At 32.9% G+C, this 72,089-nt stretch overlaps 4 protein-coding genes and 1 long non-coding RNA gene across 8 annotated transcripts in view; all 5 read right to left on the minus strand.

Moving 5' to 3' along the window:
* Positions 1 to 2,188: 2,188 nt before the first annotated feature.
* LOC123924644 lies at positions 2,189 to 54,386 on the minus strand. 2 transcript variants are annotated; one of them, XM_045977607.1, is made up of 13 exons: positions 53,899 to 54,386; positions 25,638 to 25,648; positions 25,460 to 25,540; positions 16,819 to 17,079; positions 11,240 to 14,026; positions 10,647 to 10,892; positions 9,826 to 10,551; positions 8,877 to 9,683; positions 7,924 to 8,676; positions 6,653 to 7,480; positions 5,861 to 6,562; positions 4,963 to 5,772; positions 2,189 to 2,591 (listed from the first exon to the last, which is right to left on the minus strand). In XM_045977607.1, the coding sequence occupies exons 5-13, from the start codon at positions 13,982 to 13,984 to the stop codon at positions 2,586 to 2,588; spliced, it is 7,623 nt and encodes a 2,540-aa protein (XP_045833563.1). In that variant the 5' UTR covers positions 13,985 to 14,026; positions 16,819 to 17,079; positions 25,460 to 25,540; positions 25,638 to 25,648; positions 53,899 to 54,386; the 3' UTR covers positions 2,189 to 2,585. The 2 variants fall into 2 exon arrangements, with proteins under 2 accessions (XP_045833563.1, XP_045833557.1); XM_045977601.1 differs by lacking the exons at positions 16,819 to 17,079; positions 53,899 to 54,386 and having other exon boundaries at positions 25,638 to 25,841.
* Positions 29,225 to 53,993, minus strand: LOC123924632. 2 transcript variants are annotated; one of them, XM_045977585.1, is made up of 13 exons: positions 53,859 to 53,993; positions 53,684 to 53,761; positions 46,800 to 47,097; positions 39,906 to 42,689; positions 39,313 to 39,558; positions 38,492 to 39,217; positions 37,544 to 38,350; positions 36,590 to 37,342; positions 35,326 to 36,153; positions 34,495 to 35,235; positions 33,581 to 34,405; positions 33,378 to 33,432; positions 29,225 to 29,463 (listed from the first exon to the last, which is right to left on the minus strand). In XM_045977585.1, the coding sequence occupies exons 4-12, from the start codon at positions 42,645 to 42,647 to the stop codon at positions 33,388 to 33,390; spliced, it is 7,713 nt and encodes a 2,570-aa protein (XP_045833541.1). In that variant the 5' UTR covers positions 42,648 to 42,689; positions 46,800 to 47,097; positions 53,684 to 53,761; positions 53,859 to 53,993; the 3' UTR covers positions 29,225 to 29,463; positions 33,378 to 33,387. The 2 variants fall into 2 exon arrangements, with proteins under 2 accessions (XP_045833541.1, XP_045833548.1); XM_045977592.1 differs by lacking the exon at positions 46,800 to 47,097.
* LOC123924673 (60S ribosomal protein L10-like) lies at positions 32,191 to 33,085 on the minus strand. Its single transcript, XM_045977636.1, has one exon. It carries the CDS (start codon positions 33,051 to 33,053, stop codon positions 32,376 to 32,378), a length of 678 nt encoding a protein of 225 aa, XP_045833592.1. The 5' UTR covers positions 33,054 to 33,085; the 3' UTR covers positions 32,191 to 32,375.
* Positions 54,387 to 56,578: 2,192 nt separating the features above from the next.
* LOC123924691 lies at positions 56,579 to 57,380 on the minus strand. The gene is made up of 2 exons (XR_006814818.1): positions 57,226 to 57,380; positions 56,579 to 56,821 (listed from the first exon to the last, which is right to left on the minus strand). It is a non-coding gene; the product is annotated as an uncharacterized LOC123924691 (long non-coding RNA).
* Positions 57,381 to 64,174: 6,794 nt separating this feature from the next.
* Positions 64,175 to 72,089, minus strand: part of LOC123924699 — a 22,894-nt gene continuing 14,979 nt past the window's right edge. The window contains exons 9-11 of one of the 2 annotated variants that reach the window (XM_045977658.1): positions 68,382 to 69,197; positions 65,256 to 65,310; positions 64,175 to 64,778 (exon numbers count right to left, since the gene is read on the minus strand). In XM_045977658.1, the coding sequence (XP_045833614.1) occupies positions 64,741 to 64,778; positions 65,256 to 65,310; positions 68,382 to 69,197 (909 nt within the window). In that variant the 3' untranslated portion in view covers positions 64,175 to 64,740. Of the gene's footprint in view, positions 64,779 to 65,255; positions 65,311 to 68,381; positions 69,198 to 72,089 lie in introns of those variants that run through there. The other variant, XM_045977667.1, reaches the window with a different exon arrangement.

A 72,089-nucleotide genomic window follows, 5' to 3' on the forward strand; every position in this document is an offset into this window, starting at 1 on the left:
GGCACCACAGTCCGCCAAATCTAGCAACCAAGACAGAACAAGAAGAGAAAAGAAAAAGGACAAAAGAAGAAGAAACAGGATGAACCCACCCACCAAGCAGAGTCATCAGAAGCCAACACCCAGTCCCCACCAATCTCTAACGGCTCCAGCACATGATTGGTTGCACCTCCAACTCATAGAAGGAGCGGGGGTTACCAGGATTTTTGGCCAAAAAACACTTCCAGGATGAAAGTTTCACCTTATCGACCAAAGACTCGACATGAATAGTTCCCCTAGCAAAGATTAAATCATTCAGAGAGATCCAGATATACCACACAGCCGCATGCCAAATTAACAACCAGCCTAACCTAGACTGCCTACCCACTCCTAGACCTAGGAACCACTCAAACAAACTATAAAGATAGATAGAGAAGTCTCCCTAAAAACGCGACATCTAAGGAGATTTTGTCTGGTCAGAACTCTATCCTGAAGTAATTGCCAAGAGAAGACAATCACTTTTGAAGGAGCCCAAGACATCCACACCCGAGATAAAAGAGAATTTGGATCATGAGCCGGCTCCGCACTTGTGATTGCCAAGTAGGCCGACTTCACCGAGTAGCTACCATTGGGATCAAGAGTCCAAACACAGGAATCCTCTATCTCTAACGACGGAGACTGGGCAACCACATGGAGTAAATCCTGAAGAAGCTCACACTCAGCCACTGAAAGCTCCCCCTTCCACCTAAAATCCCACAACCACTGACCGTGCTCCCTCGAGCCCATATTCCCCACCAACTCTAAACATTGCTCTGAAACATGGAACAACCTATGATACTGGTCTTTTAGAGGCAAACCACCCACCCAAGGATCAAACCAAAAAGCAGTCGAACTCCCATTACCAAGCTTCCTAACCACACCTTCGGAGAATCAGTCCGAACTTGCCATAGTTGTACCCTTAGAAGGGACACATCTTTCCACCAAGAGGACACCCCTGCAAACCCGCTTGGCCGCCCCCCAAGATGTGGTGAGGGAAAGAGATAGTCGTATCTAGCCAAAAGGATCTCCCTCCAAATTTATATGTGAAATATTTGATACGATAAACCAAATGCTACTATGTAATATTAGAGATTTTTTTGTCACCCTATTAGTTTCTCGCACGCCCTACGGATTTTCCGTTTTACCCTCCATTACTTAAGTAGTGGGCGTTATAAGAATGAGAAAGTTTTGAAAAATACCGTCTTCTACTTAAGTAACGTTAAAAAAAAAACAATTTTAATAGAGTGTTCTGCTACTTAAGTAGCGAATAGGGGTATTTTTTAATTTCGTAGAGTGCGCGAAAAAATGAATAGGGTAGCAAAAGAAAATATCATAATATGATCTAAAGCTATACATGACCCGGCCACCTTAAAAGTGAATATCACTAAAAAAATTGTTGGCTATCATGTCATTCTCCAAACGAACAGAACAAATGCCAATGTCAATTGTTCTTCCATCAAATTTTATTATCATTTAGGGTTTTCACTAACAATGTCTCAATAAGCAATTAGAATTGTATATATCAGTGACGGAGCCAAAGACTATGACTCAGGGATCACGTGATGTACTTATTATGGGTTAAATTTTGAGTTTAAATGTTAAGTAGGTAAATTCTAATAAGGATCACTTCATCAAGTGGTCCATGATGGACCAGTCATGAATAACATTATAACGAATTTTACAAAATCTATCGTTGGATTGAAAATTTATATCATATAGATCATTCATAGAAAAATTTAGAAAAATTGAAAATCATTTGATATGTTATTGAGACACATCAAGATTAACGGTTTATTAAATAACGTAAATCTTGATGGGTCTCAATAACATATCAAATGATTTTCAAAAATTTTTTAAAAAAATTTATAGATGATCTATACGATATAAACTTTCAATCCAATGATGAATTTCGTAAAATTCATATTTAGTAGATCACGTGGTCCACCGTAGCATTAGCCATGTTAAGTATTGTGTATGCATTCACGTGAATTTTTTCCTTCAGTATGAATTATCAACCTTTTGTTTTTTTTATGGCCGTTCACACACCATAATGTCAGATTTAAGTTGCCGTTTAACTAAAGAACTTTTAAAACAATAAAATTAATAGAGTGAAAAGTATCGCATGATAGAATAAGATATTTTAACTATGTTGGAGCGTCAATCCTATCACAGATAAATTGGAGCACTTTATTGAAAAGTACAAAAAAAAAAAAAAAAAAAAAAAAAGATACAAATTTGGGAGGATTACACCAAAACTCAAAACATGAATAACTTCTGCCTCATTAAAAACCTTACTAGTAAAACCCAGTGGGATAAAACCTAGTGAAGGAAAAAAGAGTGCAGAGCAATCGAAAGAAATCACTAACAAATTGTTGAAATAACAAGTTTGTACACCAAAGTACAGTGCTGACCCTAGAAACCAAAAAAAAAAAAAAACATAACCAAACAAGAAAAACAATTATAACATTAATTACAACATAGAATAATTAAAAAAATAACCTATATCATTGCTTCTATGGCATGTTGATCACTCCTCAGGATCTGTGGCAATACCATCTTGACCTCCTAGCTCACAACTGCTCGGACAATTAACAATCAATTGACGTCAATAAAAAGCATAAAACAATGCATGAAAATATAATTATGAAACACTAATCAATTAACACAAAAAATAAAGCATAAAATAGCTCATGGAAATCTAATTATGTAACACTAATCAATTACATCAAAGCAAATTAAGAGTCTCGTTGATTAGAAGGACTCAATATTCATGAAGAACGTCTCAACAATGTCACACTTATACATAAAACTTTTCTATCAATGTTGCTCACATGGCCCAATTAAATTTTTCTTATGGATAGGGTGAATGCAATATCATCATCTATAACTATATCAAATACATCTCACCCATATCTTCAACCTTGGATTTTTTATTTTTTATTTTTTTGGCTATTAACCCTCTGGTTTCCAAAGAAGGAGGTCCGATAATCTAGAGTTCGACGTAAGTTATAAAGTATGGCCAAGAATTGTTCCCACTAGGAATCTGTTATGTGTAGAGAGTAAAAAGGTAGATTATTATAATTACTTGAATACAGAATCACTGAATCAAGTACAATAAGGTAGCTACAATGGTGAAATTGCAGTAACTAACTGTGAGTTGTTAAAGAGATAGAAAATATCCTAGTTCATACATTTCACACCCCATACACAAAATATTCCTTTCCTATTTAAAGATACTTAGGATTTCTCTTCCTCACCCTCGAGCCTTTCCTTGTTTCCATGACTTTCAAGCTCAACTTGTTTGTTCCCTCTAGCAACCACAGTCATTTGTCTATATGGTTGAAGCTTAACCAAAACCATATTACCAACATCAAATTTCATATGCACTCTTCTCTTGTCAGCGTGAAACTTCATTGCTTGTTGAACTTTATGTAGATTTTGTTGTAACTGGGCAATAAAATGAGCTCTGGTACTGAGTTGTTGTGAGACATTGGAATCTACTGCATCTGGAGGGCAAGTAACTCGAGTGAGAGCTGGTGGTTCTCTTCAATATAAAGCTTTGAAAGGGTTCATAGCTCCACTAGTATGAAGCATCTAGTGCCCACTGCCCAGTAAAGCATCTTGGACCAAACATTTGGATTTGTAAAAGTTAAGCACCTTAAATACATTTCCAAACATTTATTGAGTACCTCGGTTTGACCATCACTATGGGAGTGATAGGCAGAGCTCATTGTTAAAGTAGTGCCTTGCAGTTTAAACAAATGTCGCCAAAATTTGCTTGTGAAGATTTTGTCCCGATCTGACACAATCGATTTTGGCATGCCATACAATTTCACAATATTCTGCATAATGATCTCAGCAACCTTCTTACTGACATAGTCCTTCTTCATGGGAAAGAAATATCCAAACTTAGTCATGGGATCACCAACTACTAGAATGATGGTGAATCCACATGAATTAGGTAGTCCCGTGATGAAATCCAGTGCAATGTACTCCCAAACATTGGCAGGGATAGGTAGAGGAGTAAGTAATCCAGCTAGTAATGTGGTAACATGTTTTGCTTGCTGACAAATGGTGCATTGTTTTGCTGAACATACTGAGTAATAGTGTGACGCATCTGAGGCCAAAAGAATTGAGCAGAAATTCTAGCCATGGTTCTAGTGATGCCAGCATGACCACCTAATGGTGAACCATGAAATTCGACCAATATCTAAAAAATTAGCTTACTCTTAGGTGGAATGGTAAACCTGTCCTTCCAGTAAAGTAATACAGCTTTAACAGAATAAGCCGAATCCTTTTGCGTGCCTCTCAAACATTGTTGATATATAAGATAAAATTGCTCACCATAGTGAACATGCGAAAATCAAAGTCCATGAATTTATGCAGCCAAGCTTGTTGCTACGGGTTTGCAGTGTCTGGTCTAATAGAGATTTGAGGCTTTGTTGATCAATTCTTATGACAAACTTATGTCCAAGTAGTGGCGAAACTTGGCCAAAGCTTCAGTGATGGCACGAAATTCTTGCAAATCATATCTTCAAGACCACGAAGCAATGTTACGTTCAAATCCTTACTATATTCATACTAAGGACTTGGGGGCAACTGTTTTGGGCTGACTAAAAGCCAAATATGCTAAAGGCCCACAAAAACGGATAGGACTTCCACGTATGGTCTTAAACAACTATATGGAGGTACACACAATCACTGGATAAATGACACTCTAAGTGGGCCGGATACCGGTGGTGGAAAACAAAACAAAAAATTGATTTTACCAACTTGTAAATTTGCAGACTCTAATTGACTACACTATGAAAATTTATTCTATAGTTAATTTCAAAGTCATTGTCCAATCATGCACTAAATTAATATTGTGAGCCTTGATAATAATGATAATAATAATAATAATAATAATAATAAGCAAATAATTTTAATAATAATGATATTGTGTACCTTCTCTAGGAATAAATGTTGAATTGTTGTGTTAATGTCACCTTTCCATCGCATAGTTTTTTCACCCACTTCAATTTTTGTCAAATATGGTGCCACTGTGACTCCTGATGAGAAGATCTCCATTTTAGGGCATTCTTTAACAGTGACAAATAACAAAGATGGGAATATGAAAGTGTGATTCTCATAACAGAAGCTATCCAAACTTGACAAAGAAGTCAATTCCAAGTATTTCAAGTTTTCAAATATGATGTTTTTCTCTGCTCTTTCTTCATCAATCTTGACAACATCTAGCATCTTCTCACAGTTCATTATTTTTAATGTCACGAGGTGAATTAAAGTTTCAGCTGTTGAAGTTGTTATCAAATAAACCAGCTCTTTGCATTTGTCCACTTGTAAATAGGTTAAATTTTTGAAAGATGTCGACGATGGTACCAAGCTTATCAAACTTGGACAATCCCATACACATAATTCTTCAAGATCTTCTAACAAAGGATGATCCAATGGAAAGTCGTCTTGCCAGATGTGCTTGAGCATTTCCAATTCACGAAGCCCCAAATATTTTATTTGCTTTGAAATTTGCATTCTGAGATAACCAGTAGTGGGGAACAATGTTTCAAAAGAACTATTACGCACTTGGAATGTTTCAAGATTAGGAAATTTTGTGTGAGAATATTCATTCAGGAAAGTTGTAGGAGTTTCATCCAAGTATTGCAAACGAAGAATTTGAACTTGTTGAAATATATTTTCTTGATTCAATATCTCCAACAAATCTATGCCAGTTATTGCCAATTCCGTCAGGTTGGGACTCACCTGAAAAATTAAACATCCGAAAGAAAATAACTACGAATTTATTATGACAAAAGACAGATAAAGAAAAACAAGTTATGGTAAAATTTACCTTTTCAATAGAAAACAAAGATCGTTGAAAGTCTAAATTGTCAAAGGAAAAATTTCTTAATACTCCGCAATAATAAACATCCAGAACCTTTAATGAAGGGCAATCTAAAGAATGCTTTCCACCATAGAAGCTCACGAGGTTTATCAAATCACCTAGTACCAATTTATTCAATTGAGGAAATTTAAAGCTATTTTCCATTGTTCCTTCTTCCATCGCTACAATTTCCAACACTCCGCAAGATTCTATCTCAAGAATTTCAAGATGTCCAAGATCTTCGCATAATGACAATGAAAAAATATATATCAAACTTTGACAGATAGATACATTCACCGTGCATAAGTTTCCAAAGCTGATAATTTCGCGTGGATCCTCGTTCCATATGTGATGCAACTTGGGTAAGTTGGACAAAGTCAATTTTTTCAATTGAGTGCTTTGTTTTATCAATATTTCTTCTGCAGACTTCATACCCTTCACATCAAACACTGCTTCTAATGAGTCGCAATTTCTTACTTCTAGTTCTTCCAATCCATGTAGCACTTGCATTACATTTGACGGAAAAAGTACATGCGATAAAAAGTCACAATTGTGCACCACTAGATGTTTCAAATTGCAAAACACATCTTTTTCAAGTTGGCCATACCACGAACTTTTTAGCTCAGGGTAGTCGGATAAGGCTAAATATTTGAATTTACGAAATGCAACCTGAACAATCAAGAAACAAATCAAAGATGCTTCTAATTAGTCTGAAACTAACCTAAAATAAATAAATTGTTGGATTAAAGTAAATCATACCTTATCATCAAACAACTTCTTAACTGTTCCGTTGAGGTCACCCACCCAACGATTTTCTTCATCATTTTCTTCGATTTGTATATTTTGAAGATTTGGTGTGTCAGTCACTCCCAATGAAAAATGTTCCATTCGAGGACATTCTGTGACAACTACAACTTCGAGCAACGGAAACATAATGGGGCATGGACATGAGCAAAATCGACAAAGCCTTGGTAAAGAAATTAGTTCGAGAGATTGTAAACTGCAAAATACAATCTCATTTGTCTCATCTTCTTCACCGTTCACTATATCCTCGATCGAATCACACATTGCAATTTTCATTGTTGTGAGTTTGACTAGACTCTTTGCTGTTGCGTATGTAATCAAATTTATCAATCCATTGCAGTTTGCCACCTCTAAATAGGTCATGTATTTAAAGGTAGCAGAGGATGGAACCAACTTTATCAAACTGGAACACTGAGCAACAATCATTCTTTCAAGAAAATGTAGAACAGGGTCCATTTCAAATCTTTCTTTCCATATACATTGAAGCTTGTTCAGGTACCATAATTTCAACTCTTTGAGTCTCGGGATAATTTCAGTTTTCTTTTCTTTACTTACCAATTGTTCACCTTGAAATATCTCCTTGAAGGAACTCCATTGGACTAAAATGGTTTGTAAATTAGGAACATTTTTCAAGAACCAATATGGAAAAATAGCTTCTTCATCATTGTAGAATTCGCTCACACCAATGTGGTTGGCTTTGTTGAATTGAACCTCTGAATATTTGCTATGCAATATCATGTCAAAATATTTAATATTCATGTTCAATTTCTCCATATTGAATACCTGTTGCAACCAATTAATATCACATTAAAACCAAATAATTAGCCTCAACCGAGCAATATATTGCACAGACGAGTTGGGTACGAATGTTAATTGGTCCATTGGTGATTGACGCTTGATTTGGTAGGGAGGATCACGGTTCGATCTCCCGCAACTGCGACCGGGAGGGGACTGGAACAACTTGTTGTCAGAACTGACCCTCGAACCATATTAGACGGTCCAATAGACTGGATACTGGTGGTGAAAACAAAACAAAAAAGTATATTCAGAGCAAGGATCATTTTTTTTTTCCACTACCAGTATCTGGTCCACTAGACAAGTGGTTTAAACCCACCCGATCGCAGTTATGAGAGATCGAACCGTGGTCCTCCTTACAAAGTTCGGTGTCAATCACCACTAGACCAACTAACAATCAGTAAGGATGATATATTTTATGTTACCCTTACCTCTTCAATCACGAAAAGAGGTTGATGTGTTGAGATATTGAGCTCATCATTTATGGCATTTTCTTGCTGTCTAAAAGGCTCTATCTTAAATAGATATAATTTTGGACATCCGAACATGTCAATCATTTTCAATGATTTACATTCAAGAGAATGGACTCCCAAAAAGAATGCCTTAAGTTCAGTCAAATCAGTAAGTATAATGGATGTTAAATGAGGATACACAAATTTAACTATCTCCACCACCTCTGTTATTTCATCCTTTCCAACAATTGCTTCAATACCACAATCACGTACATCAAGAATTTGAAGTTTCATCATATCTCTAGCTACTGAAAGTGGAAATATTCTTAACAAGCTTTTGCATTCCTCAACAAACACTTCACTTAAACTCTGAAATCTCATAGTGTTATGTGGATCCTCCTTCCATACATGCTTCAATTTTGGAAGATTAGATAATTTTAATTTCTTCAATTGAGTAGAATTCTTCACAAGATCAATTTCTTTTCCAAATTCACCTTTGAAATCAAAAACTGCTTGTAATGAATTACAATCTTTGACATCTAATTCTTCCAAGTTCCTTAGCACTTCTAGTAAATTTGGTTGAAAGAGTGCCTCGGATAAAAAATCACATTTATGAACCACAAGATACTTCAAACTCCTAAATACATTATGCAACTGAAGTTGACCACACCATAATTCTTTTAACTCAGGATGTTCAGATAGTTTTAAATGTTTGAAACTACCAAATGTCACCTGTGAAAATAATTGTATCACAAGTTTGTTCAAACAAAAATAATCGATAATGAATTTACCAAATCTATACACATAGTAAAATGCATTGCAAATTTGAAATACAATTATCATAATCATCATCAGGAAAACAAAAACAAAACAAGAAAGCACAAATCATTAATTTGTTTTTAAATAAGAAATTAATTCGAAATCAAGCATACCTTATCTTCAAACATGCTGGTTATTGTGTCATTTATGTTTCCCTTCCAAAACCATTCTTCATCATTTTCTGCAATTTTAACTTTTCGAAGATTTGGTGTACTTATATATCCCTCAGAAAAAACCTCCATGCCAGGACATTCTTTCACAATTACTACTTCCAACAACGGAAACTTGAAGAAGCACTTACTAGAGCAAAATTGTTTGAGGTTAGGCAAACTTTCCAACATCAATATTTGTAAACTAATAAATGTAATGTGAATATTTTCCTCTCCGGTAATTATTTCTTCAAGTGAATTACATTCTTTTACCTTAAGTGTTGAAAGTTTGTCCAAACTGTGTGTCGTTGGAGATGTCAATAATTTTTTTAACCCATTGCAACATATTATCTCCATATATTCCAGATGACTGAAGGTGGCAGAATAGGGCAACAAATTTATCAAACTAGAACACTCCTTAACATATAAGATTTGAAGGAACTCAAGAACCGGGTCAATTTGGGATCCTTCCTCACAAATATGTTCAAGGTTAGGTAATGCACTCAATGTCAACCTTTTGATTTGTGTGTGAGTCTTCTCACTCATTCTTCCTTCATCTTGAAATATCTTCTTGAAGCAGCTCCTTTCAACAACTAGTGCTTCAAGACTACGCATATTTTGAAGAAACCAATAAGGAAATGTATCTTCATTCTTATAAGCAGACAAACCAAGAAATGTGAGTTTTGTGAATAAGCCACTTGAGTTTTGGGCTTGCAATATTATGTTAGCATCCTTGTGATCTATTCTCAACTTCTCTAAATTTGGAATCACCTAAAAGACATTTAAAGAGCAATTGAAAAGAATTAAACATTTAATATTAAACGTTATAGATAGATGGATGGATAAGATTTATGTTTTTTTCTAATCGTTCAAGAAATATGCAAGTGTAAATTTACATAATTAATATGCATACCTCTTCGACAATGAAAGGTGGTTGTTGCATTAATACAAAGAGTTTGTCCTCTTGAAAATTGGAGCTTCCTTTATATAAAGGTCCGTACAAATTCAATTTTTCACAATTGACAACATCAATTTCCTTCAAAGATGGACATGCTAGGGCATGATTTTTAGCATAGAAACCCTTGAGTTTACCCAAGTGCCAAAGCAATAAAGTACTCAGTTGATTAAACTCAAATAATGGAGCTGCATTCACGCTGCTAGATTCTTTCTCCTCTGCAACAATTTCCTTCATGTTTCCACAAAATTTTATATGAAGTTCCTTGAGATGTGAGCAACGAGTGGCTACGGAAAGTGGTAATAGATACTCCAAACCTTCACAATTATTTAGTTTTACATTTATTAGATTTTGAAAACTAAGAATTCCTTGAGGATCACCACTCCATATCTTTTTCAGCTTGTGCAATCCATCGATAGTAACTTCTTTCAAATGTGTTGTATCTTCTACACTGCTACTTCCATTAAAATTCAATTCAAATATTTCTTCCACTAAACTGCAATCTGTGATCTCTAACATCTCTAACTTATTATATGTTTTCTGCAATGAAGAAGGAAAAACCACCACAATTTTGTTACAATTGTTCACTTGCAACATCTTCAATGTTTCAAATTGGCAGTGCCATATTGACTTCAAGTTGTCCATGTCCTTCAATATGATTTTTTCTAATTTCAAAAAATGAACCTGTGCATTCATAAATAACCAGTATCATTATAAGTATTTTTTTAAAAGGAAGTTCAACATTAATTGGAATGTTCCTAATGGTAAAATTAGCATACCTCTTTTGATGCATTGTTTCCCTCTTCTTTAGCTATAACCTCCTCCATCATCGCACAATTACTTATTTCTAGGTGTTTGAGGTTCTTAAAACTTCCAACCACGCTAGATGAAAATAAGTACTTCAACCCATCACAATTATCCACAACCAAGCTAGTCAAGTTGTGCATTGAATGAAGATTGTCATTCCAAATATTATTCAAATTGAGTGAGCTCAATTTAAGGTTATCCAAATTAGGAAATGCAACCTGCATAAAAACATGTTTTAAAGTTTGGACCGTAATCAATGACAACTAGTAAAAAAGAGTTCAAATAGTTGCATTCGTTTCTGTGAAATTAGGAAAACCAAGAGAGTTGTGAGGTGATGTGAAATATGCTTTATAACAGTTCTCATTTTTAAAGTGGTGATATATACTATATGAAGGATCGCTTTTAGCCTTTTTATTAAGTATTTATCAACGGAAAATATTGATAATCATACAAATATTGATGATGATACTATTAATTAATTAATCAATCTGTTTTTGCATACACAAAACAATATAAAAACTTATATCATTAGTATTTACAGAAGCTTAAAAACAAAATAACATACCAGAGCATTGAAAAATGGTGAAGAATCCGTCGAATAACAAGAGAAGAAATTATCAAGCATCTCCAAATGTTCTAAAGTCAAAGAACGCAATTGAAGAAACTCAATCTTTTCATTATTTGCACTTAATCTGTTGTCTTCGAGCACTATCTCTTTCATAGAATCACACCGACAAACATCAATCTCAGAAAGGCAAGAAAGTCCTTTAACCATTGTAGAGGAAAAAATATATTTTAACTGGATGCAATTTTTGACTTTGATAACACTAAGACTTCCAAAAGAAGTGATTGAAAGTGGACCATGACATATATGCTCCAAGTTTTTAAGATTGTGAAGTACTAGAGTTTCCAAGATGGGAAACGACACATGGATTCGATTTCTCTCTTTCGAGTCAACAATGTGCTTCATGTTTGCATTATTTTGGACATGGAGATATTTCAGTAATGGAAATCCTTCTCCATTTAGCTGATGAAGCACATTTTGAATTCCATCTACATCATCCAAGTACAACTTCTCAACACTTCTAATCAATGCTTTAATTGCATGCTCCAAATGTATATTGGTACCAAGTTTGAGCATCAATGTTTTTGAAGTTCCATCTTTAATGTCAGACCATTCCCATACATTTCCAATAGCTATTTTATATTTTTCCAGCTTCTCAAACATCAATTGCAAGTCCCTTGGCAACATCCAAGTTTCGCGAATCTGCAATTCTAGAGCAGTCAAGTTGGGTAGTTTCTGAAGCTCACTAATGCTTGCATTTTCAGTTTGAACTATTGAATTTACATCTTCCCAATTAATAGAGGTATTACCCATGTACAACTCCTCCAATTTAGTCAAGTTGGATATGATGTTGGATGGGACTACTTCTATTCCTGAATCGCTCAAATCAAGCATTCTTAATTGAGTCAATTTACCTATTTCTCTTGGCAACTTGGTCATTGAAGATTTCCAGAGGCTAAGAATTTGCAAATTTTTCAAAGCTTCTATTGCATCCATATTTTCCAGAACGCAAAAATACAAACACAATGTTTTAAGGTTGCTTAGGAACCGAAATGAGGAGGGTAATGAAGACAAGTTCAAAGATGTTAAATCTAGAACTGTAAGGCTTCCCATACCCTCAAAAAAATTATCAGGAATTTCTAAAGATCGATTCTCACTAGACAAACAGAAAAACTTGATGTTTGGACAATCAAACATTGGAGGAAGCATGTGCATAGGAAACCTATCTAGAAAGATCTGTGTGCACCTTTTTAAAGAATCCTTGGTTGGCCAGTCGTCATTTGGTTGTTTTATTAGAAATACATGTTTGTCCCTACGTGCTATAGAGGTAGCAAAATCACGAACAAAGTCGTGCATTTTGATATTTTCACATGTTTTAACTTCAAGCAAAAGACAAGTCGCCTCCAAAGATTTGATTATTGTGTAAAGTTTGTTTCTTGCATCATCCATGGTATTAATATGCTTTAATATGTTCAAACCTATTGCAAGTTTTAGGAAGTACTCAACATCATTATCAAAGAGTAATGCAAAAAGTAAGAAGAGATCCCTTATTTCGTCACTCTCCAAAAAGTCATAACTTAATTCCAGAGCAGAATAAGTTAGTGCATCCATCTCTATACCATCATTACTTTGTAATTTCCGTAATGCATATTTCCAAAATTGAACATCCTTCTTATTTTTCATTGCACGCGCTACTGTCACTATCCTAAGAGGCAATCCTTCACATTTTTGGGCAATTTGAATTGCTACATCTGTCAAATTGCTATCTTTAACCACATCACCAGCCATAAATTGAAACAAACTCCATGTCTCATTTTCACTCATAAGTTCAAGTTTGAAAGTGAAATTCTTTGGAACATCCATTTGCAGCAACACGTCTTGATTTCTACATGTCATCAATAATTTGCAACCATTATGTTCATTACCAAATGGGATTCCTATTTTCTTTAAATCAAGCATGGTCCATATATTATCTAGAATGACAAGGATACTTTTCTCCATCATGATTCTTTGTCTTAGGCGATTTGCTCTTCCATAAATTGTCTCCTCATCAAATCGCAAACCCAACGAGTCTGCAATCTCCCCTTGAATTGTTTTAAAGTCGGCATTTTTGGATACATGTGTTTTAACCACTTTATCAAACAATTTGCGTTGCTTGGATATTTGAGCAACTTCCTCCACTAGAGTGGTCTTACCCACCCCACCCAACCCATAGACACCAATAATACATGAATTAAGGTCTTCCAGAGCCTTCACAATATCCTCCTTAAGTAACTCTCTTGTCTCATAATTTTCACCACCTTTTGCAGAGGAGGAGGCTACTCCATCTAGGATGGGAAGGTAACCAACTCGATCAAACATCCCTTTTCCTTGAACTTGAACGACATCTATTACAATTTTTGTGGCTTTCCTACTTAGTTGATGTCGTAAAATCAAATTCGGGAACTGCCATGTTGAGCACCTGGCATTGGAACGACGAGGATCTTTTTGAAGTTGATTTGCTTTTTCAATGACCTCATTTACTTTCTCCAACCAATTCACAACGTCTCTTTCGATTTCTTTACCATTTCCCCTTTCTTCTTCAATCGAATGGACCATTCTTTCTCGTTCAGCCTCAAGGCGTACAACATGAGCTGCTAACTTCTTGAAATTTCCTTTATAGAATATCACGTAACTTGCTTGACGTCCAATAGGCACAAAGATAGAATCTGCAACTTTTTCAACAACAGAAACTAGAATTTCCATTGATTCTCTTTTCTTCTCCTTGTCTTTGTGGCTTGAGTCGGTCTGAAAGTGAAAACAAAAGATAATATTTTTTGGATGAGTGGAAAAGAAAAAAGAGAGACATTTGAAAAGGTGAGAACATTATTCCAATGGACCGGTAGAAGCTCCCTATTACATTACTTCTCTTTTGACAAAAGACTTGAAACAGAATGTGTATAGATTTTAGATTTAATGCCCTATATGTTATTACATAAATCGTTAATCTATCAATTTAACGACTTAATGTACCGCTCCCTATTATATTACTTCTCTTTTGACAAAAGACTGCAACAGAATGTAATAATGTATATAGATTTTAGATTTAAAGCCCTATATGTTATTATAGATTTTTACAAAATTAACGTTATATTTTAGAATGTATATAGATTTTAGATTTAAAGCCCTATAATGTATATAGTTTTTTTTTTTTTTAACTTTTGTCCCTTTAAAAAAATCAGATTTTAGATTTAAAGCCCTATATGTTATTATAGATTTTCAAAAAAATCACTTTTCTTCATCTTTCCTTATTCTTCTTTAATTTTCGTTGCCACCTTCATAAATATCTTCAAATAAACCCAGGATATATAAAAAACCCAGAGAACATGTTCAAACAAATTCACCCAAATTTGGGGAAGCTCTTATACCATTTCCTTCAACCCCATTCTTCAAGGGTGGAAAGAGAGAACATTAGGGATTTTCATGAGACTGTAAATTAAGGGAGGAACATGCCAATTTTGGTGTTCACAACAAAGAGGGAACTGTTTTAGAGCACAAATATATGTGTAATAGAGGAAGATCAGCAATCTGATGGCAACAAATTGGCAGAGGTTCAGGTAAAAAAATCGAGCAATTGTAAAATTTGAGGGATCAAAACTGTATTTAGGTCAAAGTAAAATAGAATCAAGTAAGGTATTTTATGACACGTGTCGACTCCACATTTATTTTTAATTTTTTTTATTAATTTTCTGTTTTTTAAAAGATGATTTAATTTGACATAAATATCTAAACAAATTTTTTTCAAAATATATTATTTTCTTCTTTCAATTTAATATATATATTTACAACTACACACAGGTATTATATATATCCTAGAAAAATACCCGTGCATTCACACAAGTCTATTGCATATTTTATGTGTCTATATAATATAGCATTACTATAAAATATGCAAAAACCCGTTAAATATTTGCACCGTGCCTGTTGCACATTTTATGTGCGCAATGATAAAGTCGATATGTTAAAATTTTGAAAATTTGTGAATATTTTCAAAATATCATATTTCTATAAAATATTTATTAATTTTATGTGCAACAATCTATTAATTAATATTTTCACCGCACTTGGCTTTTATTTTAGAAATATATTGGTATATCCCGATATAATAAAGTAGATAGAGATAAGTTTGAAAACTCGTGAATATTTTCAAAATATCACAATTAATGTAGTGTTTTTATAAAATATTTCTTTATTTAAATAGGTGGAGTCTAGGGTGAGGGCTTAATTAAGTCCCTCACAGGTGTACCACTTAAAAAATACCGTCAGATTTTATCAATGGTTTAGATCTATTTTTAGAAATACGAGAACATATGTACACTCTCACACACAATTTTGCCCCTAATTTCCACACCTGGTTGACTGTGGCTTCTCCCACTGTACCAATCAACCAAGTGCCTTTCTTTTGGCAAACCAAATCTTTGGCCATAGCCGCATCACAGATTTAATTGAAATAATGTAAAGGAAAACAACATTAATAATCAAGGTTTCCATCTGCTAGTATTTGACAAATCCAAGAGTTTCACACAGTTTTTCCCAACTTCTTTCTACCCCTTTCTTTTAATCATCTGTCATTCAGGATATCATTTTTTCAATTTATCTCTAAAACTATATACAGAATCGAAGGTATATCAAGATCTAGTTTTTTTTTTTTTATCGGATAAGAACGACGGACAAAAAAATTGTCCTGAATCGAAACCCAGTTGAAGTTGAAATTGAATAAATTTCACATTGCTTTCTTTAAAGTTAGATTTAGATATGGAGGAAAGTTGTCAGAAACTTTCGAGGATGACGGAAAACTGAGGCATAAAAGTTATTGAGGAACTCACGTTCACCGTGCTTCTATGCCTAAAGATGGAGAAGTTGACGCAAAGTGAAAGAGTAAATGGAAAGGGGGGAGAGAGAGAGAGAGATAAAATCCTGTGTGGTTGTGACTAATGGGATCCTGTAGAGTTCTTTGATCTAATGGTCGAATTAAGTGGTACACCGGTGAAGGACTTGATTGAGCCCTCATCTTAGAAGCCACCATTTAAATATGCAAAAACCCGTAACATATTTACGCCATGCCGGTTTCGGATTTTACGTATGCCGGTCTCGGATTTTACGCCAAATTGGTCTTAACAGTTAAGACATTGAATATACACTTGTAGGTATTTTTTAACAACAATGGATAGACTTGTAAGTATTTTTTTAATAACTTTTGGTCTCAAAATTGTGTTGTGTTTTCAATTTTCATGCATACTAACCACACAAACAGGACTTAGAAATAATTCCTACTTAGAGCACTCTAATATGCCTATTTATGCAACAGGGAAGGAAAATCCAACGAACAAGAAAATCAATTACCAATTTCAAAACACGAATAATTTCAATTTCAAAACCCAATATGAAACAAAGTGAAACAAAAGCAATTAATTCAACCTTCCATCAACATCCAAGCTTAAAGAATTCATACAAAAATCCAAACTCACTTTCAACAACAGAAAAATCCAAAATGCAAAAGGCATCAACAACAGAAAAATAAAGAGAGTGGAAATTTTTACCTCCTTCAAGCCTTCAACAACAGTAACAATCCTTCTATTTGGGATTTAGGGTTTAACAATGGAAGGTTCGTCGGAAAGATGGTGCGAAGATTGAACAATGATGAAGAGTGACTGAAGAGAGGAACGATGGAGACGGCGAGTTCTTCGGAACGGTGAAATGACAACAGGAACGATGAAATTGTCGAGTTCTGGGTTCGTCGGTGGTGTGAGAAGATGGTGGTTCTGAGACGGTGGTAGTGAGCAGTCTACGGTTGTTTGGATCTGGTGAAAAATGAGAGTGAGAGTGAAAAGTAAAAATTAAAGTGAAAAGTAACTTCAAAATGGAAAATTAGAGTGAAAAGTGAAAAAGTGAGGGAGCATGTTTTTTTAGTTTTAGCGCCAAAATGAAATTTTCAGTGTTTTTTTTTTATATGTTTGGTTTTGCGGTTGACGAAATTGATTTTGACAGAATTGAGTTTGATAGAATTTTTTTGGCTTAATTAGTCTTTTGGTTCCTTAAAGATATTTTAGGTTTCACAATGGTCCCTAAAAAAAAAAAAAAGGTCAGGATTGGTCCCTTAAAGATACATCTGTTTCTCAATTGGTCATTTCCGTCAATTTTTTACAAAAAAACGTTAGTTTTAGCAGACTGAATTGTGGATGTCATTAAGTGTAAGTGGTCCACCAAAAACCTTATTAATTTTTAAAATTTTAATCATTGAAATTTTTTGTTATATTTGGAGTTAAAATTTAACGGAAAGGACCAATATGGCAAAAATATATGTCTTTAAGTGACCAATCCGGACCTTTTTTTCTTTAAGGGTCTGTTTGGTTCGAAATAGAAGGAGGGGAGGGGAGGGAAGGGGAGGAATTTTAATGGAGGGGAGGGGAAGTGAGGGGAGGGGAGGATAATATTTATGTTTGGTTCAAAAGAGGGGGAGGGGAAGGGAGGTGACAGATTTTTATTAAATATGTGTTTGGTTCACAAGGGGAGGGGAGGGATTCTAAAATTAATTTACTTTTTTATCCTTGAAATCTTTACAAAATCTCAACATTTTAAAATTATTCAGTATTCACTACATAAACAATTAAATATGAAAATTCAATAACCGAAAACTCCAGAAATAATCAAATACAAAATTCTAACAAAAATTTTTATGTTCAAAAATATTAGAGCACTTCTAAAATATAATGTGTAGAATATGAAAATATGTATAAAACAATTTATTGATAGTTAATTTTCCTAAAAAAACTTGTTGATAGTTTATATATATATATATATATATATATATATATATATATATATATATATATATATATATATATATATATATATATATATATATATATATATATATATATATATATATATATATATATATATATAGTGCAATGAATTAAAAAGTGTTCATTTTATTATATATAAAAAAAAAAGTATTCATCCAAAAATGTTGTAGGATAGGTAAAAAATAAAAACAAGTATCTTGTAAAAAAAAGTACATTAAAACAAAAAAAAAATAGTACAGGTAAAAAATAAACACAGGATGTTAGCAACGTAAAAAAAATGGCAACAAGCAAATAACTTAGTATGATTTAATATAAATTTTAAAAGGAAAGTTTTGGTATTTTCAAATAAATATGAGGATAATTATGTCAATGTAATTAAAATTATAATAATTCATCTCTCCTCACCTCCCCTCCCCTCCAAATCCCCCCAATTTGGGGGGAAGCAAAAATTGGACATTGGAGGGATTTTGCTCACCTCCCCTCCCCTCCTCTCCCCTCATAAAATTTGAACCAAACACAAAACATTTAAAATATTCCCTCACCTCCCCTCCCCTCCCCTCCAAAAACCCCGAACCAAACATACCATAAGGGACCAATTCGGACCTTTTTTTTCTTTAAGGGACCATTGTAAAACCTAAAATGTCTTTAAGGGACCAATAGACTAATTAAGCCAATTTTTTTTTATGTTTGGATATATTCATACAAAAGTGAGTTGAACAAAAGAATTTGAGTGTAAAAATCAATTCTAGAATCAAAAGCTACAATTTATAGCTTCAAGTAGAATCAATTCTGGAAGCAGAATCAATTCTACTTTTAAGAAACCAAACAAGCCAGAATCAATTCTACACGTCTAGAATCAATTCTGGCTACTCCAAAATTGAAACCAACCATACAATTTCACTAGAAGACCCAATAATAGCACTTCTGAAGAAGTGTTATCTAAGGTACCAAAAAGTGCTATCTTAAGTACACTTATTATAGCGCTGTTAAACACCTTTGATAAAAAAAATCGCTACCTACAATAGCACTTCTGTTACTAAAGCGCTGTTCTACGTATTTGAGTGAGATATATAATAACACTTGTGTAAAAGTGCTATTAAAATAGTGCTATTGTAAGCCAGAATTGTAGTAGTGAAATTTTTATGTCCCAAAATAATAAAGTCGATATTATAAAATATTGAAAACTCACAAATATTTTTTATGTCCCAAAATAATGTTCCAAAGAGTTTGGTGCGTAAATACTTTGTGTTGACGGTAGTAGTCGTTCGTCGTGTCAATCGGTTTGTTGATTTTGGTGTTTCTCGTGCTCGTGGTGCTTAGCCTCATTGAATAATTTGTATCATTCCTTGATTACAGACTGCTTAGCTTGAAAAAGTCATATCGCTTGTTGTAAGGAGTAACGGGTACGTGGACCGTTTTCTTGTTGACAGCCGGTTCATTCGCCTCGAATTTTTTTCACTTCTATTTTGTCTTTTAGGACTAGAAGTTGGTATATATTTTTGTCCTACGCATTTTGCGTAGTCTCCCTGGGTTAGGGCTATTGTATAGCCCTATATTTTTACACGGTAAAGGCTTCATAAAAAGGGGGCCGAGCCTTATCGGGCCAGGCTTTTTCATGGGCTGCCATGTGCCGGCCCACGGGCTTTTGGGCCGACCCCTTAAAGAATTAAAAAAATTCTATAATCTTTTTATTGTTATATATTTTGGTCCTATTTTTATGCATAAATTCATATATAATTTTTTTTTGTCGTTTTATTGTTATTAGTTGTGTTTTGTTCCTATCTATAATCTGTTTTATTCTTATTTTTAAGCATATCATCTTTTTATTGTATTTATCTTATATTCTTTCTATATTTTTAATTTTTTTTTGTGAAATTACAATGAAGGATATAAAACTTGGAATATGGTTATTTTAAGCATATCATCTTTTATTGTATTTATTTTATATTCTTTCTATATTCTTTTTATTTATTATTTTTACTTAAATTACAATGAAAGATATAAAACTTTGGAATAATTTTTTTTGGTTTTTCACCACTAGTTTAATCTGGTTCGGAGGTCAGTTCTGGCATCAAGTGGTTTCAGCCTCCTCCTGATCGTGTTGCAGGGATCGAACCACGGTCCTTCCTACCAAGTTCAGCGCCAATCACCACTGAACGTCCAACTAACGATTGGTTTAAAACTTGGAATATGGTTAAACCTACTAAGGATAAATTAGTAACTTTGGTAGTAATTAATTTGTAGTAATTAATTTTAATATATTAAAAGTAGATATAAAATACTGAGATATGAGATGAAAATCTATACCTATATATAAAGAGTATACAAAAAAATTTGGTGTGGACTATAATAGCAACAATATCTTATTAACAAACTCGCCATGATATAAGACATTTTTTAGCCGTAAAAATCTTTTATTAACAAACTCACCATAAAATAAGACAAAATAGAAAACACGGATCATGCAAACGGACAGGGAACGTGCTCGTTTGGCCGCTAGTAATAATAATAATAATATGACAAAAAGACTTATTGAATTAGAATGAGATTATTTGTTAGAGATTTGTTTGTTTGTTTGACGAGGATAAAGAGGAAGATATTGTTGTTTGAGAGATTATGTGGGAAAATATAGGGATACGAATTACCTTCTTAGAGATTTAGTTGAGACGTATAACATAAATTTACTAGCATCTGTTTTTTTTTTCGAAAAAAAAAACTATGAAAATTAGTGGGCCGGCCCATCGGGCCATGTAGGCTTTTGCTTAATGGGTTGGACTAAGAGGGTCGGGCCATGAAGTTAACGGGCCGGACCGGGCTGACCCCTTTTATATGATCGGGCCTCCCCGGGCAAGGCCGGACCGAGCCGGCCCCTTTGACAACTCTAGGTGGAGGACATGGAAGGATAGGATCCATGTTTATCTCTACTTTGATATCCAAATGCTCTTAATTTATTGGCTTAAATGCAGTTTTGGTCCCCCTATTTTCAATATTTTGAAGTTTGAGTCCCCATATTTTAAAAACCAACTTTTTGGTCCCCCTATTTCAATTTTTTAAATTTTTTTATCCCTCACCCTACTTTTGAGTCAATTTTGATGATGTGGGCAACTCTATTGTGACGTGGCAAATGCCACATGGACACAACAATTACATGTCATTATTTTTTATTTTAATTTCAATAAAATATATTACAATATATTTTTATTGATAAAATAATAAATTAAATTATAATATTTGTCAAAAAAAATAATCCTTATACTGTAAGAAAAAAAAACCTAAATCCCAAATGAAATCCATCTTTTACGAACTAGTATTCTCCCTATTCGTCTTGCATATCTTGTGCCCCTAGCCAAAAAATCGACTATAAACCCAAAAAATCGGACAAAATCTCAAAAATTGACTATAAACCCTAAAATCGGCCGAAAAACTTAAAATCAACCGAAAACTAAAAAAAAACAACCAAAAAACTTAAATTCCGCCAAAATTCCTAAAATCGACTATAAATCCTAAAATCGGCCGAAAAATCTAAAATCGTCCCTATACCCAAAAAACTCGGCCGAAAACCTAAAATCGACCCAAAATCTAAAATCCACTATAAACCCTAAAATCGGCCGAAAAATCTAAAATCGGCTATAAACCCTAAAATCAGTCGAAAAACCAAAAATCGACTATAAATCCTAAAATCGGCCGAAAACAGGATTATAGTCGATTTTTGGTTTTTTGGTTGATTTTTGGGTTTTTGGCCGATTTTAGGTTTTTCGGCCGATTTTTTGGGTTTATGGTCGATTTTTGGTTTTTCGACTGATTTTTTGGGTTTTTGGCCAATTTTAGAGTATATAGTCGATTTTAGGGTTTTTGGTCGGTTTTCGGTTTTTCGGCCGATTTTTTGTGTTTACGGTCGATTTTAGGTTTTGGGCCGATTTTTTTAGTGTTCGACCGATTTTTTGAGTTTCAGGTCGATTTTTGGTTTACAGTTCATTTTAAGTTTTCGGCCGCTCTTTTGGGTTTATGGTCAATTTTATTAAAATAAATAAAATTAAGTGAAAAAATTTAATTACATTACCCAAACAAAGAATTTTACAATCTATGGAATTTCACCACTTTATCCAAATAATGGAATTTGAAAATGAAGGGAATTCAATTGAATCAATTGAATTGCCTAGTATTTAAAATCTCTTAAATTTCTAGAATCCCTCATCCAAACACACTCTTAGGTTTCTTTTGAGTTTTCCTTTGTGATTTTTTCGTTTGTCCCGCCTTATTTAGCGCGGAGTTGTTTGTTATCCTATCTTCGTACGGTGTTTATCCCGTCTTTGTACGGTGTTTATTTCGTTTAAATTTGCAGATTGTTTTCAATCCAAATTCAAAGTAGATTCAATGATTTTAGAGTCGTCAACGTTGCAGATCCGGAGGCATGACTATTCCGGACACTTGAAGCTTATTATATTAATTGTAGGTTTTGTCATATTTGTGAACATTGAGCCGTTTTATGCTATTAACTCGGATGCTATGAGCTTGTTCGCAGATTCATCCTTTTTAGTTTTTAGCGGATTTAAATATATAATAATTTCGATTGATGTACTTTGCCGATTTGAATGAATAAATATCGTATTTTCGTCAAAAAAATTAGCGAACCATATTCATTAAAAAAATTAACCATCTGTTTTCATCCATTAAAAATTTTAAAACCAATTTGTTTTCATTCATGCCACTACTACTACTACTAAAAAGATATCTCTCAAAAATAATTTTTATGGAAACAAACAAATTTGTAAAAAAAATAGCCCATGATGAGACAAATTAAACACCAACACAACATCAGATCAGCATATCTAACAACATAGTTAACTCTTTAAAAAAAAAAAAACATAGCTAACAAATTCAAGGTAATTATAAATCCAACAATAAACAAGTCTCAAAGTAAAAGTAAATTCACCGATATAAAATAAATCCAAAATAAATTTGATAGCATTGAAATAAATCTCAAAATAAAACAAGGTCCATTAATTATATACTCTAAGTCCATTAACATATACTACTTATAAACACGTAGCAAGCACTCACTCTGATCATAAATGAATTATTTAGCTATGTGTTTAAGGTAATGAATCAGGAAAAAAAAATTTGAACCACCGTATATGAGGTTGGTTCAAGTAATAGAATAAAAATTTAACTTACACTAGAAATCCGATAAAGAATAATAAGAAGCAAGAGTATGAACTATGAAGAGAACTATGAAGAGACAAGAAGGAGCCCGGCTTGATGAATCGGGCCCGTTTTGCCACCCCGATGTGGTGTGACGGGGGAACTTTTCTCTCCCGACCCCCCTCATTTCTTTTCTACCCCCCAAAAAATCCCATTTTGCACTTTGCGGTATGAAATTTTTTTGCCAACAAACTTAGGTTTATATAAACCGAAGTTTTTAAACATGGAAAAAAATTCGGTTTATATAAACTGAAATAACATATACCCCCCAAAAAGAAGGAAACTTTATGTGAAAATTCGTGTAGAGCTACCTGTGGTAAATTTTACATATCTCTCTGACTATAGGTCGTATGCTAATGAATTTTAATCCAGTGTAAAGAAGACAAAATTTACTACAAGATTGACACCGGAATTATTAAATTTCATTAGGTATAGTATGAGAAAATCTACCTACAAGTTTGAGAAAAGTTTCTATAAAATGTTGTAGAGATACATGTGGTAAATTTATCATAGCTCTCTGAATATAAGTCGTATGCTAATGATTTCTAATCCAGTGTAAAGAAGACAAAATGTACTACAAGATTGACACCGGAATTGTTAAATTGCATTAAGTATAGTATGAGAAACGCTACCTACAAGTTTGAGAAAAGTTTCTGCAAAATGTTGTAGAGATACCTGTGGTAAATTTATGATAACTCTCTGAATATAAGTCGTATGCTAATGATTTTTAATCCAGTGTAAAGAAGAAAACTTTCATACAATATTGACACCAGAATTGTTAAATTTCATTAAGTATAGTATGAGAAAATCTACCTACAAGTTTGTGGAAAGTTTATGCTCTGTTTCTGTACCAGTACCCATTATTTGGTCAAACTGAACCAATTGGATAGTTAACACTCAAAACAAAAATTATATTTGTATTCTTGACACTCTAAGCTTTCCAACAAGTGGTCTTTTACTCAAATCGGACATCGTTTAATATTTCAAATAAATTGTGGAAGTTGAGGGTCTCATGCAGAATTTATGCAGGAAAGCTGAAAAAATTTGGAACACAATATTTCGGTTTATATAAACCTGAATTTTTTAGCATGACAAAAAAATTTGGTTCGTATAAACCGAAGTACCCCAAGGACAAAAACGAAAATTCAAGGTGTAGAAAAGAAATGAGGGGGGTCGGGAGAGAAACCGACGGGGATTCAAGATGAAGGTCCAATTGCGGAGGTTCAGGCTTAGAATGGACAACAATGAACAGAAAAAAAGTAAAAGCTCATAGGAAAATTATTATGGAAAATTAAGAATTTAAAGAAAAGATATCTCTCAAAAATAATTTTTATGGAAAACTATTTAAAATTTTTTGGGTTAAATATATTTTTGGTCCCTATATAGTTTCATAGAATTTTCATTTTTAGTCTTTACTTTTCATTCAACTCGTGCATATCATTTGAAGTTTTAAACTTTTTTCTGCGGTCATGTTTAGTACATTATATGAATATCTGTTACAAAAATTTAAATTTTTTTAACAAAAGATGAATTTAATATGAATTTTTTAGTTTTTTGCACATAAATAATTCATTTTATGTTAAAATATTCTAAATTTTTATCAGAAATTTGGTTGAGTTCGTGCTTTTGTCTTGGTTTTGCTTCTTGTCGTGCCTGCTTAAATAACTTGAACTAGTAACAAAAACAAAAAAAAGGTCGAACTACCTATTTCGTCATGTTTTTATTGATTGTTTGTAAATGCTGACATGTGTTATCTATCTATTCCATCCTACGATGAGCGATTCAGTTGACTATTTCACCCATACGAATGTATAACTTTGATGATTAATATTTATTTTTTTGGTTTACAATGGTTACATCGAGGATCGAATCTAAAACCTAATGCATACTACCCAAATCTCTCACCACTAGACTAAACCATGTGGATGATGATCACCACTAGACTAAACCATGTGGATGATGATTAATATTTTTAATTGTATAATAGTAAAAATTTGATATTTTAAAAGTACTTATATAGACAAATCCAACAACATTTCATATAATATTTATTAGTATAAAAATACAGTTAAAACAAAATATATATAAATAATACTGAACGCATAGAGTATCTATAGAAGAAATTCTCATTAATTAGATATTCAAAAACAATGAAGAGTAGAGGACCTCTTACCTGGATATGATTATGAATGAACGGATGGTGCGTTCTACAAGACTGATTTAAATTGAACTATAAACGTAAAAGCTAAATGATCTGCAAACAAGTCAACAACAAGAAGAAGCTGTATTCATAAACAGCAAAATTTTAAGGGATTTACTCTATTAATAAAGGAGAACAAATTAAAGCGTACCTGTAAGTAACCTTTGCAATGAACAGAATAATGAGCACCAAATTAACCTGAAGCAAATCTCTTAGTATATGCGGTTACTTTTCTTGACTATATTTTTTTTGTTTTTCTTCTTTTTCTGTATGAATGGGAAAATAACAAAAATCTAAAAGGCTAATTAAAAATACAGAAATACGAAAAGATTGAACACTGGAATTTGAATGATAATCAACAAAGTTTTTTTTTTTTTTTTTTTTGTTTAAGGGAAAATAACAAAAATCTATAAAAACAAATTAATAATATGAGCAAATAAAAAACTCAAATCTGAAAGACAATCAGAAAAACTCTTATGTAATACGATTTTGTTTCAATGCAAACATAATAATTTTTAAGGTGAAATGTAAGGTAGGAATTTGGATGGGTTCAATATATAACTTTGAGATGTATTTTAGCAATCTAAAAATAATACCAGTTCAAATGTTTACTTCCCTAGTCAAGTCTACAGAAAAACAATAATCAATTAATTTAGCATGTGGCGATTCTTTTTTTTAGTTTATAACCCTCTGGTTTTTAGGGAAAAGAAGTCCTAGTAGTCCAGAGTTCGGCCGCAAGGTAAGTAAAGCTAGGGATGGCAAAAAAACCCAAACCCGAGAGACCCACCTGAACTCAAACCCAAGTCAACGGGCGAAACCCGATTTGACTGGGTTTGGGTTTGGGTTCGGGTGACACCCGATAATATGGGTGTGGGTTTGGTATCAGTCAAACTCACACCCGAAACCCATACACCCACCCGAAATATTTTATAATTACCTAATTACCCTCACAGTCTCTCTCAATTTCCTTGGAAGACCTTAAATTTTAGTTGTAATTTAATTTCTTGAAAGTCTATGTTGTAATTTCTTGAAAGTCTATGTTTGAATTTCCTTGGAAGACCTTAATTTTAGTTGTAATTCAATTCAAAGTCTATGTTGGAATTTAATTTCTTAAATTTGCAAATTATTTTCAAATGTGTTGCGGGTTTGGGTTTGGGTGGAAAAAACCTGAACCCAATGGGTGTGGGCGTGAGTGTTGTTTTGCCACCCGAACAACCTTCGGGTGTGGGTTTGGTAAGTGTCAAACCTGCACCCATGGGCGCCCGTTGCCATCCCTAAGTAAAGCATGTGGCGATTCTATTGCGCCGGTCATCGTCCCATTCTACATATTTTAAGATCAATATGGTCTATGAGGTGGGATGGGTAGCCCAACTTGAACTAAGGATTAGGAGTTAGAGGTTCAGGATTCGGGTCATGACAAGAAAAAGAAAAATACTAACATAACATTATAAATACTCAATATTAACAACTAACAACTTGTCATTTAACAAAAAATAAAAAATAAAATAAAATGGCCTATTAGTATAAAAAAACTCAATATATTAGTCTATAATAATTGAAATACTTATCATCCCAATGAAGTGTACACAAATGATAAACTATTTTTTTGGCTTTGGGCACATAAGTTTTATTCCGATAATTTTTTAATTAAAAACTTCCCAACTATCCCTTCGACTTTAATTATAATCAAATTTTTACTTTCTATATTCATTGGATAATTAATATATTTAGTCTATAATTAAGGCCAAATACATTAGTTATCCAATAAAAAAAGTGAAAATTTACTTATAATTAAGGTCGGATGAAGTACCCAAAACCCAGTCAAGTCAATCCATGTAACAAAATTGTCAAACAAAAATTGTCAAACAAAAATTTTACCACCTTATTCAAACAAAAATATTACTATAATGAATCCAACCCGTCCAAATCCATCTATAAAATTATATTAATCGATCCACCTTAGTCAAACAAAAATATTAGTACCACCTTAGAATAAAATAAAGCGTCTTACTAACGAGTGTCCCCGGTGCACTCTTTAAGTTTAAGCATTTCATTTTAAGAAACTTTTTTCAAAAAATTAAACGGTACAATTTCCAATGCATTGACTTTATGCATTCTCATAAAAAAATCTATAAAAAAACTTATTAATTAAGGTTTTAAAGAGTGTCCCCAGGGCACTCGTTAGCATTTGCTTAAAAATGTTCAGATCTATGTTCTGGGTTCGAATGCGGGACACTCCACTTATTCATCTTTAAGGTAGATTTTCTAGCCACGAGGCTACTTGACACAAAAACAATTAATATCATATTCTATATTAAAAAATATATTTAAAATTTGAATGAGTTTTTTTTTACGGTATCTATCTAAACTGGGAAATGGATTCCCTGCAGTCACTATTTGACTGCAGGTGAATCTTAGCCATCTATCTAAACTGGACCCATCAATCTAAAGGCATGCAAAACATGATTGCATGTACTTTTTGACTGCATAGAATCCTGATCCATCTAAACCGTGCTAGAGGCTGTGACGATCCTAGCATTACTCATGAGTTTTTTCTCTTGCAAGTAGTACTGAACCTTCCTTATTCTTCTGCCAAAAGTAAAATAATTTTTTTTTTTTCATCCAATGAACCAGCAATCTTTTTCTAAGAGGGTTGTGTGATTAAGTTTTTGTTCTCAATTGAAATCTAAAACAAACCCAAATTTTGCATTTCATTTGTTATATTTTAAATTGGAAGAGAACAAAATTAAAGATAAGTAATTGTATGAAATAGAATTCATTCCATTTCATTCAATTATTATTTTTAAAATCTGGAAAGTGGAAAATTATTCTACTCATCCATTTTTATTCTATTCCATATCAGTTCATGAATCCAAAAGTTCTTATGTGTTGTTTTGTTTTTTTTTTGGATTCAAAAGCAATAAACTCTAAGCAGGAGCTATATTGCGTCTGATGATGCATATCTCATGATAGTAAATATAATAGTTGGAACAAGAAGAAACAAGATTCGAAATCCGGTCCTACATATTACTATATATATATAATATTCCTATCAACTGAGTTATTCTCACAGGAATAATATTTTTTTAAATTGTATAATAAATGAAATGTACACTTTCAAATCGCAGTATTTACAAGTTGTCGAGTTTCGAGTCCGAGTCTAGTGAAGCCCCACTCTAATTGTGACACTTGAAAGAAAATTTTCGAAAAAACATTTTTCGGAAAAGCATTTTTAAAAAATAGATTATTATTAATTTCGGATTCGGAACATTACATATGGACAGATAGGTTTGAAGCTCAAAATTTCCAGCCAAGTAACGTGAATGAGAACCAAAATCTGCAGCAACAAACATGGCAAACAGAGGTCGGTGTATCAGAGATGGAAATGGCAGGTTTGTATGTGCAGCAACAGCTATTCATATGAACATGCATGGAATACATGATATTTGAGAGTGACTCACATTTCAACTTCGAGGTGAAGTTTCTTAAGTACCAAGCGAATTCAGTTGTTCACTTCTTACTTAAAGCGGCCAATTCTTGGAATAGACGCAATGTTTTTTTTTTATTTGATTCCTTCTTGTATTGAGCAACAATTGATTAATGATATGAGTTGAATTTATTTGTATAAAAAAAAAACTCAATAAAAAACATGAATATAACTTATGCCTCGTTAAAAACTTTATTAGAAAAATCCAGTGAAATAAAACCTCCAACGAAGAAAAAGCGAGTGCAAAGTAATAACAACAATCCGAAAGAAGTCACTAAAAAAGGTTGAAATAACAATAAATCAAGCTTAATAGAATCTAACACTAAAGTCTTATAAATTATAATCTAAGTGTCCACCCTAAAAACCAAAACAACATAAAAAAGCAAGAAAAATAATTAAGGAAAACTATATGATTGCTACTATGGCATGGCAATCACTCCTCAGGATCTTCTGTTCTGCATCAATACCATCTCCCTAGCTAGCTCATCATCTGCTCGCACAATTAACAATAAATTATTATTATCAACAAAAAGCATAAAATAATGCATGGAAATATAATTATGCAACACTAATCAATTGCATCAATGCAGATCTAGGAGACTAAGAGTCTCATCAGGGTGACTATTTTGATCCACTTTAGTTTCACCAAAATTGGTGATTATTTTGATGTTTTGTTTTGTCAATTCCCAATAATAGTAGAAAGATTCTTTAAAAAAAATAATAATAGTAGAAAGATATTTACCGTACCAATTATTTTTATAGTAGAAGTGTTGGAACAAGTGTTGAAAAAAATTGAGGGAAGATGGAAAAGATATAAACTCATGTGTAGAATTAAGTGTTAGTGTCAATTGAAAAAAGTTTTAATAAGTCCACAATGGAAAGAACACTTACCTTAGTATGTTTATATATGTGAGTCGACTCTTAGGGTGTATGTGCCTCAAGGGGTACCCAGTTTTATAAATGGGGGACGTATTTTCGGAGCTTAAATAAGTGATTTCGTGCTAACGGTCAACTCTTAGGGTGTACCCCAAGGGGTACCTAGTTTTGCGGGACGTATTTTCGAAACTTAAATAATTGATTTCATGGCCACGACCTGGCCGACCCTATCCCTTTTGTTGACCATCCCTTTATTTTATTTTTTTGGTTGACTGATTGTATTCTTTTCTTGGTTGACTTGTTGACTATTGACCCGTTCCGCACAAAATGTTGACTATCATGTGCGGCGGCGCCGTCCATGAAACTGGCTGTTAATTTCGGTATAATGACATGAAACGTCTTAAAGAGAGCGACCTAGTCCATAACTCAACTAGATAATTTCTTCTGTGCCTAATTTTTCAAAACGATTTTCTAAATAAAAAAATAACAAGAAGTTTTTTGATTGGACTAAGTCCATCGATTTTCACTCTCATATTGAGAGGAGTGTTTCTGGTTAAAATTTGAGGGTGGCATACATGGTCATGGAGTGGGAAAGGCCAATGAGGCAATTGCCTCAGGCCACTCAGCCATTACTTGTACAGTATTAAATATTTTTTATCATCTAATCTATATAAGAAAGTTGATTGTTCTGGAAAACTCACAAATAATTTTGCTTCAAATGCTGCCATGTGTCTAAAGTAAGAGTATTTGATGTCCAAAAGTTGTGTAACTAATCTAATATTGCTGCAAATCGAGCCATATTGTGAGCCAACCAAACTATTTTGTAAGCTTGTGAGAGAAAAAGTTGCTTTTTGGCAAGCAATGGTTACATGGAAACAAATCTGGTTGCTTTTGAAACCAAGCCAACCAAGTTATTTTTTATGCCAAATATTAAATGCAATTGTCACATGTCATTGTCATCTTTTCAACTTTGTCATACACTTATCCAATGGATCATACTCATATTCAACTCTTTATTTTCCCACAAAAAAACAATTTAAAATTTGAATAACAAATTTCATGAATTATATTTTTTATAACTTCTCATTTCTCTCTCATTTTATACATTTTTTTTTGGAATAGAATATAATCTATACATTTTACACGGGATAACTTCTAACTGATATAAATTTTAACTATATACGGGATAAATTATCACCAATAAAAATTTCAAAAAAATTATCATATATGAGACAAATTTTAACTAATTTTTTTTTTCAAAAAAACTATTTTACACGGGATAAGTTATAACTGACATAAATTTTAACTATCATATAAGGTTTAAACTATCACCATCACTGATAAATATTTCAAAAAAATTATCATATGTGAGCCTAATTTTTTTTTTCAAAAGAACTATTTTACACGGGATAAGTTATAACTGACATAAATTTTAACTATCATATATGGGATAACTTTAATATCAAAATTTACATTAATCTATACTTAAATAATTATAATATACTAAATAAATCAAACATGTTGTACCAAAAAAATAAATCAAAAACTGGTTAAAATATGGTATGATTGGTATCAGATACGGGACAAATTATAACCGATAAAAAAATTCAAAATAATTACCATATATACTAATTAAATCATACGCGGGACAAAATACGATACTAATTTAAATACGAAAAAAATTATTTATAAGTACAAAATATATATATTGGTAAAAAATATGCTTTCTCATACGGGATAAATTATAACTTATAAAAATCTCAAAATTACTATTATGTATACTAAATAAATCATTACATATTAATGAAAGTCCTTTTTTTTTTTGCAAATGATTGTCTTAATGCAATATTTTATTTTTTCAATTTTAATTATGTAACTTAAAAAAATATTGGTGTAACATTACGACTTACGACCAGTTGTATATATATAAATATATAAATTAAATCCTTAAGGAAAGAGTTTAATCCTGGAGCGGGAAAGACCAATGAGGCCATTGCCTTTGACCACTCAGCCATCACTTATTGTTATAGACTACTCCCTCCGGTCCTTATTATAAGGAACAATTTAGAAAAAATACACATACCAAGAAACCTTATCTTTCTTAATAAAAATTCTAAAATTTTACAATCTATTCCAAAACTAACCTTGGTGTATTAATTTATCCTTAGGGAATATGTCACTCTAATTAATGCATAACTTTGGAATTGATACAATTTAATAAGGGTAAAAATGGAATTGTAAGAATAAATTTAATGATTGTTTCTTATAAAAAGGACCAAATTTTTTTTCCAAATTGTTCCTTATAAAAAGGACCGGAGGGAGTATTTTTTTTTTTGGACCATAACAAAATATAACATTAACCCATTATCAAAAAAACAAAATATAACATTAACCATCAGTTCAAGGTTGTTTTCAAAACAGAAATTAACAGAACTCAGTTTAATCTAATGTGTAGACGAAACAACAAATTCACTCTTGCAAAATCAATGTGATCCAAACTATAACATTTCAAAGTAACAGACAAGCCTAAGCTTCCTCATTACAGCTGGCATTAATGAATGCTCTTCCAGGTTGACGGTTAGACAATGGTCCATGACATCCGAGGAGCTTAGCATTCACACCACCATCAGCCAAAATTCTGTTCACTGACTTTAATTTCAGATAATCATTTCGGTCAATCTTGGTGAATCCCCACTTCCTGCTAACAATGATCTTTTGACGGCCAGGGAACTTAAACTTAGCACGACGGAGGGCCTCCTGTGTGTGGTGGCTGTTGCTGTCCTTGCAGCGGACTGAAAGAAGGACCTGTCCAATAGCCACTCTAGCACAAATACCTTGTGGCTTTCCAAAAGCACCTCTCATACCGGTCTGAAGCCTATCAGCTCCAGCACATGAAAGCATCTTGTTAATCCTAAGAACATGGAATGGATGAACTCTGACTCTCAAGTGGAAAGCATCCTTTCCAGCGAATTTAGCCATGTACTTGTTGCAAGCAATCCTAGCAGCTTCAAGTGCCTCACTTGAAACATTTTCCTTCTCCCAACTGACAAGATGAACACAGAAAGGAAACTCATCAACACCCTTCTTTTTCATACCGACATCGTAAATTCTGATCTTGGGATCAGGAACACCACGGCAGAAACGTGACTTAGGGTATGGCTTGTTTTTAATTTGACGGTAACACCTTGCAGGTCTTCTTCCCATGGCTGCATTGCTGTTTATAGACTATAAACAGACACATTCTACTTTCTTTTGATGCAAGTTTTGTTCTACAATCTTAGCATTTATGATACCTTTTCAAAAAAGTAAAATCTAACCTACCTAGTTACTAAAGGATTAATTTATTTTTAACATTTTTTTTAATAATAACTAGTGATTCAAAACACAAGGACAAATACGAAATGTAACACAAATCTCTATAGTCAAGACGAAACAAAACACTTGACAATAATCAAAGGATATATATTGAACAATAATTCCATAGAGGTAAAAAATAAAATATATAAAAGAGAAGTTCTTGTTGTGTACCTTGCAAATGTTAGGATATGATGGTCTCATTCAGCACATTAGAACGTAGGACTTCCTGTTTACAAAACGTTCACGCTCAAGTAATTAATAAATCACATTTTAATTTCAAAGTACTTATAGTAATTGCAACCGTAAATAGAAAAAAGAAATTCATATATGAAGAGACTAATTTCCTTGTGACTTATAAAAATGACATTGTGTACCTTTTCTATGAACAATTGTTGAATAGTTGTGTTAAGATCACCTTTCCATTTCTTATTTCCTACTTCAACTCGAATTTCGGTTAGGTATGGAGCTACTAAGATTCCTGATGAGAACATCTCCATTTGAGGGCATCCACAAACAGTGAGACGTAACAAAGATGGGAATATGAATGCTTGTTTCCCATAACAGAAACTTCCCAAACTTGACATAGAAGTAAATTCCATGTCTTCCAAGTTTTTAAATATGATGCTTTCCGCTGCTTCTTCTTCATCAATCTTCACAATATCCAACATCTTCTCACAATTTGATATTTCTAATCTTTTGAGTTGTACAAGACTTTTAGCAGTTGTGGAAGTTATTAAATAAAGAAGCTCTTTGCAATCGTCCACTTCCAAATAGGTTAAATTTGTGAAAGATGCAGACGATGGTACCAAGCTTATTAAACTTGGACAAGCCAATACAAGTAAGCCTTCAAGATCTTGTAGAAGAGGATGATCCAGTGGAAACTCTTCCTGCCATATGTGCTCAAGCTTTTCCGATGCATTAACCCACAAATTTCTTACTTGCTTTGAAATTTTCATACTCAGATAACCATTGGTTCCGTTCACGGGGAACAATATTTCAAAAGAACTATTACGCACTTGAAACGTTTTAACATTATGAAATATTTTAAGGAACTCATTCATGAAAATAGCCGGAGTTTCATTGAAGCGCTCCAAGCGAAGAAGTTCAACTTTATGAAACATATTTTCTTGACAATAACCATTCAATATCCCCAACATATCTATGCCATTTATTGCCAATTCCTCTAAGTTGGGGCTCAGCTGAAAAATTAAACATCCAAAAAGAAAATAAATACTAGTTTACGACACAAAAAAATGAAGAAAAAAAGACAAGGTATGGTGGGATTTACCTTTTCAATAGAAAACAGAGGTTGTTGAAAAAGCATATCATGATTTTCATCTACCGGGTTAGGCTGTTGGAAATCTAAATGGTTGAATGAAAATATCTTTAATGCTTCACAACAATATACATTCAAAATCTTCAATGATGGGCACTCTAAAGCATGCTTTCGTCGATAGAAACTCGTTAAAATTTTCAAACGAAGTAATGCCAATTTCTTCAATTTAGAAAAATTAAAGCTACTTGTCATTGATCCTTCTTTCAATGAAACAATTTCCTCAACTCCACAAGAGTCTATCTCAAGCATTTCAAGATGTTCAAGATCTTCACATAGTGACAACGGAAATATATATAACAAACTTTGACACGAAGAAACTCTCACCGTGCATAACTTTTTGAAGCTTATAATTTCATGAGGATCCTCATTCCATATGTGATTCAATTTTGGTAAGTTGGACAAACTCAATTTTTTCAATTGAGTGCTTTGTTTTATCAACATGTCTTTAGACTTCATACCTTTCACATCAAACACTGCTTCTAATGAATCACAATTTCTTACTTCTAGTTCTTCCAATCCATGTAGAACTTGCATTACATTTGACGGAAAAAGTACATGTGTTAAAAAATCACATCTTTGCACCACTAGATGTTTCAAATTGCAAAACACATCTTTTTCAAGTTGGCCATACCACAAACTTTTTAGCTCAGGGTAGTCGGATAAGGCTAAATATTTGAGTTTACGAAATGCAACCTGAACAATCAAGAAACAAATCAAAGATGCTTCTAATTAGTCTGAAACTAACCTAAAATAAATAAATTGTTGGATTAAAGTAAATCATACCTTATCATCAAACAACTTCTTAACTGTTCCGTTGAGGTCACCCACCCAACGATTTTCTTCATCATTTTCTTCGATTTGTATATTTTGAAGATTTGGTGTGTCAGTCACTCCCAATGAAAAATGTTCCATTCGAGGACATTCTGTGACAACTACAACTTCGAGCAACGGAAACATAATGGGGAATGGACATGAGCAAAATCGACAAAGCCGTGGTAAAGAAATTAGTTCGAGAGATTGTAAACTGCAAAATACAATCTCATTTGTCTCATCTTCTTCACCGTTCACTATATCCTCAATCGAATCACACATTGCAATTTTCATTGTTGTGAGTTTGACTAGACTCTTTGCTGTTGTGTATGTAATCAAATTTATCAATCCATTGCAGTTTGCCACCTCCAAATAGGTCATGTTTTTAAAGGTAGCAGAGGATGGAACCAACTTTATCAAACTGGAACACTGAGCAACAATCATTCTTTCAAGAAAATGTAGAACAGGGTCCATTTCAAATCTTTCATTCCATATACATTGAAGCTTGTTCAGGTACCATAATTTCAACTCTTTGAGTCTCGGGATAATTTCATTTTTCTTTTCTTTACTTACCAATTGTTCACCTTGAAATATCTCCTTGAAGGAACACCATTGGACTAAAATGGTTTGTAAATTAGGAACATTTTTCAAGAACCAATATGGAAAAATAGCTTCTTCATCATTGTAGAATTCGCTCACACCAATGAGGTTGGCTTTGTTGAATTGAACCTCTGAATATTTGCTATGCAATATCATGTCAAAATATTTAATATTCATGTTCACTTTCTCCATATTGAATACCTGTTGCAACCAATTAATATCACATTAAAACCAAATAATTAGCCTCAACCGAGCATTATATTGCACAGACAAGTTGACTACGAATGTTAATTGGTCCATTGGTGATTGACGCTTGATTTGGTAGGGAGGATCACGATTCAATACCCCGCAACTGCGACCGGGAGGGGACTGGAACAACTTGTCAGAACTGACCCTCGAACCAGATTAGAGGGTCCAATAGACTGGATACTGGTGGTGAAAAAAAAAAGTATATTCAGAGCAAAGATCATATATTTTTTTCCACTACCAGTATCCGGTCCACTAGACAAGTGGTTTCAACCCCTCCCGGTCGCAGTTATGAGGGATCAAACCGTGGTCCTCCCTACAAAGTTCGGTGTCAATCACCATTAGACCAACTAACAATCAGTAAGGATGATATATTTTATGTTACCCTTACCTCTTCAATCACGAAAAGAGGTTGATGTGTTGAGATATTGAGCTCATCATTTATGGCATTTTCTTGCTGTCTAAAAGGCTCTATCTTAAATAGATATAATTTTGGACATCCGAACATGTCAATCATTTTCAATGATTTACATTCAAGAGAATGGACTCCCAAAAAGAATGCCTTAAGTTTAGTCAAATCAGTAAGTATAATGAATGTTAAATGAGGATACACAAATTTAACTATCTCCACCACCTCTGTTATTTCATCCTTTCCAACAATTTCTTCAATACCACAATCACGTAACTCAAGAATTTGAAGTTTCATCATATCTCTAGCTACTGAAAGTGGAAATATTCTTAACAAGCTTTTGCATTCCTCAACAAACACTTCACTTAAACTCTGAAATCTCATAGTGGTATGTGGATCCTCCTTCCATACATGCTTCAATTTTGGAAGATTAGATAATTTTAATTTCTTCAATTGAGTAGAATTCTTCACAAGATCAATTTCTTTTCCAAATTCACCTTCGAAATCAAAAACTGCTTGTAATGAATTACAATCTTTGACATCTAATTCTTCCAAGTTCCTTAGGACTTCTAGTAAATTTGGTCGAAAGAGTGCCTCGGATAAAAAATCACATTTATGAACCACAAGATACTTCAAACTCCTAAATGCATTATGCAACTGAAGTTGACCACACCATAATTCTTTTAACTCAGGATGTTCAGATAGTTTTAAATGTTTGAAACTACCAAATGTCACCTGTGAAAATAATTGTATCACAAGTTTGTTCAAACAAAAATAATCGATAATGAATTTACCAAATCTATACACATTGTAAAATGCATTGCAAATTTGAAATACAATTATCATAATCATCATCAGGAAAACAAAAACAAAACAAGAAAGCACAAATCATTAATTTTTTTTTTAAATAAGAAATTAATTCGAAATCAAGCATACCTTATCTTCAAACATGCTGGTTATTGTGTCATTTATGTTTCCGTTCCAAAACCATTCTTCATCATTTTCTGCAATTTTAACTTTTCGAAGATTTGGTGTACTTATATATCCCTCAGAAAAAACCTCCATGCGAGGACATTCTTTCACAATTACTACTTCCAACAACGGAAACTTGAAGAAGCACTTACTAGAGCAAAATTGTTTGAGGTTAGGCAAACTTTCCAACATCAATATTTGTAAACTAATAAATGTAATGTGAATATTTTCCTCTCCGGTAATTATTTCTTCAAGTGAATTACATTCTTTTACCTTAAGTGTTGAAAGTTTGTCCAAACTTTGTGTCGTTGGAGATGTCAATAATTTTTTTAACCCATTGCAACATGTTATCTCCATATATTCCAGATGACTGAAGGTGGCAGAGTAGGGCAACAAATTTATCAAACTAGAACACTCCTTAACAAATAAGATTTGAAGGAACTCAAGAACCGGGTCAATTTGGGATCCTTCCTCACAAATATGTTCAAGGTTAGGTAATGCACTCAATGTCAACCTTTTGATTTGTGTGTGAGTCTTCTCACTCATTCTTCCTTCATCTTGAAATATCTTCTTGAAGCAGCTCCTTTCAACAACTAGTGCTTCAAGACTACGCACATTTTGAAGAAACCAATAAGGAAATGTATCTTCATTCTTATAAGCAGACAAACCAAGAAATGTGAGTTTTGTGAATAAGCCACTTGAGTTTTGGGCTTGCAATATTATGTTAGCATCCTTGTGATCTATTCTCAACTTCTCTAAATTTGGAATCACCTAAAAGACATTTAAAGAGCAATTGAAAAGAATTAAACATTTAATATATTATAGATAGATGGATGGATGGATAAGATTTATGTTTTTTTTTAATCGTTCAAGAAATATGCAAGTGTAAATTTACATAATTAATATGCATACCTCTTCGACAATGAAAGGTGGTTGTTGCATTGATACAAAGAGTTTGTCCTCTTGAAAATTGGAGCGTCTTTTATATAAAGGTCTGTACAAATTCAATTTTTCACAATTGACAACATCAATTTCCTTCAAAGATGGACATGCTAGGGCATGATTTTTAGCATAGAAACCCTTGAGTTTACCCAAGTGCCAAAGCAATAAAGTACTCAGTTGATTAAACTCAAATAATGGAGCTGCATTCACGCTGCTAGATTCTTTCTCCTCTGCAACAATTTCCTTCATGTTTCCACAAAATTTTATATGAAGTTCCTTGAGATGTGAGCAACGGGTGGCTACGGAAAGTGGTAATAGATACTCCAAACCTTCACAATTATTTAGTTTTACATTTATTAGATTTTGAAAACTAAGAATTCCTTGAGGATCACCACTCCATATCTTTTTCAGCTTGTGCAATCCATCGATAGTAACTTCTTTCAAATGTGTTGTATCTTCTACACTGCTACTTCCATTAAAATTCAATTCAAATATTTCTTCCACTAAACTGCAATCTGTGATCTCTAACATCTCTAACTTATTATAAGTTTTCTGCAATGAAGAAGGAAAAACCACCACAATTTTGTTACAATTGTTCACTTGCAACATCTTCAATGTTTCAAATTGGCAGTGCCATATTGACTTCAAGTTGTCCATGTCCTTCAATATGATTTTTTCTAATTTCAAAAAATGTACCTGTGCATTCATAAATAACCAGTATCATTATAAGTATTTTTTTAAAAGGAAGTTCAACATTAATTGGAATGTTCCTAATGGTAAAATTAGCATACCTCTTTTGATGCATTGTTTCCCTGTTCTTTAGCTATAATCTCCTCCATCATCGCACAATTACTTATTTCTAGGTGTTTGAGGTTCTTAAAACTTCCAACCACGCTAGATGAAAATAAGTACTTCAACCCATCACAATTATCCACAATCAAGCTAGTCAAGTTGTGCATTGAATGAAGATTGTCATTCCAAATATTATTCAAATTGAGTGAGCTCAATTTAAGGTTATCCAAATTAGGAAATGCAACCTGCATAAAAACATGTTTTAAAGTTTGGACCGTAATCAATGACAACTAGTAAAAAAGAGTTCAAATAGTTGCATTCGTTACTGTGAAATTAGGAAAACCAAGAGAGTTGTGAGGTGATGTGAAATATGCTTTATAACAGTTCTCATTTTTAAAGTGGTGATATATACTATATGAAGGATCGCTTTTAGCCTTTTTATTAAGTATTTATCAACGGAAAATATTGATAATCATACAAATATTGATGATGATACTATTAATTAATTAATCAATCTGTTTTTGCATACACAAAACAATATAAAAACTTATATCATTAGTATTTACAGAAGCTTAAAAACAAAATAACATACCAGAGCATTGAAAAATGGTGAAGAATCCGTCGAATAATAAGAGAAGAAATTATCAAGCATCTCCAAATGTTCTAAAGTCAAAGAACGCAATTGAAGAAACTCAATCTTTTCATTATTTGCACTTAATCTGTTGTCTTCGAGCACTATCTCTTTCATAGAATCACACCGACAAACATCAATCTCAGAAAGGGAAGAAAGTCCTTTAACCATTGTAGAGGAAAAAATATATTTTAACTGGATGCAATTTTTGACTTTGATAACACTAAGACTTCCAAAAGAAGTAATTGAAAGTGGACCATGACATATATGCTCCAAGTTTTTAAGATTGTGAAGTACTAGAGTTTCCAAGATGGGAAACGACACATGGATTCGATTTCTCTCTTTCCAGTCAACAATGTGCTTCATGTTTGCATTATTTTGGACATGGAGATATTTCAGTAATGGAAATCCTTCTCCATTTAGCTGATAAAGCACATTTTGAATTCCATCTACATCATCCAAGTACAACTTCTCAACACTTCTAATCAATGCTTTAATTGCATGCTCCAAATGTATATTGGTACCAAGTTTGAGCATCAATGTTTTTGAAGTTCCATCTTTAATGTCAGACCATTCCCATACATTTCCAATAGCTATTTTATATTTTTCCAGCTTCTCAAACATCAATTGCAAGTCCCTTGGCAACATCCAAGTTTCGCGAATCTGCAATTCTAGAGCAGTCAAGTTGGGTAGTTTCTGAAGCTCACTAATGCTTGCATTTTCAGTTTGAACTATTGAATTTACATCTTCCCAATTAATAGAGGTATTACCCATGTACAACTCCTCCAATTTAGTCAAGTTGGATATGATGTTGGATGGGACTACTTCTATTCCTGAATCGCTCAAATCAAGCATTCTTAATTGAGTCAATTGTCCTATTACTCTTGGCAACTTGATCATCGAAGATTTCCGGAGGCTAAGAATTTTTAAATTTTTCAAACCTTCTATAGCATCCATATTTTCCAAAATACAAGACTCCAAACACAGCGTTTGAAGGTCTGTTAGGAACTGAAAAGAAGTGGGTAATGAAGACAAGTTCAAGGCCGTTAAATCTACCACTGCAAGGCTTCCCATACCCTCAAAAAAATTATCGGGGATTTCTAAAGAACAGTACACACTTACCAAACAGAATAACTTGATGTTTGGACAATCAAACGTTTGAGGAAGCATGTGGATAGGAAACCTATCTAGAAAGATCTGTGTGCACCTTTTTAAAGAATCCTTGGTTGGCCAGTCGTCATTTGGTTGTTTTATTAGAAATACATGTTTGTCCCTACGTGCTATAGAGGTAGCAAAATCTCGAACAAAGTCATGCATTTGGATATGTCCGCCTGTCTTAACTTCAAGCAGACAAGTCGCCTCCAAAGATTTGATTATTGTGTAAAGTCTGGTTCTTGCATCATCCATGGTATTAATATGCTTTAATATGTTCAAACCTATTGCAAGTTTCAGGAAGTACTCAACATCATTATCAGAGAGTAATGCAAAAAGTAAGAAGAGATCCCTTATTTCATCACTCTCCAAAAAGTCATAACTTAATTCCAGAGCAGAATAAGTTAGTGCATCCATCTCTATACCATCATTACTTTGTAATTTCCGTAATGCATATTTCCAAAATTGAACATCCTTCTTATTTCTCATTGCACGCGCTACTGTCACTATCCTAAGAGGCAAACCTTCACATTTTTGGGCAATTTGAATTGCTACATCTGTCAAATTGCTATCTTTAACCACATCACCAGCCATAAATTGAAACAAACTCCATGTCTCATTTTCACTCATAAGTTCAAGTTTGAAAGTGAAATTCTTTGGAACATCCATTTGCAGCAACACATCTTGATTTCTACATGTCATCAATAATTTGCAACCATTATGTTCATTACCAAATGGGATTCCTATTTTCTTTAAATCAAGCATGGTCCATATATTATCTAGAATGACAAGGATACTTTTCTCCATCATGATTCTTTGTCTTAGGCGATTTGCTCTTCCATAAATTGTCTCCTCATCAAATCGCAAACCCAACGAGTCTGCAATCTCCCCTTGAATTGTTTTAAAGTCGGCATTTTTGGATACATGTGTTTTAACCACTTTATCAAACAATTTGCGTTGCTTGGATATTTGAGCAACTTCCTCCACTAGAGTGGTCTTACCCACCCCACCCAACCCATAGACACCAATAATACATGAATTAAGGTCTTCCAGAGCCTTCACAATATCCTCCTTAAGTAACTCTCTTGTCTCATAATTTTCACCACCTTTTGCAGAGGAGGAGGCTACTCCATCTAGGATGGGAAGGTAACCAACTCGATCAAACATCCCTTTTCCTTGAACTTGAACGACATCTATTACAATTTTTGTGGCTTTCCTACTTAGTTGATGTCGTAAAATCAAATTCGGGAACTGCCATGTTGAGCACCTAGCATTGGAACGACGAGGATCTTTTTGAAGTTGATTTGCTTTTTCAATGACCTCATTTACTTTCTCCAACCAATTCACAACGTCTCTTTCGATTTCTTTACCATTTCCCCTTTCTTCTTCAATCGAATGGACCATTCTTTCTCGTTCAGCCTCAAGGCGTACAACATGAGCTGCTAACTTCTTGAAATTTCCTTTATAGAATATCACGTAACTTGCTTGACGTCCAATAGGCACAAAGATTGAATCTGCAACTTTTTCAACAACAGAAACCAGAATTTCCATTGATTCTCTTTTCTTCTCCTTGTCTTTGTGGCTTGAGTCAGTCTGAAAGTGAAAACAAAAGATAATATTTTCGGATGAGTGGAAAAGAAAAAAGAGAGACATTTGAAAAGGTGAGAACATTATTCCAATGGACCGGTAGAAGCTCCCTATTACATTACTTCTCTTTTGACAAAAGACTTGAAGCAGAATGTATATAGATTTTAGATTTAATGCCCTATATGTTATTACATAAATCGTTAATTTATCAATTTAACGACTTAATGTACCGCTCCCTATTATATTACTTCTCTTTTGACAAAAGACTGCAACAGAATGTATATAGATTTTAGATTTAAAGCCCTATATGTTATTATAGATTTTTACAAAATTAACGTTATATTTTAGAATGTATATAGATTTTAGATTTAAAGCCCTATAATGTATATAGTTTTTTTTTTTTTTTTAACTTTTGTCCCTTTAAAAAAATCAGATTTTAGATTAAAAGCCCTATATGTTATTATAGATTTTTAAAAAATTCACTTTTCTTCATCTTTCCTTATTCTTCTTTAATTTTCGTTGCCACCTTCATAAATATCTTCAAATAAACCCAGGATATATAAAAACCCCAGAGAACATGTTCAAACAAATTCACCCAAATTTAGGGAAGCTCTTATACCATTTCCTTCAACCCCTTTCTTCAAGGGTGGAAACAGAGAACATTAGGGATTTTCATGAGACTGTAAATTAAGGGAGGAACATGCCAATTTTGGTGTTCACAACAAAGAGGGAACTGTTTTAGAGCACAAATATATGTGTAATAGAGGAAGATCAGCAATCTGATGGCAACAAATTGGCAGAGGTTCAGGTAAAAAAATCGAGCAATTGTAAAATTTGAGGGATCAAAACTGTATTTAGGTCAAAGTAAAATAGAATCAAGTAACGTATTTTATGACACGTGTCGACTCCACGTTTATTTTTAATTTATTTTATTAATTTTCTGTTTTTTTAAAAGATGATTTAATTTGACATAAATATCTAAACAAATTTTTTTCAAAATATATTATTTTCTTCTTTCAATTTAATATAGGCTTAAATATGCAAAAGGTCCCTGCACTTACGCGTCATTTGAGTTTTAGTCCCTGCATTTTAAAATCCTTTCATTTTGCCACTGCACTTTCATTTTACTTTAAAAATGGTCTCTGAACCCATTTTTTGTTGAAGTGGCACATTTTTTTATGATGTGTCAATTTTATTTTACTTTTAAAAAATTACTTATTTAAGGGTATTTTGATCGATTCACTGCAAAATTAAATTAGTCATCAACTCTAAAGTCCAGTCAACAGTGACAGATCAGCAAAAATGTGTCATTTCAACAACAAAAAAAAGGTATGGGGACCATTTTTAAAGTAAAATGAAAGTACAGTGGCAAAATGAAATGTTTTTAAAATGCAGGGACTAAAACTCAAATGACTCGTAAGTGCAGGGACCTTATGCATATTTAACCCTTTAATATATATATTTACAACTACACACAGGTATTATATATATCCTAGAAAAATACCCGTGCATTCACACAGGTCTCTTGCATATTTTATGTGTCTATATAATATAGCATTACTATAAAATATGCAAAAAACCGTTAAATATTTGCACCGTGCCTGTTGCACATTTTATGTGCGCAATGATAAAGTCGATATGTTAACATTTTGAAAATTTGTGAATATTTTCAAAATATCATATTTCTATAAAATATTTATTAATTTTTTGTGCAAAAATCTATTAATTAATATTTTCACTGCACTTGGCTTTAATTTTAGAAATATATTTGTATTTGTATATCCCGATATAATAAAGTAGATAGAGAAAAGTTTGAAAACTCGTGAATATTTTCAAAATATCACAATTAATGTAGTATTTTTATAAAGGGGTTTTCTAACATAGACCCTAGTTAGGTCTAAGTTAGCAAGGTGCACCTTTTCAATTGGACTAAAATACTCATTCTTTTAATTTTTGAAAGAATAGAGCAACAGGGGCATTTCTGTAATTTTCTGCAATTTTGCCAACCATATACACGCGCCCCACCTTCTTAAACCATTAATAGACGCGTACCGAAGGACCATGGTTACAGACCGTTGATTTCCATCAGACAGCCAAGATCTGATCTCATCAAGACTGTTTGATCAATCAGACAGCCCAGATCATCCTGATCCATCAGATTCAAGCGCCTGCGCCACACTGGATTACAACCTGGAGAGAGAAAAATTTGCTTTTTAAAAGTAGGACACGTGTCACACAATGGTTGGCTGGGCGTGATTTTTGTTCATTTTTTACTTTGAACTCAACTATTTCGTTGTAAATTAATTTTTTATTTTTTTATTTTTATACCAAAATTCATAAAAAAAATTTTCTACAAATAGAGACTTGGTTCGTTTGATTTGGACACCGAAAAAAAAACGCAATTTTTCACTACCTTAATCTCATTTATTGTCTACTAAATACGTTACTTGTGTGTTGTAATTTAACACGCACCACTCAACCAACTCACTGAAACCATTATACCAGGAAAATAGTAGATAATATTCTGGAACTTTTGGTATATTTTATGAAATTTTTGGAGACCTGAAACTATTTTTAGTTAATTAAATGAGATAAAACGGTAATTAAAAACTAATGTTTGCTTCTGAAACCATTTTACTGGTAGAATGGTTGCACATAGTTGTATTCTGAAACCATTTTACTGGTAGAATGGTTTCAATGAGTAATTTATTAATTGTGTTTGCTTCTGAAACCATTTATCTGGTACAATGGTTTCAGAGAGTTGTAATCTGAAACCATTTTGCTGGTAGAATGGTTTCAGTAAGTTGATTATTAGTTATTTGCTTCTGAAACCATTTAGCTTGTAGAATGGTTGCACATAGTTGTATTCTGAAACCATTTTACTGGTAGAATGGTTTCAGTGAGTAATTTATTAATTGTGTTTGCTTCTGAAACCATTTTGCTGGTAGAATGGTTTCAGTAAGTTGATTATTAGTTATTTGCTTCTGAAACCATTTAGCTTGTAGAATGGTTTCAGAGATTTATACTCTGAAACCATTTTCCTGGTAGAATGGTTTCAGTGAGTTGATGTAAGGTAGTGAAAAATGAGATTAAGGTAGTGAAAAATTGGGTTTTTTTTTCTGTGTCCAAATCAAACGAACCAAGTCTCTATTTGTAGAGAAAAAAAAATTATGAATTTTGGTATAAAAAATAAAAAATAAAAAATTAATTTACGACGAAATAATCGAGTTTAAAGTATTAAATGAAAAAAAATTAACGCAGCCAATCATATGCTGACACGTGGCCTTACCTTTTCAAAAACTTTCTCTCTCCGCATCATCCTTCCACCAAACGCGCGCCTGTCGGCGCGTGTGATGCACGCGCGCGATTTTTGTCCACTAACACGCTGCCACGTGTCCTGGGGGGAAAAAGAAGTGGGGGGCGCGTGTACTGTTGGGTAAAATTACAGAAATGCCCCTGTTGCTCAATTCTTTCAAAAATTAAAAACATGGGTATTTTTGTCCAACTCAAAAGGTGCACCTTGCTAACTTAGACCCAACTGGGTCTAAGTTAGCAGCCCCCTTTTATAAAATATTTCATTATTTAAATTTCTGTATTTAAATATGCAAAAAACCCGAAACATATTTACGCCATGCCGGTTTCGGATTTTACGTATGCCGGTCTCGGATTTTAGGCCAAATTGGTCTTAACAGTTAACTATTAAGACATTGAATATACACTTGTAGGTATTTTTTAACAACAATAGATAGACTTGTAAGTATTTTTTTAATAACTTTTGGTCTCAAAATTGTGTTGTGTTTTCAATTTTCATGCATACTAACCACACAAACAGGACTTAGAAATAATTCCTAGTTAGAGCACTCTAATATGCCTATTTATGTAACAGGGAAGGAAAATCCAACGAACAAGAAAATCAATTACCAATTTCAAAACACGAATAATTTCAATTTCAAAACCCAATATGAAACAAAGTGAAACAAAAGCAATTAATTCAACCTTCCATCAACATCCAAGCTTGAAGAATTCATACAAAAATCCAAACTCACTTTCAACAACAGAAAAATCCAAAATGTAAAAGGCATCAACAACAGAAAAATAAAGAGGGGAAATTTTTACCTCCTTCAAGCCTTCAACAACAGTAACAAATCCTTATATTTGGGATTTAGGGTTTAACAATGGAAGGTTCGTCGGAAAGTTGGTGCGAAGATTGAACAATGGAGACGGCGAGTTCGTCGGAACGGTGAAATGACAACAGGAACGATGAAATTGTCGAGTTCTGAGTTCGTCGGTGGTGTGAGAAGACGGTGGTAGTGAGAAGATGGTGGTTCTGAGACGGTGGTTTCTGGGTCGGTGGTGGTGACAAGTTCTGAGACGCAGAGACGGTGGTAGTGAGCAGCTCTACGGTTGTTTGGATCTGGTGAAAAATGAGAGTGAGTGTGAAAAGTGAAAATTAGAGTGAAAAGTAACTTCAAAAAAGAAAAGCAAAATGCTAAACAGTGCGTCTGGGCACTCTTTAAGCATCTTAAATAGTAAGTTTTTGTTAAAATTTTATGGAAATATGTGAAATCAACGCCTCGAAAATTGAAATATTCCACTTTTTGAGTAAATTATTTCTTTAAATAGAATGCTTAAAAAGTGCCCCGGGAAAAGACCCAAAAGAAAATTAGAGTGAAAAGTGAAAAAGTGAGGGTGCAAAGTGTTTTTTTAGTTGGAGGGCCAAAATGAAATTTTTGGTGTTGTTTTTATGTGTTTGGTTCTGTGATAGACAGAATTGATTTTGATAGAATTGAGTTTGAGAGAATTGATTTTGGTAGAATTGAGTTTGAGAGAATTGATTTTTATGTTTGGATATATTCTTACAAAAGTGAGTTGAATAAAAGAATTTGAGTGTAAAAATTAATTATAGAATCAGAAGCTACAATTTCTAGCTTCATAGAATCAATTCTGAAGGCAGAACCAATTCTAAGCCAAAATTGTGCTATTGTAAGCCAAAATTGTAGTAGTGAAATTTTTATGTCCCAAAATAATAAAGTCGATATTATGAAATATTGAAAACTCACAAATATTTTTTATGTCCCAAAATAATGTTCCAAAGAGTTTGGTGCGTAAATACTCTCTGTTGACGGTAGTAGTCATTCGTCGTGTCAATGAGTTTGTTGGTTTTGGTGTTTCTCGTGCTCGTGGTGCTTAGCCCCATTGAATAATTTGTATCATTCCTTGATTATAGACGGCTTAGCTTGAAAAAGTCATATTGTTTGCTGTAGGAGTAGCGGGTACATGGACCGTTTTCTTGTTGACGATCGGTTCATTCGCCTCGAATTTTTTTCACTTCTATTTTGTCTATTAGGACAAGAAGTTGTATATATTTTTGTCCTACGCATTTTGCATAGACTTCCTAAGTTAGGTCTATGTTCTCCGATTTAACTATACTAGAACATCGACCCGTGCGGTGCACGGGTCTGATTAGCTGTAAGTTATATAATGATTAAATAAGATATGATAATTCCAATAACGTAAGGTATATGAAAAAAGTTGAGTAACATTAAACGATAGTTCAACAATTATTTTGGAAAAATATTCATACAAAGAAAATTATGTTATATTGCGGAAGACTTCATTATAGACCACATTCGAAGTCTTAGTCGTATCTTTACCGTCGTCATCGATGATCAATATTTTTAATCCTTTTCTAGAAGTAACTCCTGAAATTGCAACATACAACTGTGAAAACACTGACGACGGAAGATATATCCCAACATGCTTTAAAGATTGTCCTTGACTCTTATTAATAGTCATTGCAAAAGAAATCATTATAGGAAATTGTCCCCGTTAAAATTTAAAAGGAATTCTCACGTCAGATGGTGTCAGAGAAAATCTAGGTATGAAAACCTGATCACCAATATTACTTCCTGAAATAATTTTTCCTTCAAGAGCACGTTTTCTCAATCTCGTAATAATAAGTCTTGTTCCATTGCATAATCCTATTTTTTGATTCAAATTCTTTAATAGCATAACTGGAGCTACAACTTTAAGTCTCAACTTGTGATTTCGAAGTCCTGGCAAAGAAATCTTGTTAAAAAATTCGGGAGTATGAACATCATCCACTGTTTGACCGTCTACATTTTGTGTGAGTGGAGTATCATAACTCAAATATGTTTTTTCTTCACCATGAATTAAATCCAACATATAATCATTGATTGTGTCGACTATTGAATTTTTAGGAGCTAGTATAGCTCTATTTTGGAAATACGTTATATCGTTCATGTCTTGTAAAAGTTAGGGATATGTGCTTTCAACGATAGAAGCAAGATGATCACCTGAATTTGGAATCAATAAATCTGATGGAATGTCAAGTTCTAAATCATCGTCGTTGTCATCTCCAATTTCTCCATCGCCAACACCCAAAACCCATTCAAAAAACAATCTTCTTTGTTCAACGTCTGCACTCGAAGCACCACCGAGAAGCCTCATGTTTTTACTCAATGTTAAAACTTCACAAAAATTCCGAAGAATTAATAGTAGCATAAACAACTTCTGGCCTTGTACCTTTGGGTATTACTGGTAGAATTTGTCTAAAATCTCCGTCAAAAACAACAACTTTTCCACCGAAGGGAACATGTTTATTTTTTTCATCAACAGATTTTAAAGTTTGATCAACAGCTTCGAAATAGTGTTTGTGCATCATTGGTGCTTCATCCCATATAATGAGCTTTGCTTTTTGTATTAATAGCGTCAAAGGTTAGGAACTATGGTACATGTTGAAAACTCGTCAACATTTAGAGGAATACAAAACCTTGAATGTGTTGTTCTACCGCCAGGTATAAGCAATGCAGTGATCCCACTTGAGGCAACTGTTAAAACTATCTCACCTTTTGAGCGTAATGCGGCTGACATGACCCTCTAGATAAATGTCCTCTCTGTACCGCCATAACCATAAAGAAAAAACACACCATGTTTGTTTTCGTTAACTCTTGTCATGATTGTGTCATATACTTTACGTTGCTCTGAAGTCATAGTTAACATCAATCTAATATGTTCCTCAGCTAATGATTTTCTGTTATAATTCAATTCGTCGTGTATTAAACTATTTTGTATACCAGGAACTAATAATGTGTCTGCTCTAGGCATTATAGGATATTCTTTTAAACTCTTCTCACAACTACGTAACATCATCTCAATATCTGCTAGTGCATATTGTATTAATTGATCATCGGTTAATATTAAATATGCAATGTTAAAATCAAAATAATGAATGTGATTAGTGACATGACTATGGTTGTGTTTGATTGTATTGCAAAAAAAAAAAAATTTAGCAGAATTGAGTTTGATAATAACTTTCCAAATCACACGTGATAATAACTTTCCAAATCTCACATGATAATTATTCTCTAAATTTATGATCCGGTAGAAAAAAAACATTGATCAGGAAAGACATAAAAATATTTCGTGATGAATAATATAGTCAACAATAATTTTGATATGATATAGTTTTAAAATTGATGGTGCTTATCAATTATTGCACATAATTTTAATCACAATTGGTATACTTGCCATAATGGTTGGAAATATTGCCTTGCATTGAAGGGTTCCGGGTTCGAATCCTAATCAAGACAAAATTGTATTATTTTTTAATAAAAATGGCAAGATAAAATGGAGGGAAAAAGGGAAAACAAATTAGGGTTTAGAATTTGCTTGTGTATACAAGCTTATAATATAAAAGATATATTTTTCTTTTTCAATAATAATGAGTTATAGGGTGAGAATGTTTATCTCTCTACCTATTATCCAAATCCTCTTAATTTATTAAAAAAAACTTATTTTTTAAAAATACTAATATTGATGTAGTATCTCTAATCATTTAATGCTTCAGCCACCGTCACAAACCATCCATCGCCATTCTTGGTCAAGGTATTATTGCTTTTCAAAACTGCAATTTTTGTTCTTAGTCCTCTTTATTCTTGATATTGAAATTTTTTCCCACATCTATAGTTGCAACTCTTATTTTGGGGCGGCGTGGGTGACGGTGGAGAACGGCTATGAGAGGAAGAGGGACGAACAAAGGGGCGGTGATAGGTGGCGATTTGGCGATGTGGCGATGGTGGTTGGTGACTGAGAATTGAGGAAAGAGAAAATTGTCTTATGGTGAAGAGAGGAAGAGGAAAGGAAACAGAATCAAGAATTGACCTTACTTTTAATATTTAATCATCTCAGCCTTTGGATATTTGTTTGCCACATGTCGTGCATCCATGAGCTAATTTTATAGTGTGTTTGGATGAGAGAATTTTTTGAGGTAAAGTAATGTTCCGTCCTCTGAGAGAATTCAAATGATTTGAGGTGAATTTCATTGTTTTAATGATAATTTGAAGAATTTTCAAAATGATGGAAATTTATAAATTATTTTGTTCAAGTTAAATTTAGAAAATTTTAAAATAAAACCTAAAACCAAAGAATTTGAAATTTTTTCTTCTCTATGAACTTTTGAAAATTACTAATTGATTGAAAAACCTAAAATTAGCCAAAAAAACCTAAAATCGACGATAAACGCTAAAATCGGCAGAAAAAACCTAAAATCGACCAAAAACCCAAAATCGATCGAAAACCCAAAAAACCAAAAAATATGCCGAAAAACCCAAAGTCGACCCTAAACCCAAAAAACACGGCAGAAAACCTAAAATCGGCCAAAATCCAAAACTTCGACTATAAACCCAAAAAATCGGCCAAATCCTAAAAAATGACTGTAAACCCTAAAATCGGCCGAAAAACTTAAAATCAACCAAAAACTCAAAAACACGACCGAAAAACTTAAATTCCGCAAAAAATCCTAAAATCGACTATAAACCCTAAAATCGGCTGAAAACCCAAAAAATCGGCCGAAAAATCTAAAATTGTCCCTAAACCCAAAAAACTCGGCCGAAAACCTAAAATCGACTCAAAATCCTAAAATCCGCTATAAACCCTAAAATCGGCCGAAAAATCTAAAACCGGCTATAAACCCTAAAATCGGCCGAAAACCCAAAAACTGACTATAAATCCTGTTTTCGGCCGAAAACAAGATTTATAGTCGATTTTTGGGTTTTCGGTCGATTTTTCGTTTTTCGATCGATTTTTGGGTTTTTGGCCGATTTTAGGTTTTTCGACAGGTTTTTTGGGTTTATGGTAGATTTTTGTTTTTTCGACTGATTTTTTGGGTTTTCGCCCGATTTTAGAGTTTATAATCGATTTTAGGTTTTGGGCCGACTTTTTGAGTTTTCGGCCGATTTTTGGAGTTTCAAATCGATTTTGGGTTTACAATTCATTTTATGTTTTCGGCTGCTTTTTTGGGTTTAGGGTCAATTTTATTAAAATAAATAAAATTAAGTGGAAAAATTTAATTGCATTACCCAACCAAAGAATTTTACAATTCATGGAATTTAACGACTTTATCCAAACAATGGAATTTGAAAATGAAGGGAATTCAATTGAATTAGTTGAATTGCCTAGTATTTAAAATCCTTTGAATTTCTTGAATCCCTCATCCAAACACACTCTTATGTTTCTTTTGAGTTTTTCCTTTGTGATTTCTTTGTTTGTCCCGCCTTAATTAGTGCGGAGTTGTTTGTTATCCTGTCTTCGTACAGTGTTTATCCCGTCTTTGTACGATGTTTATTTCGTTTAAATTTGCAGATTGTTTTCAATGATCCAAATTCAGAGCAGATTCAATGATTTTAGAGTCGTCAACGTTGCAGATCCGGAGGCATGACTATTCCGGGCACTTGAAGTTTATTATATTATTTGTAGGTTTTGTCATATTTGTAGACATTGAGCCGTTTTATGTTATTAACTCGGATGCTATGAGTTTGTTCGCAGATTCATCCTTTTTAGTTTTTAGCGAATTTAAATATGTAATGATTTCGATTGATGTACTTTGCCGATTTGAATGAATGAATATCGTATTTTCGTAAAAAAAATAATTAGCGAACCATATTCATTAAAAAAATTAACCAATCTGTTTTCATCCATTAAAAATTTTAAAACCAATTTGTTTTCATTCATGCCACTAGTACTACTGTGAGGGGTGACCAGCAAAGCGGGCAAGCCCGACCATTCAGGCTCGATCTGTTTAAGTCCGCCTAAAAGCGGGATGAGATGAGTCGAGCCAACTTAGATGGTCGAGTTTAAAATCAGAGTTCACCCTGTTTACTGATGAACAAGCGAGTTTGTAGGCTGGCCCATCAAACAAAAAGTTTTTTTTATTATTTTATTTTTATTTTGACACTTTTGTTGTTACAAAAAGTATACTAAATTACTAATATTATTTTAAAAAATGGAAACAAACAAATTTGTAAAAAAAAATAGCTCATGATGAGACAAATTAAACACCAACACAACATCAGATCAGCATATCTAACAACATAGTTAACTCTTTAAAAAAAAAAAAAAGCTAACAAATTCAAGGTAATTATAAATTCAACATTAAACAATTCTCAAAGTAAAAATAAATTCACCAATATAAAATAAATCCAAAATAAATTTGATAGCATTGAAATAAATCTCAAAATAAAACAAGGTCCATTAATTATATACTATAAGTCCATTAACATATACGGCCAATTCTAACATGAACAATCACATCAATTGGTGCATCATGAACAAGTTTGTGATATCGCTATAATGAATACGAATTTTACAAAATCTACCGTTGGATTGAAATTTTGTATTATATAGATCATCCATGTCAAATTTTTAAAAAAGTGAAAATCATTTGATATGTCATTAAGACCCATCAAAATTAACGGTTTATGAGTTTTTATTAAATACCGTTAATCTTGATGGGTCTCAAAGACATATCAAATGATTTTCAATATTTTTAATATTTGACATGGATGATCCATATGATACAAACTTTCTATCCAACGATAAATTTTATAAAATTCGTATTCGTTATAGCGATTTAAGTAACTATAGAAGAAATTCTCATTAATTAGATATTCAAAAACAATGAAGAGTAGAGGACCTCTTACCTGGATATGAATGAACGGATGGTGCGTTCTACAAGACTGATGATTTAAATTGAACTCTAAACGTAAAAGCTAAATGATCTGCAAACAAGTCAACAACAAGAAGAAGCTGTATTCATAAACAGAAAAATTTTAAGGGATTTACTCTATTAATAAAGGAGAACAAATTAAAGCGTACCTGTAAGTAACCACTTTTTGTTTTTTTTTTCAACTCCAACCTTTGCAATGAACAGAATGAGCACCAAATTAACCTGAAGCAAATCTCTTAGTATATGCGGTTACATTTCTTGACTATAATTTTTTTTTCTTCTTTTTCTGTATGAATGGGAAAATAACAAAAATCTAAAAGGCTAATTAAAAATACAGAAATACGAAAAGATTGAACACTGGAATTTGAATGATAATCAACAAAGTTTTTTTTTTTTTTTTTTTGACTTATGAAAATAACAAATATGAGATAACTTTACTAGTAATTTCTGTTTTTTTTTTTTTTTTTTTAAGGGAAAATAACAAAAATCTATAAAACAAATTAATAATATGAGCAAATAAAAACTCAAATCTGAAAGACAATCAGAAAAACTCTTATTTAATACGATTTTGTTTCAATGCAAACATAATAATTTTTAAGGTGAAATGTAAGGTAGGAATTTGGATGGGTTCAATATATAACTTTGAGATGTATTTTAGCAATCTAAAAATAATACCAGTTCAAAGAGATGTATTTTAGCAATCTAAAAATAATACCAGTTCAAATGTTTACTTCCCTAGTCAAGTCTACAGAAAAAAAATAATCAATTAATTTAGCATGTGGCGATTTTATTGCGTCGGTCATCGTCCCATTCTACATATTTTAAGATCAATATGGTCTATTAATGGGGTGGGATGGGTAGCTTAACTTGAGCTAACAGTTAGGAGTTAAATGTTCAGGGTTCGGGTCATGGCAATGAAAGAAAAAATACTAATATAACATTATAAATACTATATATATATTAATTAACAACTACTCCCTCCATACCACAATATATGTCGTTTTGACACTTTTACTCATATTAAGAAAGATAATTAATGTTGTATGAAAAAGAGAGATTATGAGTTGATTTACAAAATTGTCCTTCATTTATGGTATGGAAAAAATTAATTGAAAAATTGAAAGAAGAGAGAGTAATAAATAGTTTAAGGGTATAATAGGAAAAATAGCATTAAATGTTTCATTGGTAATATAAAGCGACATATATTATGGTACAAATCTTTTCCTGAAAGTGTCATATATTGTGGTACGGAGGGAGTAAGAACTTGTCATTTAAAAAAAAATAAAACAATAAAATGGCCTATTAGTAAAAAAAATCAATATAGTCTATAATAATTGAAATACCTATCATCTCAATGAAGCGTACACAAATGATAAACTATTTCTTTGCCTTTGGGCTCATAAGTTTTTATTCCGATAATTTTTTAATTAAAAACTTTCCAACAACCTTCGACTTTAATTATAATCAAATTTTTACTTTTTAGATTAATGGGATAATTAATGTATTTAGTCTATAATTAAAGTCAGATACATTAGTTATCCAATAAATCTAAAAAGTGAAAATTTATTTATAATTAACGTCGGATGAAGTACCCAAAACTCAGTCAAGTCAATCCATGTATAACAAAAAAACTAAAAAAAATTATAATCAATGCAGCTTAGTCAAATAAAAATATTACCACCTTAGTCAAACAAAAATTGTCAAACAAAAATATTACCACCTTAGTCAAACAAAAATATTACTATAATGAATACAACCCGTCCAAATCCATCTATAAAATTATATTAATCAATCCACCTTAGTCAAACAAAAATATTAGTACCACACCTTAGAATAAAATAAACGTCTTGCTGAGTGCTCCGGTACACTCTTTAAACATTCCATTTTAAGAAACTTTTTTCAAAAAATTAAACGGTATAATTTTCAATGTATTGACTTTACGCATTCCCATAAAAAAAATCTATAAAAAAACTTACTATTTAAGGTCTTAAAGAGTGCCCGGAACACTCGTTAGCATTTGCCTAAAAATGTCCAGATCTTGTTCTGGGTTCGAAAGCGGGACACTCCACTTATTCATCTTTAAGGTAGATTTTCTAGCCATCAAGCTACTTGACAAAAAAAAATTAATATCATATTTTATATTAAAAAATATATTTAAAATTTGAATGAGTTTTTTTTTTTTATTTTTTATTTTACGGTATCTATCTAAACCGTGCTAGAGGGTGTGACGATCCTAGCATCACTCATGAGTTTTTTCTCTTGTAAGTTGTAAGTAGTACTGAACCAAATTTTAAAATAATTTCATTATAGAATTAAATTTTATAGTTCTATTATCCGCTGCTTGAAAGAAAATTTTCGAAAAAGCATTTTTAAAAAATAGATTTTTATTAATTTCGGATTCGGAACATTACATATATGGACAGATTGGTTTGAAGCTCAAAATTTCCAGCCAAGTAACGTGAATGAGAACCAAAATCTGCAGCAACAAACATGGCAAACAGAGGTCGGTGTATCAGAGATGGAAATGGCAGGTTTGTATGTGCAGCCATATGAACATGCATGGAATACATGATATTTGAGAGTGACTCACATTTCAACTTCGAGGTGAAGTTTCTTAAGCACCAAGCAAATTCGGTTGTTCACTTTTTACTTAAAGCGGCCAATTCTTGGAATAGACGCAATGTTTTTTGTTTATTTGATTCCTTCTTGTATTGAGCAACAATTGATTAATGATATGAGTTGAATTTATTTGTATATAAAAAAAAAACTCAATAAAAAACATGAATATAACTTATGCCTCGTTAAAAACCTTATTAGAAAAATCCAGTGAAATAAAACCTCCAACGAAGAAAAAGCGAGTGCAAAGTAATAACAACAATCCGAAAGAAGTCACTAAAAAAGGTTGAAATAACAATAAATCAAGCTTAATAGAATCTAACACTAAAGTCTTATAAATTATAATCTAAGTGTCCACCCTAAAAACCAAAACAACATAAAAAAGCAAGAAAAATAATTAAGGAAAACTATATGATTGCTACTATGGCATGGCGATCACTCCTCAGTCAGGATCTTCTGTTCTGCATCAATACCACCTCCCTAGCTAGCTCATCATCTGCTCGCACAATTAACAATAAATTATTATTATCAACAAAAACCATAAAATAATGCATGGAAATATAATTATGCAACACTAATCAATTGCATCAATGCAGATCTAGGAGACTAAGAGTCTCATCAGGGTGACTATTTTGATCAACTTTAGTTTCACCAAAATTGGTGATTATTTTGATGTTTTGTTTTGTCAATTCCCAATAATACTGGTAGAAAGATTCTTTTAAAAAAATAATAATAGTAGAAAGATATTTACCGTACCAATTATTTTTATAGTAGAAGTGTTGGAACAAGTGTTGAAAAAAATGGAGGGAAGTTGGAAAAGATATAAACTCATGTGTAGAATTAAGTGTTAGTGTGAATTGAAAATTTTTTCAATAAGTCCACATTGGAAAGAACACTTACCTAATTAGTATGTTTATATATGTGAGGGTCGACTCTTAGGGTGTATGTACCTCAAGGGGTACCCAGTTTTATAAATGGGGGACGTATTTTTGGAGCTTAAATAAGTGATTTCGTGCTGACGGTCAACTCTTAGGGTGTACCCCAAGGGGTACCCAGTTTTGGGGGATGTATTTTCGGAGCTTAAATAATTGATTTCGTGGCCACGACTTGGAGACCCTATCCCTTTTGTTGACCATCCCTTTATTTTATTTTTTTGTTTGACTGATTGTATTCTTTTCTTGGTTGACCTGTTGACTGTTGACCCGTTCCGCACACAATGTTGACTATCACGCGCGGCGGCGGCAGCGTCCGTCCACTTCCGTTAGAACTAACTGTTAATTTGGGTAGTGCCATGAAACGTCTTAAAGAGAGCGACCTAGTCCATAACTCGAACCGGTAATTTCTTCGGTGCCTAATTTTTCAAAACGATTTTCTAAATAAAAAAATAACAAGTTTTTTGATTGGACTAAGTCCATCGATTTTTACTCTCTCACATTGAGAGGAGTGTTTCTGGTTTTTTTTTTTTATATGAATGAAAAAATGCGGACAATATATGAGAATGAGATAACTTTCCATAAAATAAACTAGCTAGGAAAATGCAAAAGTCGTAGTGTACAGTTGTCAAAAAAAAAAGTTTATGTCAAAAAAAAAAAAGGAAAATGCAAAAGTCGTAGTGTACAGTTGTTCGTCTGCACGTGATGCACTATTTTCGATGATTAGTATACTCCCTCCGGTCCTTATTATAAGGAACACTTTGAAAAAATCACACAGACCAATGAAACACATTTAACATAGTTATTTTCATTTAATACTCTTATAAATTTTAATTTATTCCATGTATACCCTTATTTAATTACTCTTTATTCAATTAACTTACTTATTTTTAAATTATCTCTCATAATAAATAAGGGCATAAATGAAATTGAACATTTAAAACATTTGAAAATTGGTCAAAGTTTCTTATAAAAAGGACCAAATTTTTTGCCCTAAGTGTTCCTTATAAAAAGGACCGGAGGGAGTAATAATACTGCAATTCAAATACTTCCCAATGAAATCAATGAAAAAATGAAGTGCTCCTACTTATACGGGTCGTCGGTCGTTCTCACGTTGAGGCACATTTCTACATCACATAATAATAATATAAAGAAAGAGAGTGTATTCTTTCCATTAAAATTTCCTCAATTTTTCTCGATTCTTACGCATCTACTTATTGTTGTGTCAAGTGTGAGGTGAGTTAAGTCTCACATATTTTAGAAAAGTGAAGGTTGAACATGTTATAAGTAAGAGAATTCATAAACCTAATGTTTTAAAGTTTTGAGTTAAAGTGTGGTATTCATTCATTTGTAAGCTTGTTTTTAAGCCAAATATAGAGGATCTTTCGGCTGTCCCCTCGTGATCCAACACATGGAATACTGGCTTATATGACTGTTGGACATGAGTGAGTGATTTTGGGCTTGAGTTCCAGTGGATCAAGCTTAATGCGAAGACGAGCGATTTCATTATATGTTGGGCTTAGGCTTAGTCCAGAATACTTACATTGTGAGATGGTGGTTTCTACTACCCCTTTAAGCCTAAATTTTGAAATTTTTTTCTATTTTGAAAATCAAAACCCTAAACCAAAGAAAGAAAAAGCAATGCCTTGTCTCTTGACTTGGGATGAAGGAGCATTCAATTGAATTAGGGTTCAACATAAGTTGGAGATAAATTGTTTGAAATTTGAAAAATCAATTGAGAAAATTAAGAAGAAATAGTACTTGAGAATTGTTGAGTAAGAAAATAAAAGCATTGAAACAATCTGACACACAGTTGAAACAATGTGAGCGAATGAGTTCACATGTATATAGTTTCAGTAAATGCTCTCTCATCTTTAAGATCTTAGTGAACCATGATTGATAAAATGTTATGTAACTATGTTGAGATGTATTTTTGAATTGATTTTGTTGGATATGCCTTGAAATCTCAGTTACAAGAAGTTGGAAAAATCTTTGTTGAATCTTTTTGCATCTTTGATGTTTTGAAGATTTTTTAGGAAAAAAAAATATATTTTCTTGGAAGATACTCTGACTTGGATTTGTTTTATTTTAAAACAGATTTGTTACTAATTTTTGGCATATATTTTTCTATAAATAGGGATCACTTTATTCATAGAAAAATTGAGAGAGAGAGAGAGAAAGGAAGCAACAATGTAGGGTTTTCAATTAGGATTTGCCGCCGACACAAGGCTAGGGTTTTAGAGAGAAACAAGAGAGGTTGTCTCTTGGTATAACTCTAGGGTTGGGCAAAGGGGATTGATTACACCTTGGGAAACACTTATCAAATTGAGTCTCTTGGCCACGGGAAGAGATTCGGGATTTGGGTAGAATTAGGATTAATTCTTGTAACCCAATTTGGGAATTTCTTGTAAAGTTACTCATTGATATAGTGGAACGGAGGGGCTGCTCTCTCCCCCAGACTAGGTCATTATTGGACCGAACTGGGTAAACAAATTATCGTGTTCTTTCTTCTCCTTTATCTTCTTTATCGGTGTTGTTATTATTATTATTGCTTATTCCACTTAATTATATGGTTGCCGTTCTATTGCTCCACACATCAAGTTATTCATTGGTGTGATTTTAAGACGAATTCACAACAATTGGCGCCCACCGTGGGGCAATTGGAACAATTTGAAGCGAGCGCCATGGGTTCTAAGTCGGATATCGAGGGACTTTCCGAAAGCAATTTGGAATTTTGGAAAGTGAAGATGGAAGCAATTTTAATGTTCGGGATGATGGGTAAAACATGGAGTGTTGTTATCCGGTGCCTCGAAGGTAAAGAGTTAATGGAGATGGCGAAGACGGTCGGCCTGGAGAGGCGGTGGTAATAATACTCGGGTTACTTCTGAAACAACAACTTTATTATGCGGAGGTGCTAGTGGAAGTTGGGAACCGGTGGAGTGTTGGGTCATGAACTTTGAATGCTCCTATCACGTGTGGTCAAAGAATGAATACTTTGAGGCTCTAGAGCTAGTTGAAGGTGGAGTTGTTCATCTTGAAGACGGAAAGCTTGAAGTTCAACGTATGGGTTCAGTTTGTCTTACGAAGTTTGACAATCGTGATTTTCTTTACACGATGTGAGGTATGTTTCTGAACTTAGATGCAAAGATAGTTGGTCATGCATCTATAACTAGTGGTGACTCTCATAATGTGGTTGAGTTGTGGGACTTCGGGTGGACCTGTTAGTGACATGAGTTTAGTTGGACTAGTGAACAAGGTTTACTAGGTGTTGAACTGAACTGGAATTGTTGGAGACTAACAATAACCTGAAGTATGTTTCAGAGGAGTTGAAGAGGTCTTGCGTGTTACAAGGTAGAGATCATGGTGGGTATACTTTGGTGGAAACTCAGTTTGAAGTGGAGTCTTCCAATAGTGGTAGACAATCAACATTAGCTCTTGGCTATCTAATCGGAGATAGGGAGGAGAGTTGTATTGTTGAACCAAAGAGGATGACCATGGAGACCTTGTCGATTATGTTTCAATTGTGGCTGAAGAAGTGCAAGACCTTGAGAGGATCTTCAGGGAGGCAATTGAAAGCAACAGTGATCAAATTTGGTAACTTGTGAGACTGCTGGAGGTAGTTGGATACAAGGAGAGTTTGATGTTGCAGCTTGTGGAACCGCCTAAAATTCCAAGGTTGGTTTGGAGCCAAGCAAAACTTCGAGAGTACGGAAGGCATTCCGGGGTCGAAGAGTGGTGAAGGCTTGTAGGGCTATCGCAAAATCCCATGGATAGTACGTCGGAGGCAAGCGTTTCTTCAGGAGGACGGAAAAGGCACAATCCGGGGGCTGAAGAGGGATGGTGGAGCTTGTTAAGCTATCTAAAATTCCGATGATAGTGGGGAACAAGCGTTTCTTCAGGGAGGTACGGAGTTGACCACTTCGGAGTCTGAAGAGGGTGCGGTGAATCTTGTGGGGCTACCTAAAATCCTATGGTAGTGGGATGCAAGATCTTCATGAGAGCGGAAGGCATTCCGAGGATGAAGAGGGAGGTACAATCCGGTGATCTTGAATAGAAGATTCAAGATGGATAGAGCAGCACGGTGGTTGATATGGGATCACCATCGATCTAAAGGCAAGGTGGAGAATTGTTGGATATGCCTTGAAATCTCAGTTACAAGAAGTTGGAAAAATCTTTGTTGAATCTTTTTGCATCTTTGATGTTTTGAAGATTTTTTAGGAAAAAAAAATATATTTTCTTGGAAGATACTCTGACTTGGATTTGTTTTATTTTAAAACAGATTTGTTACTAATTTTTGGCATATATTTTTCTATAAATAGGGATCACTTTATTCATAGAAAAATTGAGAGAGAGAGAGAAAGGAAGCAACAATGTAGGGTTTTCAATTAGGATTTGCCGCCGACACAAGGCTAGGGTTTTAGAGAGAAACAAGAGAGGTTGTCTCTTGGTATAACTCTAGGGTTGGGCAAAGGGGATTGATTACACCTTGGGAAACACTTATCAAATTGAGTCTCTTGGCCACGGGAAGAGATTCGGGATTTGGGTAGAATTAGGATTAATTCTTGTAACCCAATTTGGGAATTTCTTGTAAAGTTACTCATTGATATAGTGGAACGGAGGGGCTGCTCTCTCCCCCAGACTAGGTCATTATTGGACCGAACTGGGTAAACAAATTATCGTGTTCTTTCTTCTCCTTTATCTTCTTTATCGGTGTTGTTATTATTATTGCTTATTCCACTTAATTATATGGTTGCCGTTCTATTGCTCCACACATCAAGTTATTCATTGGTGTGATTTTAAGACGAATTCACAACAGATTTGTTGTAAGCACATTGCATAAATTGAGTCAAACACTTACCTTTGAGTGAAACACTTGTGAGAATTGTGATTCCATTGATTTTATATTGTTTACTTGGAATGGTTTACCTGTCAATGGTTTTAGGTAACTCTTTTACCCGTTAAGCGCAACAAAAAAGAATGGTGATTTTTTGTTGCCGCCATCCATCCCCATTGTGATGTTTAGATTGTAAGATGTTAAATGCGTATAATTGGAATTCAAATGGAATTGGAACATGGAAAAGAGAAATGAGAATTGGTATTGGAATTGGAATTCACTATGAATTGAACAATTTCACTGTGATTTTTTAATATTTGTGAGATGACATCATGACAGATTATGGTTGAGAAGTTTGAGGTTTTTGCACTGAAAGACAAGATGTTTAAAGCAAATAACAGTTCAATGGACTTTATTGGTATTGACGAAAATAAATAAATTTTGAGTTTAAATGTTACTCTAAGTTTCTTTGGTGGTGAATGTAGGAAATGGATTCTCTACACTTACTACTGCGGGTTAATTTCAGCCATTCATTTTGAAATCTAGACCACTAAAATTTAAATCTAAAGGTTTGCAATGTATGACTGCATAACTGCATGGTAATTTGAATGCATGGAATCCATGTCTGGTGAATGTATATTGTATTTCTTCCGTGAAATTTTTCCAAGAGTATGAATGTATGATTTATCAACCTTTTGTTTTCATCATTGTTAAGAAACATGACATCCATAGAAAAGTAGAGAGAAAAGCTAGAAAACTTGTATTGATAGTAATGAATAGAATTACAATAATGAGACAATTAACTACAAATGACTTATTTATAGGCTAACTAACTAGACTAACTAACTAGTGACTAGTGCAACTAACTATATCTCCTATAATCATGATCATACACACTATAATTAATGTTAGGAGAATGTTAACTTGTGCCCTTAAGGCACATGTTAAGGAAGCAAAAATAGAAATTATTAAATGCTAATTTGTGCATTTTGACTTTTGAAGCATTAAATTTCTTGTATCATTAAATGTTGAATTTCTATTTTGGTATATCTTAACATGTGCCCTAAGGGTACATGTTAACAAGACCCTTAATGTTAATTAGATTTAACACACTAAAATAAGCTTTTAAAACAGTAAAGTTAATGAAAAACAAGACTTTTTTTTTAACAAAAAGAAATAGAGCACAAAGCATCATATCGTAGGGAAGACATGACATTCCAACTACGTATAGACACTCCAAACCTATCAAATATAAATTGCAGCACTTTATAAATTTTAGGCTAAATTGTATTTTTGGCCCCCTAAGTTTTACAAACTTGTGATTTTAGCCCTTAAGTTTCAAAATAGCAGTTTTAGCCCCTATGTTTACCCCATTTTGCAAAATATCAATTTTGACCGAGTCGCTGCTGAAGTGGCGAGTCACTTAAGTGACTCTGCTACCACGTCATGCCACTTAATAAATAACAAAATAAAAAATAAATAGAAAAGGAATAGAAGGAAGGAAGTCACGTGATTTTGAGGGTGTGAATCACAAGGAAAACAAGAAAACAAAGCATCCTCAAAAAATCAAAATGCAAAATCCAGGAACAACAACACCTTTCAAAAAAGAAAAAGAAAAACACCATCAACAATGTTCTTCTTCACTTTCATCATTAAGATCGTGCAAATTTTTGGCTCTTTGTTGTTCAGTCTAACCCCATTTTCAAAGCTGCACAGAATGTTCATGTTATAGGAAAATCTGATTATGTGTAAAAAAAAGGGTCTTCTCTTGTTTCATTTACCCTTCATATGCTGCTTCCATTTTGATTCGTCTTCATTGGCATCGGTTTGTTAGTCTCAGTGCTGATTCTTATCCTCTTGTTTTGTTTATTTTCTTTTTGTAAAATTATGTGTTTGTGATTGTTGGAAATCTTTTCTGGGTTTGTTAGATCTTCTCATTTATCAACATCCTGTTGTTTCTGCCTATAAAGATATGAACTTTGTAAACCATTCAAGCTATATTGGTTGGAAAGAGTGACTTGGATGTTCTTTTGTGTGCAAGTGTATTTTTGAGGGTGTGAATCACATCACTTCCTTCTATTCCTTTTCTATTTATTTTTTATTGTTATTTATTAGGTGGCATGACGTGGCAGCTGAGTCACTTAAGTGACTCGCCACGTCAGCAGCGACTTGGTCAAAATTGATATTTTGCAAAAGGGATAAAATAGGGGGCCAAAACTGTTATTTTGAAAATTAGAAAGTCAAAATCGCAAGTTTGTGAAACTTAGAGTGCCAAAAGTGTAAGTTAACCTAAATTTTATTAACTAATACAAAAAGAGAAGAAGATACAAATTTTAGAGGATTAGACCAAAACTCGAAATAAATAATATGAATTGTTTTTGCCTCATTACAAACCTTACTAGTAAAATCCAGTGAGATAAAACCTAGTAAAGAAAAAAAGAGTGCACAACAATGACAACAATCTAAAAGAAATCACTAACAAATTGTTGAAATGAAAATAAATCAAGCATAATAGAATCTAACACCAAAGTCTTATAATCTCAGTGTCGACCCTTAAAACCAAAATAACACAACCAAACAAGAAAAACAATGACGACATAAACTAATTAAGGAAAACTATATCATTGTTTTGCTACTATGGCATTTTGGTCACTCCTCAGAGTCTGAGTCTGACCGCATGATGTGACCTGCTCGCACATTTAACAATCAATTAACATCAACAAAAAAGAAGCATAAAACAATGTAAGTCTAACCTGAACAAGTTTCGGATAATGTTATAACGAATACGAATTTTACAAAATCGATTGTTGGATTGAAAAATTATATCATATAGATCATCCACGAAAACTTTTAGAAAAATTGAAAATGATTTGATATGTTATTGAGACCCGTCAAAATTAACGGTATTTAATAAAACTCATAAACCGTTAATTTTGATAGATCTTAATAACATATCAAATGATTTTTAATTTTTCTAAAAATTTCTATGGATGATCTATGTGATATAGTCTTTCAATCCAACGATCGATTTTGTAAAATTCGTATTCGTTATAATGTTATTCAAGACTTGTGTATGGTACACCACATGAACCACTTGTTCATGTTAGAAAAAGCCTATAAAACAATGTACTCCGTATAAAAGAGAACAATTTCATTTTGCGTACCTTGCAAATGTGAGGATATGATGGTCTCATTCAGCGCATTAGAACGTTGGGCTTTCTGTTAACATAAATTAATTAACAAATATATGAGTCCTAACTATTTGGTAATGATTACCCAAAGTAATTCATAATTCAATATTTAATTTCAAAAAACTTAAAATAATTGCATCTATAAATGGAGTAAAAAAAATTATGTATGACAACATTGGTTTTCTTATTATAATTTGATTTTCATACAGCTGGTTTTCTAAAAAATAAAAAGTTGTTAGGTCGGATGCCATGAGTTTGAACACTAGTCACTCCACTTTTTATGTGTAAGTTTTAATGACTTTGTCATTTCATCTATGTAAAAAAAAAAGAGTGTTATATGTAGGCAATTCTTTCTCCATTATTATTGAAATATGATGCACATTTTACCGACAAACACGCATGCACGAATCCAGTCTATCCACTTCCTCCTATAACCAAATCTAGAATACTTGTTAAGGGCAAAAGTTAATATGCATAAGGGGATGTTTATGCATGGTGCATAAGCCCAGAAATTGGGGGCTAGAAAATAGGGGGGGCGCGTAGCAGTTGGGGGGCGCGCGTAGCAATATGGGGGGCGCGCATAGCAATTATGCATGGTGCATAAGCTTGGGCTTATGCACCTTAACCGGACCCCTTGTTAAGTAACGATGATGTACATATTTAGAATTTTCTAAAATACATTAATGATTAATAGAATAAATCAATATTAAGAAATGTCAAGAAAATTATAGAATGTAGTATCTACTCGCACTTATAAATTGGTTAACTTATGTAATTGTATTCAAGCCTTTCATAATTCATTTCAATGATTTTGAAGACTTCACCACACTATATATATATATATATCTCCTCCCACAATAAATTGATTAATAATGTGTTGTTTATTATTCCATGATGTGAAATATTTGCTTTAAATTCAACTACACTCTCCAACATTCTACATTCTAAACTAGCACTATTATATGAAATATGTAAATCTATTAAAGCAATATATTATGGAAATACCAATTTTGCCCTTGCTTTCACAATAATTAGCCATGTGTTGCAATTTCATTTGCTATACCATGTTTTGCTTGCAATTTCATTTGCTTTACCTCACTATAATTAAACTCTTTACTATATAATTAGCCATGTTTACTTGCTTGCAATTTCCTTTGCTTTACCATATTCACTATAATCAAACTCTTTACTATATAATTAGCCATGTTAACTATATTTCTTTTCTCTTATTTTTTTAGTCCATATGAAAAATTTCAACAAATTTCGGTCCTTCAAATATTTTTCGTCACAACTTTTAAATCAACTCATGTGTATCGTTTGAAATATATTTTTTTTTTCCAGCAATCATATTTAGTACATTATAGAAATCTCTCTTACAAAAGTTTATTTTTTTTTTAAAGGGGGATGAATTAAATATAAATTTTCATAATTTTGGAACTTAAATATATTAATCTTTCGTAATTATAAACAAAAATTTATTAATCGTTTTTTGTTTCCTTTGATCAAAACATTTTAAGTTAATAAATATTAAAATAATTAATTTCACTCATATATATTTAGGGAAGGAGTTATTAATTTCTACGGGAACCTATATTTCTACTCATATTTTAATACGCGTGACTACTTTTTTATAATATTTACACGGACCAATATTTCTACTCATATATATATATATATATATATATATATATATATATATATATATATATATATATATATATATATATATATATATATATATATATATTAATAAACGTGCCTATTTTTTTTTATAATTTCTACGTGAACTCATATTTTATTACGCGTGCCTATTATTTTATAATTTCTACGAGGACCTGTATTTCTTTTCATATATTAATACAAGTGCCTAGAGTTCTACCCATATAGTAATACGAGTTTTCAAGCATATTATCACAAGTAATCTTATCTCATTCTAGGTAAATATAAAATGCTGTCAACCCAATGAATTATAGTCTACATATTTTAACTCATGTCAAATATTGTATTTTAAAAATTTATAATTAGCTTTAATTAATAGTTGTTTTTACTATATTTCTTTTTTTTTTGGTACAAGTTTTTACTATATTTCTACTAATATATTAATTAATATGCGTGTCTAATTTTTTATAATTTCTAGGCAGACCTATTTTCTACTCATATATAAATATGTGTCTACTTTTTGTAATTTCTATGCGGACCTATATTTCTACTCATATAAATATGTGTTCCTACTTTTTTTTATAATTTCTACGGAATCTATATATATTTCTACTTATATATTAATATACTGCTTATTTTTTTTATAATTTTTACGATAACCTATATTTCTTCTCATATATATAAATACGCGTGCCTATTTTTTTAATAATTTCTCTATACACGTGCCTAAATTTCTTCTCAAATACTAACTACTACTAAGTCATAAAATGTTTCATTAGATAATTCTCTTTTAAATAGAAAACGAGCTAAAGCAGCCATAAATGGAATAAAAAACCATGTATGAAGACATTGATTTTCTATTAAATTATTCAATATATATATATGTTTATTCAGAGATGGGTTTTCAACTGCCTACTCTTACGATGAAGGGAATAAATTCATGGAATAAAACCATCGGCAACTTATGCAATTCTCTATCTATTGGGCTCGTATGAATTAACTTATTTTTGAACTTATGAAACATAGTTTATGCAAATAAGTTTTATGTTACTCCAGTTCACAAGTTCTCATTGATAAAAATAATATTTTCATAAGTTTTTTTTTTTTTTTACTTTTATAAACTATGCAAATAATTTTTATTTTTTTTTTGACTAAAAATAAAATCTTATTTTTATATAAAAAAATGATGTGTATAACGTTCAAAAATAAATCAATATCCAATCAGACTCCAAGTAATAGTGCTTATTTGTTTACATAGGGAAAGTAGAAAATACCAAAAAGTAATTCATGAACTTGTAAATTAGCAGACTCTAATTGACTACACTATGAAAACTTATTCTATAGTTAATTTCAAAGTCATTGTCTCTAAATTAATTTGTGAGCCTTGGTAATAATAATTATAAGCAAATAATTTTCATAATTAACGATAATATTGTGTACCTTTTCTTGGAAAAAATGCTGAATAGTTGTGTTAATGTCATCTTTCCATCGAAGAGTTTCTTCTGCCACTTTAATTCCTCTTAGACATGGTGCTACTGTGACTCCTGATGAGAAGATTTCCATTTGAGGGCATTCTTTAACAGTGAGCCATAGCAAAGATGGGAATATGAAAGTTTGATTCCCATTGCAGAAGCTTCCCAAACTTGACAAAGAAAGGAATTCCATGGCTTCCAAGTTTTGAAATATGATGTCTTCCTGATCTGCTTTTTCATCATCAATCTTCACAACATCCGACATCTTCTCACAATTGCTTATTTTTAATGTTCTGAGTAGAATTAAGCTTTTAGCTGTTGAAGATGTTATCAAATATACCAGCTCTTTGCAATCGAACACCATCAAACAGGTTAAATTTGTGAAAGATGTCGACGATGGTACCAAGCTTATTAAACTCGGACAATTAAACACATATAATTCATGAAGATCTTTTAACAGAGGATGCTCCAATGGAAAGTCTTCTTGCCATATGTGCTTGAGACTTTCCAATTCACGAAGAGTTAAAGCTTTTATTTGCATTGAAATTTGCATACTTAGATAACCGGTAGTGCTTGGGAACAATGTCTCAAAAGAACTATTATGCACAACAAATGTTGCAAGATTAGGAAACATTGTATGACAATATTCATTCAGAAAAGTAGTAGGAGTTTCATCGAAGTATTGCAAATCAAGAATTCGAACATTTGGAAAGATATTTTCTTGATTCAATATTTCCAACACATCTGTGCCATTTATCTTCAAATAATCCCGGTTGTGGCTCAACTGAAAAATTAAACATGTTAGGCTAAAATTTACCTTTTCAATAGAAAACAAAGATTGTTGAAAGTCTAAATTGTAATCCTTTGTTAATTATAAGATTGAACTACCATATTTTGCCACAAACACTTTCCACAAAAATTTCTCCCTTTGCGATAATGATCTCCATCACTATTTCGCCAAAAGCCAATAGACTTACGGTACTGTTTGACCTAGCTTTTTTTAGATGTAGAAACTATTTTAATCATAAAGCTAGAAGTAATAAGTTTAAATTTATTTCATGTATACACTTATATAATTACTCTTACTTCAATTATCTTACTTATTTTTAATATTCTCTCTCGTAATAAATAAGGACATAAGTGAAACTAAACATTTAAAACATTTTAAAATTGATCAAAATTTCTTATACAAATGACAAAAAAAACAATTCCACTTTTGTTTCTTATAAAAAGGACCCTAGGGAGTAAGACTGTTCATGGTTCAATTCGGTCAAAGAACCGAACTGAACTGTAACAACGGTTCAAATAACCGAACCAAACTGTTCATGGTTAACCACCCGCACCTCCCTTACTCCTAATCCACCATTCTTCTTCTCTTGTTATCCCTCCCACCCTAACACCACGCCATAAAAATTTCCGTTGGATCCAAACAACCTTCCTTTACACTTTAATCAAAACATAACTTAGAAAGTGTTAGAAACTTTGAATCTTATAAAATATATTTTATATTAATCTAGTATCTTTTATGATCATATTGTATGTTATTTATTATTTTGATTTGTTATGGATGTAAGATTAAGTTCGTGTATCCCTGTAAATAGAGATCACTAACAAGTCTTTTGTAACATACTATATTTTCTGTCATTATCAATAATATTCAGAGCTATTGTTATTATCTTCTATTTATCTAAATCTCACAAATTTAAAATAAAGGATAGGAACAAAAATAGGAATGGAATTTAATACCATTTAGGAGGACAATCCTCCCACCTAGGCTTATATATTTATTTCCCCAATCCTTTCGAAGATTCTTCAGCATCGGTTCCCAAGTAGTCAAACTTCTCAAATTAGCACCTACCAGAATTCCGAGATACTTAAAAGGGGCCGAACCTTGGGAGCAATTGAGAAATGTTCAAGCCATATTTATAAATTCCAATTGAACATTAACCCCGCACCAAACAACTTTTCCCAAAATTCACCTTCAACTCCAATGCCATTTCGAACCCTCTTAGAATCGTCTTGATGGTCCAAATATTGTTTGCTGAAACCGCACACCTATACATAACATGTCGTTTACATATTGAACATGATAAATATGTAATAACCCCTCATGTCCCACCTTGAAAAGCCCTTAAACATATTCAACTCTATGGCATTCCTCATTACCCAGCTAAATCCCTCCGCCACGAATAAGAAAAGAAAATGTGCTAACGGATCACGTTGCTTAGCCCTCTTTGAATGTTGATTTTTCTTTGGTAGGACTTCCTTTAACATGAACTGACAAGTTACCAGTGTAAGTGCACATGTATTCTCGCTTGTTTTGAATAATGTCAAAAATAGTGTCAAAATTATATTGGTATGATTAAGGCAAAATATGGTCTATAAAGTTTTTCAAATTGCTTTGAAACTTAAGAAAATTCTCTATTTCAGACATTTTGAACAGGTGCATATATATACAAGGTATGAATCATATCATGATTCCCAGAATCTGTGCACCGGTGCATAGAACATTTGAACCGGTTCATGACTCAATTTCTGAAAGTCTGAGACTATTTTGAGCCAGTGCATCATTTTTTTTTTTTTTGAAGAAGCTAAATTAGCCCACCCAAATTGGCACCAGAGATAATCGAACCTCAGACCTCAAGAGGAGCACACTCTCAGGTCCCAAGCCAATACCAATGCACCAACCCAAGTGGGTTGAGCCAGTGCATCATTACCTTGTGATAGGACCAATTTGATATCTAAATGAGAAATAGCAATAAAACAGGGGAAATAGCAACTGTATTATTAATACTAAAAAGGTCAGAGTTCATATGGGATCTAACTTTAAGTACAAAATAGCTATAAGAAAAGGGAAATAGTTATGAAATTGATAGCAAGGTCGTCGAGAGGCATGGACTCTCCTAGGGAATAATTCACCAAATTGATAACATTCTTTCTGTATATAATGCTCAGATCTGTATTCTCTCTCTTCTCAGCCAGCTGGCCCCACCCATGTGTTTTCACAACAAATTAGTTAGTAATGGAGATAGTGGAATTATCATAACTATCAATTTACCCCCCCTCCTTCAAAACTCTCGTTGACATCAAGGAGGAATCCATGAAACTCTGCTCTCATTTTATCCACTGATTCCTAAGAATTTTCAAAAGCATCCTCTAGGGTTGGTTCAAGGTTCCGGTCTTCACTCATACAATCAGGCAAAGGTTGTGGCTCAACATTAGGAGTGATGGCTTTCTTTAACTGTGAAAAACTGGCTGAACCCTTGCATCATATGGTAACTTCAACTTATAAGGGCCATAGTATCTGGGACTAAGATTTTGATTGACCCTCTTAGCCAACTTCTTCAACTTGTATGGTGCTATTTTGAGATAAACCATATCCCCCGCATTGTACTCTACCTCTCTTTTGTGTTTATTAGCTTGATTCCTCATGGTGTCCTGTAATGCATTTCCTGCAAGATCACATTTCTTTCAGCGGTTAACTTATTCGGCCCAGGCTAGCCATTGTGGCCACTGCTTTGGTTTCCTACCAGTCAGACATCTTAGATATGTCTCTAAGCACTTGTTCACAACCTCAGTTTGCCCATCACTTTGTGGGTGATAAGCACTACTGTATTTCAACTTAGTGCTGCCTGTTTGAAAATTTCAGTCCAAAAATGACTTAGGAAAACCTTAT

This window comes from Trifolium pratense, linkage group LG1 (assembly GCF_020283565.1).
Source record: "Trifolium pratense cultivar HEN17-A07 linkage group LG1, ARS_RC_1.1, whole genome shotgun sequence".
NCBI lineage: Eukaryota > Viridiplantae > Streptophyta > Magnoliopsida > Fabales > Fabaceae > Trifolium > Trifolium pratense.

Bases quoted from the DNA above. Each gene is read 5' to 3' on its own strand.
- LOC123924632 (XM_045977592.1), bottom strand. From the start codon at position 42,647: ATGGAAATTCTGGTTTCTGTTGTTGAAAAAGTTGCAGATTCAATCTTT. The intron at 39,559-39,905 runs GTATGTTATTTT...GTTTTTATGCAG, and splicing joins CACCATTTTTCAATGCTCTG to GTTGCATTTCCTAATTTGGA. The intron at 35,236-35,325 runs GTATGATTTACT...TTGATTGTTCAG, and splicing joins AGAAGTTGTTTGATGATAAG to GTTGCATTTCGTAAACTCAA.
- LOC123924644 (XM_045977607.1), bottom strand. From the start codon at position 13,984: ATGGAAATTCTAGTTTCTGTTGTTGAAAAAGTTGCAGATTCTATCTTT. The intron at 8,677-8,876 runs GTATGCTTGATT...TTATTTTCACAG, and splicing joins CCAGCATGTTTGAAGATAAG to GTGACATTTGGTAGTTTCAA. The intron at 6,563-6,652 runs GTATGATTTACT...TTGATTGTTCAG, and splicing joins AGAAGTTGTTTGATGATAAG to GTTGCATTTCGTAAATTCAA.
- LOC123924673 (XM_045977636.1), bottom strand. From the start codon at position 33,053: ATGGGAAGAAGACCTGCAAGGTGTTACCGTCAAATTAAAAACAAGCCA.